The sequence below is a fragment of the Cheilinus undulatus genome, linkage group 2, assembly GCF_018320785.1.
Source record: "Cheilinus undulatus linkage group 2, ASM1832078v1, whole genome shotgun sequence".
NCBI lineage: Eukaryota > Metazoa > Chordata > Actinopteri > Labriformes > Labridae > Cheilinus > Cheilinus undulatus.
In genome coordinates, this window is record NC_054866.1 from 35,777,446 (window position 1) to 35,849,534 (window position 72,089).

Genomic DNA, 72,089 nt, shown 5'->3' on the forward strand with positions numbered 1-72,089 from the left:
ATCCAAAGTCCCTGAGTCTAGTGGAAGATTGGAAAGGCACAGACTCCCAGGTGCTTGAAGTCCGGTGTTTTTAATTTCCAGTCTGTGATGGCTTAAGTTGTCATGTCATCTGTTGCTGTTGGTCCACTGTGCTTTATCAAGACCACTGAGTTCACCACTGAATTCATTTCACTTCATGCTTCCATCTGCTGAGAAGCTTTATGGAGGTACTGAAGTCCTTTTTCAGCAGGACTTGGCACCCACCCACAGTGAGGCCAAAACTACCAGAAACTGGTTTTCTGACCATGGTATTACTGTGTTTGACTGACCTGTGAACTCACCTGAACTGCATAGAGAATCTCTCGAGTATTGTCCAGAGGAAGATGAGTCACCAGACTCAACAATGCAGAAAAGCTGAAGGCTGCTATCAAAGCAACATGGACTTCATAACACCCCAGCAGTGCCACAGGCCGATGGCTCCATGCCACGTTGGATTGATGCTTGAATAAGCATAAAAGAAGTGCATAGATGAGCAGAATTTTCCAGGTTAACATTTCTGTATTCTAAATCCTTTTTTTTGACTGATGCTTTGCAATATTTGATATTTTGAGATGGTAGATTTATGATTTTCATGAGCTGTAAGCCATAATCAACAAAAATAAAACAAAAAAGTCTTGAAATACCTTATTTACAACTTTGGATAGCTCTATAAATGAAAGTCTCACTTCTTGAATTATATCACAGGAAAAAAATTACCTTTCCATGATGTTCTAATTTTTTTTTGGATACACTGGTATCCAATGCCATGGATATTGTAAACTGTTGATCTGGAGTGTCCCATTAGTAAACTACAGCATTTACATTACATGGCACTTAACAGATCATTCTCATCTAAATACAAAACTTTATTGAAACTGAAGAAGAAAAAACAATCAGTTTTCAGTAGATCTATTCTGTATAAATAGCCCTAACTCAGGAAGATTTCAGGGACATTCTGCCTGAAATGTTCTAGAGATTTCCAGGAGTGAAAATTTGAAAGAGGAATAAAAGTGAAGGTAGCGCTTTGGTATATGAAACAGCAGAAAAAGTAATGTCTTTTGAACTTTAAGAAAAAAACGACAGGCTTCAGGCAATAAAGCTTTTATTCATGGTGGCAGATTAAAATACATAAGGTTGACTAAGCAATATAAATCTGTATTTTGGAAAACACACATTTTACAGTTCAGGCTGTTTTACATATTTACATGTGCACAGAGGATTTACAATAGTTACAAGGCACAAAAATGGTTTGAAATAAAAGTCAGTTCATGCTCAAAGCTAATTTTCCCTGAGTGCAAAATGCCAAACTTTGTCTAGTGTCCTTCCTGCTGGCTGCTCTGCCTGTTCACTGTCATACTTCTCTTCATGTAGCGCAACATTTGTTGTTGTGACACTTGGGCAGGTGCCAGAGCAGAGTTAGCTTGATACATGGTCACAGTCTGACTGAGCCATTCATTTCCTTAGGCTGGGCTGAAAAGATGAGTCACCCTGGACTAACGCGTTAAAAGCAGGGCTAGGCCCGCTCATCTCTTACAGTCTCACCAAAATTAATTTCAGCTTCCCTCTTTACCTTTAAAGATATAAATCCTATGGGAGATATTTAGAACTGCACCCCTGGCTGGCATCAAGTGTGTGCCATATTTCAACCTGTCCAAAGCATTGAGTGGAAGGAGAGAAATGTGGAGTTTGATTCATGGTGTTGACATTAACTGGTGACAAACAGCCTGGAAGAAAACATACTTGGCCCTCCTGCATATGATACTATAATGCTCAGCTGCTTCTCTATGATCCAAATAATTATGAATTTTCCTATTTACACAAAGTGCTACAAGCGTCTTCTATGCCGTTTAATAAAAAAACCCAATATTTTCTTGTAATACTTTAATTTGCTACAGATGTTACAGAAACACTGATAGAAGTTTCTACACTAACCCACACACTGTACAGAATCAGCTGCCAAACCCACGCTCCAGCCTTATTATCACTTTCATAATCAACATCTTTGTAGTTTCATTGTTACTGGCAAAGCTCCCAATCACATGACCTGCACCTCATTAACAGAGTACGCATCAGGCTGCTTTCTTTTCCACTCTATTTGGTCTACTTTTACCTCCTACAGTGGTGGTGTGGTCACACTATTTCCACTGTACATCACTTTCATGAAAAAGAAAAAATATGCTTGAAAAGATGATTAAAATCTACAAAATTCACACTGGAGGGATCTGAAAGCAGCAACTCACACAGTGGGTGTGAAGTTTTCTAACCAACCGGGGAATTAATGAATGTGACAGATCCCACTGTCGAGCCAGCCCGCCCACACAGGCACTGATCAGTAATTAAGGAAGTCTCTGTTCTTCCCTCTATTTGCTCTGAACAGTGTTTGCTTTGAAACTCAGACATTAGTGGCTGAGCTACAGTCCAGAAAGCGCTCACACTGCTCCATTTGGTCCCTGTCGGTGGGTCACTGATGCTGTCCTTGAAAGTATTCGTTAGAGTTTGCTGCACTGAAAAGGTCACTATGTGTCAAAGATTATAAGAAGAGCCCCCTGTGGGTTTTAGCACCCTCTTGCTCTCTCATCCGGCTCACACATTAGTCTCCAACCCCTGCAGGCGGTCCATCCTCTGCATGTTGCGCTCGATGGTGGCCTGGCAAGTGATCGCTTCAGCACACTCGGCAAGGAACCACCCTCTCTCTCCGTCCCGCAGTCGCTCACCTTCATACCAACCTGAGAAGAGATCATGAAAGTCTGAGGCATCCTCTGCATCTGCTTGTGCTATTTTGAGCTCTTCTTTCAATGCTCTATGCTTCAACATTAAAGTCAGTTGCCATGGTCACCAAAAAAGGGAAGTGACCTTTGGCTTATTTGTGTTTATCTGGATTTTAAAACATCTTGTAACAGGTTTGAATCCCCATTATGCCAAACAGGAAAACGAAAATGATGGCTGAAAGGATGCATTTAGGGTAAAAATGAGAGGAATGCGTCATGATATGACTGCTAAAAGGACCAAGAGCAGTGATACTCAACTTGTGCCTCTTTCAAGTCTTCGAAAAATAATTCCCTTACAAAACCTTAAAAAAAGGGAAATTTTGACCTCAGAAATAATCCACTGCAAGTCACATCAATAAGTTTGTTTCCCACAATTCTACAGTAAAATTTAAATGTCAGTTTTTGGCATTTTATGCCTTTACTGATAGAGGAGGACAGTGAATAGTGTCAGGAACCTGGGCCAGACTTGAACCCAGGCCACCTGCGTACATGGGGCATGCCTAAACCACTAGGCCAGCTACGCCCCAGTATATCACTGACTCCTGAGAAAAGGGACAAAACTGGTTCTAAACTTGGCTTGTACTACATTTTTAGAAGTGGATATTTGCGTAGGTTGAGGTCTAAACTTGCAGTTGTGTGTAGGAACATTTTCTTTTAACACTGGTCTTTCATAATAGGCCACAACAGAGAGTGCAGTCTAGACCAGCCCTTTTTGAAAAGTGTCTTGCGATTACTTCAGTTATGAATTGGCACTATTGACTGAATGATTGATTTTTAATGCAAAATTCGTTCATACATGTGACTGTTTTTGCCCATCATATCTTGTTATTTGTCAACTCCATCGGACACACTAAGATGTAATGCATTTTATTTGATTAAGTAAAGATGAATGTTAAGTATTCAGCTATCTAATACTGGTATTCAGTAATTATTTTTACAAATAAAATGCATTTTTTCCCCAATTTCTTCAAGTTGTCACCCATCTGAAGTATCTATTTTCAGAAATGTATGATTTTCCAACTTTAACTTCATTACTGTCCATATGAAATTAATCTTTTTAAAATAAATTAGTTTTTACTGTATAAAAATTAGCTAGTATTTTAACAAATAAGCAGAATAAAATGAACAGAGGAGGATGCATTTATAATCTGACGGAACAGAAACATCTGACAGACTTGACAGTGGGGATAAATCAATCAATCAATCTTTGTTCAGAAAGCAACAATTCAAAACTGAAGTTATCTCAACACATGTTACAAAGAGGGCAGGTCTGGAAGGTAATTATTATAAAACTGGTAAGAATCCTAAATTATTATTATTACCATTACCTATTAATTAATGTTCTTATTTTTTAAAGATTTATTTTGGGGCTTTTTTGCCTTTATTGTAAAGAAAAGACAGGGGATAGAGCTAGAAACAGGGATGAGTGGGGAAAAGACTGACATGCCACAGGCCTAACTTAAACCCAGGACACCCACATGCATGGGACGGGCCCTAGTCACTAGGCCCACTGCACCCCATTACTATTATGATTTTTATAATAATAATAATTATTAGAATTATTGTTATTATTGTATTATAATTACTATGATAAAAACAACAACATTCATTATTATTGTAATTGTAGTTATAATTATAATAAAAAGTGATGATGCAAATAATGATTGTTTATTAAAGGGGTTATAGCAATACAAATTATGGAAAAATATAATAATAATTATTAATATTACAAAAATATGACCCTGATAATTATTTTTTAGTTATAATAATAACAATAATCATAATAATGATTATGATTATTATTATTATAAAAGTCATGGCCTAAATTAGCTTTTTAACCCAAATAATTACCTTAACTGAAGAATATAAAGAGAAGAATATAAAGTGAAACCAATTTCTCTGCATGCTCTGATAAATATAAAATGAGGGTAAAAGAGACATTTTAGAGCTGACATACCGTCTTCTACTGTCTGAGAGACGAGCACCACATCAGCAACCTGCAGGGACAACTCGTCTGGCTGCTTGGCAGTGTACGTTCTGATCACTTCCACCTGCATGGCATCTAAAGCAGCACACGAGAGTCAGATTAATTACTTCAGTCAAGTTACATAAGCTTTATCTGAACTAGAAAGCAAAGTGTTTTAAAATAAAGCTAATAAAATGTAATTTAATGACCACAAGGTGGTGCAATAAGCCTAAAATAGATGAGGAGTGACTGTGGGAACTCACTGGTTCTGTCCTGACTCTTGTCCTTGTTGACATTCTGGCCCAGAGCGCTGATCCATCGAGCACGCTCATTCCTGAAAACACACACAACAGCACAGGAAAATTAGACATTTTAATCACTACTGAGAGATTTTATCAACTTTAAGGCTCAAATCATCTGGCTGTTGCTCATCTCCTAACTTCAGAAGCACTAAGAGGATATCCAGTCGTGTTGCACCATATTCTCCTTGCCTTTTTTAAAAATCTCCATTGATTAATCTTTTCATATCAAGATAATAATTCTGGTTTTCCTGTGATCATGAGTTTATTTCAGTCTTTTTCTTCAGAAATTATCTCTTAATCTAGCACTGTTATCATGACATAATGGCAAGTTACTTGTAATAGGAAAATGGATTTAAATAAAATGTATGGATGCCTTTGTAGGGTTAACATTGTGGTTAGAGAAATTAAATAATCTATATTTTTATGATCTGACTAGGCTTTAAATTAACAGTTCTGACAATAAAACCAAAATGCAAGCAAGATAAGTCGCAGCAGGCCTCCAACAGGCTACTGAGGTAAAGATACGGATAATTTTGTTGCCCGGCAGGTTTTGCCTTTCCTTCCTCCTCCTCTGTCTGCTGTTGACAGGGGAACAGAGGTGTGTTTTCAGTGCAAGAGATGAGAGCAGAACAAGCACAAAGGCTGATTCTCCTGAGAGCACTACCCTGGTTTTTGCTTTCTTTTTTCTCTCTTGTATGTGTTTCATGGGAAAAAAAACTGTAGGTGGAGTCAAACAGGTCAGATTCCAAGAAACTCTATATCTCATTTCACCTGTTTTCATGTGCTACTGAGAAGAGGGAGAGGATATAGAGGGAGTAAGAGATGAAGGGGGTTCAGGAAATGAAGCAGAGGGGTGGGGGTGCGGTATTGAGGCCCCTCTGACTCAGTTATCGTACAACATGCTCAGACTATCAGACTGGGCATTTACATTCTTGATTTTGGCCTCAAGTGGAACTCAAAAGGGGTAAGTCCCATGAGTCAGACCCCGTTATTGTGTTCCCATTGTACACAAGCCATTTGATCCCTTTCAGGACACATAAGCTGTTTAAAAGTGGTCACGTCATCCCTGAACAACTAATTGGACAGTGCGACCTCATCATAAACTTTTACAAGATATACTTCAAATAAAATCATTAACTCAGAGTACATTAAAGTTCACCCACAAGGCAATATCAAGACTGATGAAATGTGGCCTTTGGAGTTTACTGATAGATTTTATAATCTCAACAGAAACTCCTGCAGACCAATCAGCTTTCTCTGTGACTGAGGAGGTAAAATGGGTCATGTGTAGTGGGAAGATTTGAGACTAGAATAGCACAATACAAGTGAAGAGTATTTACCCTTTTTTCTTTTTAATTTAAATTGGTTTTGACATTTTTTTTGCTGTTGCTCTTCAAGGTCAAAACTTATGTTACACTAATGCATTGGCGCACCCTTTTTTTGGGGACCTTTTTCAAGCAGTTACTAGGGAAAGCAGCATTGTGGTTCACACAACAGTAATTAAAAGAGCAAGTCTGTTGCCCTAACTCCATCCACTCTCTCTACTTGCAAATCAGCTGCTGCTAGGTGACGAGACATGCAACGCCATCTTGAGGAAGTGGTGCTTTCATCATTGTGCAAAAAGACAGGAGGCATGCCGTGATTTGACACAATTCACCCATAGGCTGTACATGAGGGAGATGCAGTCTTGCTCTGTCATTTTCAAAGTGAAGCTGATGCTTAGAAAACTGCAAGACTAGCTTTGGGTAACGCCACTTATTGCAAAAACACGTCACATTATACAGAATCAGCCAAGAAAACAACCTTTCTTCCCCCTTTAATATCACGCAGCAGACATTTTCCTCATGTGTTTATAGTGGCTACAATTATTTAAATTCTCCTTTTATACAACTTGATGTTCACTGTCTAAATTAATGTCCCCTTTAGAAGGAAAATGGGGATACTTCAGGTTTGCTTTAGGGCGTTTCTAAATGGGATTGCTGCTAACCGATACAGCGACACAGATGTACCCTGTTGCAGAAACACACCTGTAGCTGCAAATAAAACAAGATAGTGATGGCCAAAATTGTGAGATAAAGTTAATGACCTTAAAGACGAAAGGAGAGGAACAAAATATTAATATCGATTTTACCATCACTATCATCCACCTGATTGTGGTGCTTATAGAAGAATAAAAATGATGAGGACATAAGATAACTGGCCAAAATTGTTAGCAGGATAAAAGAAGAGGATAATAGAATAATTCCAGGTAATATCAGTGGTGAAAGTAGCATTAAAGACGAAACATAAGAAATTTAACTCAGACCAAATTGCAGTGATTAATAGCATCTTTCTTGCATCTTTTAAGAGGGATTTTTAGTTAAACTGATCTTATTACACATTAAGATGTAACATGATTGCAACAAATTACTGCAGAATCACTGCATCATAATATAAGTATCTAAGGCTATGCATGGTATCCAATATATTTTTATTATTTTGTTGTATGTCATTGTATCAAACTGTATTGCATTGTATTGTATAATATCCTACTGTATTGTATGGTTTTGAATTGTACTGCAATCTATCACATCATATTTAACATTCTAATGCATCCCATCACATTTCAGCACATATTGTATTATTTCGCAAGGTATTTTGCTATCTCACCTCTACTTTTGACTGGCAGTCTTTAAGGTTATCCAGTTAGACTTTGATTCTAATTACATCCTATTAATGTGAATTTGGTGTTCTATAAAAGCCTGGTCCTTTGCATATACTGAGTGTGAGACTTCTTCTAACATCCGTGCCACACTGTGGGAAAGGCAGCTGCTAGTCGCCGCTCTTGACAGCTGGACACATATGCTGACAGTTAGGATACATGTGCACATACACACAACACACCCTCATGACAGGTCGCTTTCTTATGCTTTAACAGCTGAGATACTTTATTGAAACTAAGAACCACACAGTCAGAGTATCCAGCGCAGGCACAAACAGGCAACCCCACATGTTTGAGAAGCACTTAATGGTTATCTTAGGAATGTGAGGCACATACCAAAAGAGGTTCAGGTAAAAAACAGCCTTTAAACTATGAGGGTGTTTGTTTATGTGAATGCGTCATATGCACATAGAGCAGGTGCTTGCCCTTTTTCCCCCTGCATGACTGCAGGTCTGTGCAGGATCAGTCTTTTCTTGGTAGTAAAGCTCCTTCTGCCTCTAACCATTCACCCCCAACGTGAAAGAGAATGTCAGGAATCATAAATCTGTTGTCAGAGGTTCTGGTTTCACATCTGAGAAGAAGAAAGACCTTCGCTGCTGCACTGCAAAATCTCTTTCACACAGCAGATAAGGAGCGATGACAGCCTCTTTCGAATGCTCCTTCCTCTGCAAACTGAAAATTATGGCCAGACTGCTGCTGTTTTTCATCTAATTTAAGATAAATTTCTCCCTTACCTCTGAACCCTTGCTGATGATCCTAGCACTCAGAATGTTAACATGCAGCTAAAAAAGTAGACTTTTGTTGTAGTCTGACTAAAACTAGACTTTTAAAATGAATGTACATGTATGTCTGCCTGAAATCATACAAAATCAAATTATGCAGACTAGCAAAATGAGGCTGGAGATTGATATTCCCGTGTATGTCTTCACCTAAATCAGACCAGGCTGGATTTCTGCACATGCTCTACTGTTTCCACACCAGACTTCAACCTGGAAATCAATAAGCATGAATGCTAAACATGGCATAGTTGTCTGCCTTTTGTTATGACCATAAGGCCAGAGATAAACTTTCTATTAACTGCACAGATGAAGGATGGCTGCCACACGACCCTTGCATAAGTTTGATGTGTCAGCTGTGCTTGTCCTCAAAAATTAACGTGACACAGGTGTAAGATGCAATGCACTTGTGTGGTAGAGGTGGAGGAGGTGTGACAGTAAACACAGCAGAAGAGACGACAATGGCTGAAAGCTTTAAAGACACACTTTAAACCAAGCCCACAATTCTCCATGTGTACCAAGTCACTGTCCCTGCACAGAGACAAACATGTTTGTCAAACCAGCTGATGACAGATACACTCTGTCTCACAACCTGTGAATCTAATGAATATAAGATCACTGTTTCAGCACAGCCAGTAATGGTGTAGAGTGGTGACTTTCAGGTGAATGTCTCTGTTGCCATTGGTTTTCCTTGGATACATAGCTAATGGGTTTATTCTGACAATATAATGAAAATTTAGGAGATGGTCTTTCATTAGGACGCTAAACTGTTTTTATCAGCTGCTGTAACAATGACAACTACAACCACAGTCAGCTGAAAGTCACCACTAACCTTGGTCACGAATTCAACTGATACACCGGGAGTGTTTTGTCTGAGCAGTCTGAGCTGGTCGATGTTACTATTGATTACTGATGTTAGTTCTGATCTTAGAACTTATATTATGGAAACACCTTGACTGTTTCCATGTTTGTATTTTACATCCTACACTTTATTTACTCTAACATGTAAATAAACAGATGATGCCTCCTAGTGTCCAATGCAAGGAGTCCTTTCTTTTTTTTTTAAATTACAAAGAAACCTGGAAAAAAAACACCTGAAACCATAAGAAGAGTATAATTTTATCCAGTTTTCATCATTCAGTAATTTCAAATATATATTCAGAGAATTAATATAGGTCAAATATAACATGTCAAGGAAAAAAAGTGAAGACGTTGGCCTCCCTGTAGCGAAGCTAATTATGAGAAAAGATTTTCTTAAAATGAATGAATGGCTGAGTTAAGCTAAGCTAATTCTTTTAGCTATCACCTATTATTTGTATGCTAACTAACCAATTTGAATCTAAACTACCATTTTACTTAAAAGAATTAATATAATTCAAACTGCCAAGATGATTTGATGGGACTTCATATCAACTGATAAACAATGCTATATTTCATATCAGTCATTAATCTGGCAGTGTTTTACATCAAGCTGATAAATATGAGAGTCATCATCGCCTGTTAGCCAGTTAGCAGCCTGTTTGGTAAGCTAGCCTTCTGCCACACGGCCTCTCGGTCCATGTATTTTACAGTCAATGAATTTTTAATTTCAAATGAGTTTTTTTTCCCAGCTATTGTTTGAAAATAAGAAACAAAACATGGGAAGAAACCCTTTGACCCTTTCAGGCTTTTGATATTATTTGGGAATCAAAAACAGAAAACAAAAGATGAACAGTCATTTTCCCCAATAAAATGAAAACATTATGAACAGCTTGTTTTCATCTATTTGTTTTTGTGTTCTGATCGAAAGATCAATAAACGGAACAACAGTGATGCTACATTATTTTGTTCATGACACCTGAAACAGGTAAAAAATATAGGCAAAAGGAACGCTTTATCTCCAGTGTTCTGTTCTTTGGGCATTCTTTTTATATCTGAACACAAAAAAAATGTGAAAATTAAAAAAAAAAACAAGTTTTATTTCTTCATTTCTTTTTGGAAAATAAGAAACAAAAATTACTAATTGTTCGTTTTTTGTTTTCAGTGCCTGAAAGGTGATGGGTGGGTGTTTCCATGTTTTGTTTTCCCATTTGTTTTAACAGTAATTTCTTTTAATAATTTCTTGATTTTGGATTTCTCATTTGAACTTACAAATCTGTTGGCCTTATAATACACTGACCCCTCGCTGAAATCCAAAAAGTTCAGTCTTTTTCAACATACTCATGGCACATCCTGGACAGACATATTAAATAGGGGAGAAGTTTCACAGAGATAGCCTCTACAGTTGTCCTCAAGTACATTACAAATTGACAATAACACTCATAGGATAGCTAGATACATAAAACGCAAGGTGAAACAGTGAGAATATCTACAGCTTTTAGCTAGAGGGATGGCATGTGCACTGGTGCAAAAAGTAAAATATAGAGACTACAAAATGTGGAACTGCAAAATTTTTCCGTGTTTTCATCATATGACATGGAATTAGAATATAGCATGATATCTTGTTTGTAAGTTACTGCTGACTTCATAATAACCAGCTTAAAGGGGGCATGTCACCATCTTCCATAGGAGAGGCAGACCTACTACTGTCAATCGATTCTCAAAAATAAAAGAAGAACAAGGGCAATAGTAAGGTGCAGAATAGACAAATCAAGCTCAGCTTAACTGCGCATGTAAACTTGCTCAGTCTGTTAACTCTTATCTAAGTCCATCCTTTTTTGGCCCCCTAAACCACAGGTCAGAGAGGTTCTGGGCAACAGAGCACCACATGTAAACCAGGCAGGGAAACTCCCAGGCAGAGGGAACAATTCCCATCAGCAAGTTATCATATAAACAAAAGCAGACATAGTGAAAAAAGTTACAATTACATAAACCAAAGCAGACGGAATAAAAAAGAATAATAAAAACTAATGCCAAAATGTGCACCAGAAGTATAGACACCCTTCTCCGGTTCAGTCTGTTATGTAACTAGCGCTGCTTTGTGTTAGAGCTGCATATCTGACTAACAGAGCTGTTTTTCTGCAGACCTCTGTGGCTGCTCTGTTTCACTAATAGAGAAGCATTATTATCTGAATCTGGACAGGACATCAGGGTCATGGGGAAGAGGCAATGGCATGCACACATACTCAACAAAAAGCATACAGAGAAAAGGAAGAGGACACAGACAGAGAAGAAGCATGAGAGACAGCAGGATAAAGACACAGACGTCCTTGTGCCATCTCTGATTCCAGCTGTCTGGCTGGATTCCTGTTGTGTTATGTCACTGCTGTTGTCAAGGATTCGTCTGCTGTATGTACTGTAGCTTCACAGACCTCACACGCCGATAGGAAAGGCTTACAAGAATTTAGCAGGTTGAGAACAAATGGGATTGAAAGCAGGAACACCCATGCTGAGCCCAAACCTGCAGAAAAGGACTATATCTGCAGTTTTATTTCTACAAAAATTCAAGAAAACAAAACACAGACCCGCCTTTGGCCAGAATGTGAGGAATTTCACATTGAAACCAGACCTTAGCTGCACTTAAACACAGAGCTAAAGTGAGCAGGAATATAGGAAAGCATACAGACACAGATACCTTAACCATGTCTTATACAGGAAGACTGAGAAGAAAAAAAGAATATGCTTTATTATCCCTAAAGGGAAACTGAAGTCCTACACTTTGTTACCCAACATGCTGCACACATAAGCTTAACTGCATGCATATGCATACACAGGATCGTATGGACATGCATTAAGGTAGAGATGTCAGCGGTGCAGCCCACCAATGAGCACTCAAGCAGTCTGGGGGTTTGATGCCTTTCTAGTTACCTGACCAATTTTCAGACTTCGTCTGGCTTGGGTGTGAAACAGCACCCCTCTGATTCCCACACCAAGCCCTTGGAGATTGAGCTACTGCCACCCCGAGGCCCACCTGTTTTTAAAATAATTGATTAGAAAATCAAAGAAAAAATAAGCTTGAATGTTTGCCATCTTTGTTCCTTTTGGAACAAATAAGCTGATTGCTTTGTCCTATCCACAAGCAGTTTTCCTTACAGGATTTCCTAACTGCTTTAGAAAGATCAAAATACACTGTGTGAGTGCCTGTATGTAAGGTGTGTAACCTAAAGTTGTTTTACATGTATACTAAATTATCATTTTTTGATCACAATCATCGAATGGCAAGTAAATGTACCTTATGTGTAGAGAGCACAGCTTAGGCAGAGGTGAGCTGTCAACATGAGTCTGAGTTCTGCTTGACATTCCTGCCCCTTACGGGAGGGTTTTTGTTGCCACTGTAACAGGGCTAAATACTGCTAAGGCATAGTCTTCAGTACAATATTAATGATTAATGCTGGCCTTTATTGTTATTATAGGACACAGCAGAGAATACGGTCTAGACATGTCCTCTTTGTACAGTGTTTTGACATGATTTTGGTCATGAATTTAAACTATACAAACACAGAATTATTGATTGATTGATTTAGAGGTAGACCTCCTTTAATTTTATTGTACTAAATTGAATAAGTCACTTTATGGTTCTGTTTACTCTTGCTACCAGTGTCCAGGGAGATGGGTTTACTTTTCTGTCTTTGGTATAAGCTCAAACGCTACCAGGACATTTCATAATATTCTCTGATTTGCTGCACAGACTCATGGTAAAACAGAACAAAACAAAATCAGTGCCTATAAATACATCCTCACTACTAACATGACAAACAAATGCCTTTTCAGTTGTCTCAGTAGTTTGAAAATCTTCAATACTGTGCAGAACTTTTAGGCATGTTTGGTCCAAAAACTGAGGTTTATGTACGGCCTGTAAGGAGGATTGACACAACTCTAGATGTCTTTGCATATGACCAGGGGCATGGGAAAATAATCTGTTGAAAAAATGACAAAGTCAACATCCTTAGGGCAGAATAAGGAATGCATATGGCGAGTAAGCACATCCTAGGGTAACATCCGGGCAGGTAGTAGGATTGCCATGAGCCCCTGGTTGTGCTGTGGATTTCCCAGGGACCCGTAAACCACTGGACAAAAAAATGCATTCAAGCTTGACCTTGACTGCCATGCGACACACACGTGTGTGTCTACGTGTGTCATGCTTGCCCCAGTTATTTCAATGCCTCTGTTTAACGGGAAAGTGTAAATAAACTGAGTAAGAACACAGACTCTTGCCATGTGCCAGAACTGTAAAAACTTGCAATTAACTGTTCAGCTCTATTCAACAGAACTATGTCATCTGTAGCCCTATTCTCCTCTTTTACAGAAATCTTACATTCTCTTTATGGTCCTCCAAAGTTCATGTAACTCTGACTGAAGTCTAAAATAGTCTGACTAACGTGTGTCATGTCGGGTTAAATCACTAAACTGGGGATGAGCGGACAGGGGAAGAGGAAGTTATTCCCCAGTCATCAAAAACAAAGAGCGAACAGTGTCCACTGGCCAAAAGATCCAACACAGGACGGTGAGGAAAAGGCGAGAGGGGGGTTACATGTGAGGGGGAGGGACAGTCGTGGGAAACAGCCCACTCAACAATGGGCTGCTGCTAAGCAACAGCTTAAACAATGCTTAGCAACCACTGTAACAATGGAAAGCTGCCAGAGTGTCCTCTCATTCAGCGCTACAGTGAGTGCAACGCTTACACACTCACAATCACACACAGTTACAACTAAGCCATGGGCCCCTAACCCCTGCTATCAAAGGGGGAGACTGTGGGCTTTCCACGACAACACACAACACAGAGGAGGCAGTTACATGACGAGACCCCCTCGTGTATACATGGGTAGTGTACAGGGTGGAGAGGGCTGCACAAAAAGTCATTTCAAAAAGATTACCTCCTCCAGAGGCCCACTGCAGTCACGCTTAACACTATTACTGCTGCTGCTTTGTGAGGTACTTCACTTACAGCATGGGGGTTCATGTCAGTGCTCCGAGCTGCTATTCAACCATGAAGACTAGCTTTAATTTTCAATAGTTAAAGGAAACAGACACAGCATTGTGCAGTGAAGTGCAAGAATCCACAGGATTCATTCAAGACATTTTCCTGATGATGCAATTTCAATTCTGCTCCCAAAACTTTGTTTTCCGACATTTCTTTTTCTATTGTTTTTTTTAAACTTTTGCATATGATATCCCATTTGTCCTGCCCAAACCTGGAAGGTTACTTTTTGGATGCTAGCGCTAAATAAATACACTTATCTACAAACTCCCTGTGGTAATCTTTGTAGCACACATTTTGTACTCTAAAAGATTACAGTATTAGATATATGCAATACATTTTACAAAGCCTAAAAAAGCATTATCCACAGCAATGTCTAATTTCTAACAGATGCACTGACTGGGTTAATGCCAATGCTAGCAAATGTGTCTCAAGTGGTTGTTGTATAAAACACACCTGTGTCTGAAAGGTCCAGTCACTGATTAATCAGTATTCCTGGCTACCATTACACCATGAGGACAAAAGAACACTCCAAGCAACTCAGAAAAAGGTTGTTGAATAGTATAAGTCAGGGGATGGATACAAAAAGATTTCCCAGGCGATGAACGACCCCTGGGAAAAAAAATCCATTAAATCTGTCATCAAGAAATGGAGAGAATATGGCACATGTGTAAATCTGCCTAGATCAGGCCATCCTCACGAACTGAGTGGCTGTGGAAGTGAGAGAGACCACCAAGACACCTATGACTACTCTGTAGGAGTTACAAACTTCAGCAGCTGAGATGGGAGAAACTCTGCACACAACAACTGTTGCCAGGGCTCTTCACCAGTCAAAGCTTTTTGGGAGCGTGACAAGGGGAAAGCCACTGTTGAAGAAAACTAATATTAAATCCAAACGAGAGTTCAACAAAAGGTATGTGGGAGTCTCCATGGTCAAGTGGCAGAAAGTTCTTTGGTCTGATGAGACCAAAATGGTGCTTTCTGGCCATCAGACAATACACTATGTTTGGTGGAAACCAAACACACAAACACACCATCCCCACTGTGAAACATTGTGGTGGCAGCATCATGCCATGGGAATGCTTCTTGGCATCTGGCCTTGGAAGGCTTGTTAAGGTAGAGGGTAAAATGAATGCAGCAAAATATATGAAGATCCTGGAGGGCAATCTTATTCAGTCTACAACAGATTTACAGCTTGGAGAAGATTTATTTTCCAGCAAGACAACGCCCTGAAGCATACAGTGAACGCTACACAGAAATGGTTTGAATGGAGTAAAATTGCAGTGTCCAGATGTGCAAGCCTGATTGGGACAAAGCCACACAGACTTAGTGTTGTGACTGATTTCAGATGCAGTCAAGGTGCATCTACTTAATACTGACTTGAAGGGGGTGAATATGTATGCACTTATTTTACTTTACATACATAAATTTAACTGAAATTACTTTGTAGAAATCTGTTTTCACTTTGATTTTTTTTTTTCAGAAGAGCCAGTTATATTGACCTTGATTGATTTATAAAGCAATAAAAGAGTAAAGCATCCAAGAGTGTGAATACTTTTAGGTGCTGTTACAGTATTTCTAGAAAAGTCTTAGCGCTGTATTTTGCTGCCAGAGAGCCCCTGTACTTAACACTTTTTTGCAGATTTAACACATACCATTGCACATGTTCCTGTACCTGCAGGCTCTCATCTCCAGAGGATAATAGGATTGACAAGTCCCTAATACAAAACTGAACCGTCTCTTTAACGTCATCCTGAAAAAACTTTACAAATGTTTCTCCTTACCAGTCTTTTCTTCATGATAACTTTACTTTCATATTTGCCCATAGTAGTTAACCTCTCCAGTACCAAAACATATATATTTCTTTCTGAAATACACTGATTTCTGACATGTTTCTGACTTTGACTACTGTTGCACTGTCTGCTAACACAAGAGAGGTATTTTTTCAGAGCTGTAGTTCGGTTTAATCCTCGAAAAAGTTGATTTTTGAAGGGGCTTATAAGCTCTGGTATGAGTGCATGGACTGGCATTCTCACCAAAAGCCCGATAACAGTACAACTACAGTACAACAACTCTTACCTAGGAGTGAGGTTAAATGCTTAATTTACATTGACTGAAACCCTTTCTTCTCCTCTAACAGTCTACTTTTTAAGTTGCAATAACTTTATTTATTCAACCTCATTTTTACACCTGCAGTCACCAAATAAGACAAGCTATCTTTGGACATTGTAGCTAATGTTAAAAGAACAGTCTTTTGAAGCACTATGAGCCATTCTACAGTAGTGTTTTGTACAGTGGTGCTCATACCACACCTTTTATAATGACAATACAGAGAGAAGCTCTTTGAGTGCACAGGAATGAGGAGGAACAGGCCCTGCGCATATGAAAACACTCCTTAACAAAGCCTTGAACCTCAGCAAATAATTACAGTGAAATATGAGCGTGTGTGCCTGTGAGTGCATTTGTGTACGTGTGCTCACATGGACTGAGACTCCCAACGCTATCTAGAACAAATATACTGCGTGTGAACCTCAGTATATGACAGATCCTCTTTGTTTGTGCGAGTTATATAATCTATCTAAACAACCTCGCTTTTCACTCTGTTTGCTGTACAAAGAGTGACGGAACGAGAAGAAGAGTGAGGAGGGTGGTTTGAGTTTTAACGACACAGCTACAGGCATGAGTTTAAAGGAGCTTCATGACTGTTTCTAGGTCAGAAGTGTGAGTAATCCATCACGTTGCAATAAATTTCAGCTACAAACAGTAGACTTTAAACAGTTGCAGTCTCCAAGAATAGATGGTTGGACTGGAAGATGCTCAGTCAACAAAATAATCATCTGGTACAGCCGGTCTGTGTTACAATATGACCGAAGCACAGACTCTGGCAAAAAAACAGACTAATAAACTTCATCTCCTCAGTCAAATAAACAAAGAGCAGTACAGTTATGGCAGTGTTTGACACCATATGTAATGAAATATCCCTGTGAGCTATAATGGTTTGAAAAGAGACAAAGAAAGAGAGCTTAGTAAAAGTGGAATAGGAATTTCTTATTTTAAGTTTAAAGGCACATAAAAGAACATGTGAAAAAAAAATAAAATCACACAGCTTTGAAGCAGGAAACCTAAATGTCCAACCTTGTGGCAACCCTCAAATACTAAAACAAAAGTAGAAAGACAAGGTGATAATGCAATGTCAATAAAAATCACTCATCTGTGTCCTAACAGCAGTAAATCAGTAATAGAAACACAAGTGAAACAAAAACAAAAGGTTATGACAAACAGCACTCACAGTAACTCCGTTCCCAGGATCATGGGCACCTTTTCACCCGAGTGGTTGCTGCGGAAGCACAGACGGAAAAGATGGTTGGCGCCAGGTTGCCGTGAGCTCAGCATGCCGGCAGTGCTTCTGACTGGTGACAGGTTCAGATCCTCTGGCTGGCAGGAGCCCACCCAGATCTGGTCCCTCAGGGCGTAGTCGATCACAGTGTAACTCTCTTCACTGGCAGACAAAAACAAAAAAAAGGTATTGTTGCTTGCTTCAAAATAGTTACTATTAGTTACTACTACAGCCTGCTAAAAGTTAATAATCTTAATGGAGCATATAGCGTTAGTTCAGGCAGGCCACGGATTCGAGCGCTACCATATAATCGAGATCGGCTGATCTCACTGAGATTAGCTAATTCACTCTAAGCACGCTATTGACTAACTGCACTCATGCTGCCATAGCTAAACTGCTCTTGCGTGGCTATGCTTTGCTTCTTCCTCTGCAAGCTCCATTTTGTAACCCTCCTCCACCCCAGCTCCTCCTTTATGCTATATCTGTCTTACTCCGTCATTCTGTTGTCACTGATGCCTGCTCTTCTCTGGGTTTAATGCTGCTTCTCTCCCTGCCTCAGGCTCCCCCTGTAGGCGCAGGAAGAGCAGGAATGTGTGCTGTTCCTGCTTGATGCTTTCTACAAAGGCTTGTGGAAGAGCAGGGGGATCACATAACAGCCACACCACCAAATATAAATAACAGCAATAAAGGTAAATCAATAACAGCAATCAATAATTACTGCTTATAAAAATAAATTCATAACCACATATCATGCCAGCACACCAGCCCCAAATTTCCCAATCAGTGCATCTCTAATCTGTATAGTAGAAATACATATATACAATTTAAATTGATATGAGTATGGACAACTTAAATCACTGTTACATTGCAATACCCTTTTTTCTAAACAGCAGAATATGTATCTACTTGTGGCTTCTATTATTTAACAACATAAGTCATTCTTTATATGAACACCTACTCAAAATTGAAAAGAATTACCTATACAGGAATAATAAGAACATTGATCTTTCATGTTTTCATTGTCAAATAACTGCAATAAAATGTGTTTTTTAAAGGAATAGTTTTCAGGCTTTTTTGTCTTTATTAGTATGTATCATACCTGAATGCTGAACTAAGTGCATTTATTCTAACATTCCTTATATACAGGCTGAATCTGAACGAGAATTAATTACATTTTAAGACTTTTTTCATTGGCTGACGTAAAGCTAATAAATCTCACATTGAAATTTAGCATATATATATATTTTAAAGATAGTGATGAAAATAGTAAAATAAAATTTTTACACTAGTAAGAACTGAGTACAACATGACATATGGAATACATAATATTACATAATATGAATATTATCTTTGTATAATCCAAAAATGTACTCAAAAAAGTCAAATCCAAGCTCAGTGTTTTCAGTAAAGATCTTGTTTCATGGTTCTTTTTCCACCCCTGAGAGTCTGAAGTCTGCTTGGTTAATCAAACTCACCTGGATTAATAAATCAGTTGTCACACTATGTCTCAGATTATGTGCCAGTCTAAAGTCAGATTGACCCCTGGTTTCCATAGTCCATGCATGCCTACATTTCCCATGCGTACCTTTACCTGAGTGTGACCCCATGTCTAGCAGTACGCAGAGTTAGTTTAAGACATCTGGAGCTGATTTTGTAACACGGTACCCCTAATGCAGCGCTGAACCTGCAGAAAAAAGATTAGTGTGCGTGTGTGTTTTGATAGCGCTCTGAGGAACAGCAGCTTTAGTCCAGCCCACATGTGTTTTTATCAACCCAGAATGGAACAGAAGCCAAGCTGGGAAGCTACCGGACAGCTTCTTGTATGCCAGAATATCCATTAGTTTTCCATTTCAACACACAAAAACACACACAGCCAGGGACAAAGGTAAAAGTTAAACACACAACGGTTAACATAACTGTCTCCTTTTTTTTCCATTTCCACACACAAACCGTGAAGTACGGGGTCGTGACTTGTTGGAGAATCCACAGTCACGGTTGGGAGGCTCTCAACAAGGTTCAACTGTTATCCATTGGCCCCTATTGTCCACCAGTCACTTAGGTTAAAGCCTGCTGCCAACAACCACTTACACCTCTAAGAAGAGGAGAAAGAGAAAAAGTGGAAGGAGAGGCAGACCAGATAAGGGCACGGGTATGAAATGGAGTAAAAAATACAGTCAGTGCTAACCACAAGCTGCTCTCAGCGCCATGCTAACCAGACTGACCAGGAACTTAACGGAAAAGGTCAACATTCTTGAAACGTTTAATGTTTTCTTTTTCATGACAAGGTTCATACCACTGTTTTGTCTTATAAAATGCGTGAAGCTAAGGGGTCAGGACATGGTTAGCTTATTTTTCAAAAAGACTGGAGACAGAAGGAAAGCTAGTATTGCTGATTTTACGGCTGTTAAACTGAAAGTGGACTTTTAAAAACCATTTAGAGTGTGAGTGAAACAAGGTATATTTCATGTATCAATGCTTTAGACATTCTTGTGGGGGAAATTTTGATTAAGCTAGCCACTTTCTCTTACTTTACATCTTCTGCTATGCACACAGACATGAAGGTGTATTCTCTTGACAGGCGGTATTCAAAGTGTGAGGCGGGCCTCCCCTGGGGGCACCACATGACTTCAGGGGAGCCCATAAACCAGGGAAATAGGTGAAAAATGGAAAGCTTTATAGTTAATTTACTGTTTAATTAGCAAAGATCTACATGCTAATGACAGCATAAGGCAGTAAAAAACTTGGGGTCATTTTGAGACAAAGCACTAAGTCTAGTGACCAAAACCAGGGGGACTTTTTGACAGGAAGTGAAGGGAATTTTGGTCACTGAAAGTAACAGACATTTATAACAGCCTCTGCAAGTGCATGATTTTGGCACTGAAAATGATCAAAACCCAGCACCAGGCATGGCTGAAGGTGCAGGATGATCTGCAATTATGCAATCCTGCATCAGCTGCACAGATGTAAACTCATAGTTCCCACTAAATTCAAGTGTAGAGCATAATAATCAGATAGCACTGGCAATAAGTTCAATACTGAAACTAAATAACTGATTGACTGGGTAACATTGATGTTTAAAGACATATGCAGATGAAAATGTCAAAAATAGACAGATGTTAAAAACAAAAATGTTTAGAGATGAGACATACATGTTGAAAAATACAGTATATGCACCTGCCTATATTCATAGGATTCCATAATCAAAGCACAACAACTATTTAGAATTACATACAAAATTAAAGCAAAAACAATTAACATGGCCCGCTTGTTTGAGTACATGCTGTGTTATTTCCCAACATAAACACTATCCAGACAGCATGCAACAAGGACAGCAAGGGAAAAGGATGTGACAGAGGGCAGAACACAAAGTTTCTGGACCTAGTGAGCCTTGGAAAGCTGGCACATTATTTTAGCCCAAAGGTGAACTCAGAACATGGCTCAAAAATAGAATGGTAATGTACAGCCTCTATGTTACATTTTAAGTTGTTTTCCTGCTAATTATTGAGTTTCACTGCTAAATATTAAAATAACAATGACACAGAGGGCCGCATCACAGGCTCTCTATTTTCGCTTTCTCTCCATTATACTCTATTCAGGCAGTTTCCATAATGATCTGCGTGTTTAAGCATGTGCAGTTTGACACAGCATGATGAGATGACGGAACAGCCTACCACTGGCTGACAGCCCCTCACAAAGCATTCTGGGAAAACAAAATAACTGATAGCCCTCTAGGTAGCAGTGACAAAAGATTGAACATTGATTTTAAAAATGTGTTGAAAGACATTCAGATTTACTGGTGTGGATTCGGTCTTTGAAGTCCCCAAAAAGTCACTAGTTTCAAGCTCGCTAGAAACGGTTCCATAAGAACTGCAAAGGCTTGGATAGCATCACTGAAAAGGCACAGTGGCTAGCTTTTTGTATAGAACAAAGCCACTGTCGTATCGGTACATAAATATGTGTACTTGCAAATACCAATACCCACATTTTCAGCAGTATCGTATTTATGATAATGGTATCCGAATTGGAACAACTCTATTTGTGAACACCAGCGCTGCCTCTCCCTACCTGGATTGCCCAATGCTGCATGCTTTTCTTCTCAAACTCTCTCTGCTTTGTACTCCCTCTCTCTCATTCTCCCCGCTAGTTTCCAGCCACTAAGGTTTTTGGCCAGATAAGACCAACCCACTAGAAGATGTCAGCTGTAGTACTCTTATCTGTGACTTAGGAAAAAGGCAAACTGCCTGAAAGATCTTCGTAAACACACCATGATAACTGTTTTTAATAAATTGCAAAACTTCAAAATTCAAGTTCAAGTTCAAGTTCAATGTTCCATTTATTTGTCTTTAAATACATCTTGCATAAGAAAACAAATATGCCCAGCAATAATTACATTTTTAATTTTATTTTATTAGTTGTGCAAAATGTGGATAAAAGTAGAATGTCAGGATTTCCAATACTCCACGTGTATTTAAAAGAAGCACAAATGCATCAAACTTTCTTTCATTTTACAAAACGTCCCAACATTTTTGAAAACTGGGTTGCATACAGTTGAGGGGATAATATGATGCTGAAGCTTCATTTTCAAACCATTCGTTGGAGGTTTACCTCCCAAAATGATGGTTTTAACACTTTAAAAATGATAATTCTTGATTAATTATCAGGTTTTATCTGAAAATATCTCTGACCATCATGTAAACCACAACCCTAATGAGTCTAAACAAATATCAAATGATAAATTTGTCAAAAATCCGCTTTTTTTCTGGTAGAATATGTATTTCCTTGTGATCCAGATTAAAGGGGCTTCAGTATTTGGACTCCTGACAGCCCTTCAGGTGTAATGCTTGTGATTCCATAATCATGACACTGGGGAATGATGGGTGTGTCATGGCATGTTTGTTGGCTGAGTTTACTCATGTGAGGGATGGTGGGATTATTGCTAATCAGACAAAAATGAAGGTGGTAGATTTTTGCAATATCCCATAACGAAATGTGGTAGGAAGGTGTCAATAGCTAACATGACAGGAGACAGAAATCCACTCTGGAGTCTGGTCTTCTAACAAGCTTCTTACACAAGAAAAAAAAAAACAAGCTGGCTGGAATGAAAATCGCTCTGTCCTTAGAGATAGCACAGGCATCTTCCACATGTCATCACTGCTGTGCCATCTTCCAGCGTACAACCAGTTCTTCAGCACACAGTCAGAAGCAACACAAATCCCCAGAGAGATGTTGAGATAAGACTTCAAGTTAAGCGTGTAGATGTTCATGCACACAGGGTCATACTCAAACACACAGTAGGAGAATAATGTTCTGGTGAAAAGTGGGAATGCTGAGACTATGGCAATGTCAAACAAACAGAAGAAGAGGGAAAATACTTCAACAGAGAGCGTGGGATGAAAAAAACACTTGTGCACACACACATGATAAAGGAAATGAAAAGAAAGAGAAATGAATAAAGGAAGAGAGGAGAGAAATAGAAACCTCCACAATAGCCAATGTTTAGATGATGCCTGGCATTACAAAGGAAAAAGGCGGGACGTGAAGATGAGAAAGGGGCCAGCCGTTTTGACTCTCACTGTTATGTAAGTGTTCCTGCGAGTCAGAGTGCAATAGATCAGCACTTTGCCGCTGCGTGACAAAAGCCCAGTCTGACATAGGGATGGGCTCAAATAGTCAGATCTGTAATGATCTTAATAAATGTTGATTTTAGAGGCAGTATGTTAAGAAGATAGAATAATGATGCTGATTTGATGCTGATTTGATTGTTGTAAATAATTGTTTTGGGGCTTAACTATTACCATTATGACTGATTATCTCATTATCATTTCCTTATAGTAATTTACATTAAACTGCATATTTTACATTAAAAACATAGAATATTCCTAGAAATACACTTATGAAAACTAGCACTGTTTGGTCTTTGGCCTAGAAAAATGACTGAAATATAAAGTTTAACTTGTATTTGCTAAGGTTACAAGCTTAATTAAAGCTGTAATAACTTCATAACATTGCAAAGTACAAAACTGAAAATTTCCTTAAACTGACTCAGTGCAGCTAGCACAAAAGCTATATGTAGCACTGTTAGTAACATTCTCTTTCTCTTGAATTTAAAAACTTGGCTGACCAAAAACCTAATAATAGTTTCAGCTTATTTCTAACATAATATTCCTCTGAACATACACACTAAAAGATTCAGCTGGGCAGCCAAACTGAGTTTGTAACAACTTCAGAGAGGAGAACATGAGATCTCATGGAAACTTGAGTGATCAAACATGGCTTCAAAAGAAAACGAGGAGTAGTATTAGTCACAAGACTTGCCTCAGCTCCAGGTCTTGACAGGTGTTAGGCTGACCAAAATTTGGGTTGAGACGGCATTTTAAATATAGCAACCACCATCGACAGGCTTCGAAAGTGCACTCCAAACCAAAGGGTGATGTCACTGCGACCACGTCCATGTGAATAAACAGACTATGGAGGCAGCAGAGGTAGAGGCAGAAGGTTTTCCATACTGCTGCTGTAACCAAACTGTTTATGGAGCTAAAGAAATTCAAAGTAAGAGCTTTTATATTGTTGAGTTGATATAATACTACTACAATCATAATCACAGACACTTTGCATATATTTACAATTCATGTTTCCAATAAACAAATGTTTAAATTAACAAATATAGGACTAGAAAACAGAAAACATGCATAGGTCACAGGTATGTTTTCTCCCTGCCATGTAAGATCTGTTGCTTTGACTTTTGACCCTTTAACCTCTTCTTTGTGGTGTTTCTAGTATTCCTAGAAAGGTAAGTTAATGATAAATGAGACAAAAACAGAGAGGATTCCAGTCCATCACTTAAAAAAATTGCAGCTAGCAAACTACCAACTCCCCCACACAAATGCACATGTACGGACAAACTCTCAGTCATAATGTCAAGCTATTAAGATCTATTGAAGCACCATGACTAGGAGGGTTCCTGACCCGGCAGTGCCTACCCGACAGTGCCTGGCTAGCCTTCGTGTAGCCTTGCTGTGTTTTTGTTTTGGTTTCTGCAGATGGAGTGTAGTAGAGTAGCGTGCCACAGCAGGGCTCCAGTACTCCCCACAGAACGAACCAATATTATAACAGCTTCTCCCATTCAAACTCACACACATGCACACAAATACACACTCTGATTCCGGAGCACTCCCTTTCCCTAAATCCCTCTTCAAAACACAAACCTGACACCACACATTGCAGGAGCCTGCCATCCAAGATCAGATTCCCAGAAAAATATCAAAAGGAATGTTCTTTTTCCCTTTTTTTAATGATTCTTAGGAACTCTTAAGTCTGTGAGTGTAGCGGTAAAATCTGATCCAGATATACTGAAAGAGCACGGGAAGAGATTTATTTTTTGTTTTTGGCAAAAATAGACACCATAGTACACCCACACCCAAACTACACACACGCAAATGAAAACCACAGGATTTCGAGGAAGTCCTTTTTACGGCTTACTTTACGGCGTTGACTTTTTAACAAGAGGAAACAGAAGAGGAGAAAGCAGAGACACAGACAAGGCTGACAATGAGCAGGGCCTACTCGCTTGGGATGACTGATGGCACTTGGACAAGTTGAAACCTCAACAACATTTGGAAAAACAAGCACAGATTTGTGATGCCAAGTCAGAGCAGGTTATGGTAACTGCACCTGTTTGGCTGAATGAACAAGCCTTAGAGTAAAAAACAGCCTTTTGGCAATATTAATAGCTCTTTAAAAATCCTTTTGTGATTGTTAATATGAGGTCTGCTTAATGCTCAGGCTTTGTTTCTGCCACTCTCTCTACCTACAGATCTTGCTTGTTTTTGGTCAGTAAAATACTGTTTGTTTGGTATCATGTAAATCAGTTCACAAGTGTTAACCATGTCAAGCTACTGGCATTAAGTCCCAGAAATAACACTACCAGACGTTGTTTATGAATAAAGTTGATTTAAAAAAAAACAATCTAAAATAGGAAAAACATTGTACCGGCAAATTACGTCACATCCTTCCTGAGATAATAGCGTCCCAGATGTACGGTCTGCAGCCAGAACCCTCTATTCATATTTCAATGTAGGACAAGTCAATGTGACCTAATTCCCAAGATTGAGAACTGTAAGTGGCTTTGGCAATGATATAATTTTCACTGCACCTAACTTACTAACCTGCACCCTACTGCACAAATTATTCCTGTGAAAAGAAAAAACGTTTAACTGAAAGTCTTGCAAGAAAAAATATGGAGGATAATCAGTGAGTATAAGGAGAAAAGAGGCTGTTGACGGGTCTACAACATCAAAATCTGACTGTTGTGGATCCTCTTTGCCAATCCAGGGCTCTGATGAGTGATACAGGTCTTTTGATGGTAAAATCCATTGCTGATTTAAACTCATAAATCTTCCATCCCAAAAGATAAGATCAGGTACTTTAAGCTATTCAAAATTTCCCATTACCCTGCAAGGAATGACTTCATTGTTACCTCTTTACTGCATGTCAGAAGTTTCACTTTCATATCAGTATATATTTAGGTAGTTGCTCCTTCCCTGATCAGACAAATTTCCCAGGAAGAATATAGAGCAGACAGTATTACACAACCAAACGGTCTTGGACATACTTAGTTATTCACTCACACAAAGTAAATCCAAAGGCTTTAGGTTACTTTCACCCTGGACATGTCAGAACATGTGAGTTGTGAGCCAAATCTGCACACAAAGGCCACTCTCTCACCACCTAAATCAAACACATCTGCCTGAAACAGAGCTCTGCAAACCCACCTCTTCTTCCTGGTGACAATGAGGACGTCGTTGAAGAGGAAGAAATAGACCTGCTGTCTTGATGTGCGCTTGAGGAAGATGCCGTTGTCCTCCACGAAGGCCGTCAGCTCTCCTCTCTTTACCATCCACCTGGAGGACGAGACCAGCGGGAAAGGCTGCAAAGAGAGAAGAAAGAGAACATGATGAACTAAAAGATTTTGTATTTCAAAAATGAACGCAATGTTGATGGTCACAAGGAATGCTTAAACATAATTTGAGTGTCCATGTGTGAACAGCTGGCTATGCAGTCTGAGGATATGTTCTCCAGACATCTGTGAATCCCAAATGTGCCAACAGTTATTTCCCACACTACTTGCTGCCAAGCCTTGTGTTCATTATGTGTATAAATAATCACCTAGTGAATGACGTTATATGCCCTCTTTTTTTCACTGTCTGCATGTGTGTACACGTTAGTGCAGGACAGAAAAATATATTATATTAAGAGCTGTTATAGTAGGACTGTCAAAATAATATTTTCATTTTGATTATTCAATCCCAAAAAATGATAGTAATAAAGTCTCATGACTCATAAAGTTTCAGACACGTCTCCTGAGGAATCCCATCCCACTCTTCTTAGGCCAATTGATGGTCTTCTGGCACGCACCTAGGTCTTCATTTCCCCCCACAGATTTTCAGTGGGATTCAAGTCAAGGTTTTGTGCAGGACAGTCAATAATGTTCACTTTGGTCTTCTGGAGGTAGTTCTTCACCAGGAGCCATGTATGTTTGGGTCAATGTCACGCTGAAAAACAAAGTGACTACCCAGACCCAGTTTTGCTGCTGACCGCTTGAGGTTTTCTTTAAAATCTTCACATATCCCTCTTTCTTCATGATTCCTTCAAACATCACAATAGATGCACTTCCAGATGCACTGAAGCATCCCACAGCATAACAGCCTACTCCCGCTGCTATGTTTCCCTGTGGGGGTGGTGTTCTTTGGTTTTATGCCTCTCCCTTCTTTCTTCAAACATAAGCAACGTCTCTATAGCCAAAATGCTCTAGTTTAGCTTGGATTGGTTTAACTAATTTTAATGCAGTCTGGTGTATTTTTTGTATGTGACCCTCAGACACTCCTCTGCTTATATAACTTGTTTTATTAGCAGAAATAAATATGTGATGTGTGACAGTTTGTCATATTTAAAGCCATGTACAAACCTTGATCTTGAACTCCAGTTGAGAATTGATGGTATACATCATCTCTGTTCTCTCCATGGTGCGAGCTCCTTCATTACACTTTCTCACCACCTGAACAAACATATTAAATCACAACATTTGTTTTTAGCAAGTGCAGAGTCCTCCTGCTGTTGAAAATATACTTGTTTATTGCTAAACATATGCATGCTTTCATTGTAGATGGAGCTAAAGCCTAGTCTTTTACATCAAAAATTCAGACAGTGAAGATCAAGATTTATGAACTTTAAAAGACGCACCTTACTGACTGCTTGTAAAGCCTTCTTACACTCTTCATACTGCGCTGAGTCTTTAGGTGTCTTTTGACAGATCGTCTGTAACACAAGAAATCAGTAACAAAGACTTTAAATGTTCACAAAACATTCATGCAAAGGACTCACAACTATTCACGGCATCCATACACATCTAATGCCATCAAACAGCCTTGTAAAATATTAATGTCGAAAGAAAACTGTGGGAAGGGAAAGAATTGAAACTTTCTCAGGATCCAAAAGCCTCTGAGTGTACGAGCATAAACCCCAGAGTCCCTTGAGAGAAACTGAGGGAGGACGAGAAAGAGGCGGGGATGGAAGGAGAGCAAAAGAGAGGAGGAAGAGAGGGAGGCACAGTAGGGATATAACAATGTAGAGCAGGAGGGAGCGCGAAATTTAACAAAAAGAACACAAAGAGGGAAGAAAGAAGAGAAGGTAAATCCATTGAGGGAACGATGTTAGGTCACACAAACATCTCTGAGGTTAAAAAATGTCTCATGGAGAATTAGTCAGGTCAGTAAAGATAAACAAGGCATTGCGTAAGAGTCCAAGTCTTGTAATTCCAAGGCGCGTGCTACTGAAGGTCTTCATTTCACTCACATCCATGAGCAGGGGCAGGCGGGTGATCCTCTGCATAGGAAGGATGAGGAAGGAGATCATTGGAAGGTTCCTGCAGTCTGGGTGGCCCTCTATCCTGGTCAGCACCTCCTTAAAAGTGGGATTCTTGGACCTTAAAGTAAAGAAAAACAGTTTCAGAGAGAAGAGCTTTGAAGGCATTGAGAGAAAAACTCCCTGATTCAAAGTACAAGAGTAGTAATGTTGGATCAAATCCATGTGCAATATGATAAGAGAGTGTTTATGCATGTTTGCCCGGTCACTCACACCAGCCTCTGTAGCGTTCTCTGCTGGTAGACCTCATTGGAGCAGTATGTAACAAAGGGGTCGAAGTTGGACTGAGCATGCCTGCTAACGATGTCGCTGATGTCATCGATTACAATGTTCTGTTGGTGTTTTTCCTCCAGCTCCTTAAAAAACCTAAACACAAATGGAGAATAAAGGTTACTATGTCAGGGATTCCTACCTTACATGGCAACAGCTTGAGTCAGACACATAAAAAAATCATCCCGCCCAGGGGAAAATATAGGATACAATGACAGATACAAAGTCAGGAAGGAAGAGGAAACCGCCAACACCTTTCAACTAAACCCCGTTGCAACATCACATCAGAGGAACTCCCTCGCCACTTAAAATAGACATAGCCTACCATTAACCATAACACAGAGGCTTTTCCTTTTCCTGAGCACACCAACAGATGGCCACTTTAACAGCACGCCACAAGAGAGACCGAATGTTTCTGCACACAGGATCCAAGGTGACAAACAGGACACTGTTGAGCACAACAGGAGGCTGACCTTTGCAGCTTGGACGGAGTTAGAGCTCATCTGCAAAAGCACCTCTAGTGCCCTCATCCAAGGCTTCCCATAAGGGGGGTGGAGGGGAGAGCTTTCTGGGGTCCAGTCAATTCGGGTGCCCATGAATGTTGAGAAAATCATGGTCCATTTAAAAGTTAATCTGTTACAACCAAATTTGATATTCAACCTGGATAATAACCTCTCCTATCAAAGCAACAAAAATATATTTATATCTATTTATGCTGCAGTACAATACAGTATTTTTTAAAATGTTAACTCATTTTCTTAAAACAGAATTACCTTTTTATTTGTAATGATAACAGTTTGGATAGGCACACTAACTAAGCCATGATGTGCACAAACGGCAGGATACCTAAGAATAAAGTAGAGGGGACAAAAACAACTTTGAATGGAAAATAGTTAAATGATTCCAGAATAAGTTGGCAGGAATAAGTGGTGAAAAGGGGTGAAAGAATGCTAAAAATTGGCTTGAAATGGCAAGAAATGGTAAAATGTTGGCAAGAAGTGGCAAAATGGGCAGTAAAACTGTGAAATGGTTAAAAAGTGGCAAAAATGGGAAGCTAAAGTAGTGAAAAGGGTTCAAGTGGAAAAAAATGTCTAGAAATGGCAAAATTGGGTGATAAAATGCTAGCACGATTGCTATTGATCCGACACACATGCATTAATATAATAAATCAATTACAACAGGGGAGGGCTCATTCACTAGGTTTTTCAGGGGCCCAGTCAATTCTGTGGGCCAGCCTGCCCCACCTCACTGCCTTTAAAGCAGACACGGTGCTATGCCTATCTATGGGAAACAATGCCTCTTGTGTTGCCTTGTACTCTTTGAACTTTACCCTTTCTAATAAGGGCAGCAACACACAGGATGACAGAAAACCCACACACATGTTGATCTGCCCTCTGGCCCATGTCCTAAAGGTGCATTCAGGGGCTCACAGGTCAAGGCTGCTCAAGTTCAGGCTGTGCTCCCTCCTGAGGCAAAACTTAGTGACCCAACAACAGTATGCTGTCGAGAGGGGAGAGGTCAAGAGAGGGGAGTTAATCCAAAATAGAAAAACTAATAAAACACCCAGCCACTAGTTAAGGTTTGTAAATAAAAACTGAAACTTTTATCAGCATGAAAACTGTCTGCAGTGGTTTAATAGCACACTGTTGCAGAGGCAGGGCTTGCAAGTGGAATACAAACAGCAACATACCTGCATCTAAAATACCCAACATCCCTCTCCTCAAATGCAGACAAAACAGGAAGCATCAGACTAAGCGATAATTTTGCAGTTGTTTTCTGAGAGGCTAAAGACAAAGCCTAGCAATCTCTTCCAAGTGCTTCAGGCCAATTTTTATCTTTAGAGTTGCTGTTGCTGTCCCTTTGTCACTAAGCCCTCCTTGAAGCTATGCAGCTATGCAGTACTCATTGCTCATTGCTTTCTTTTTTTTTCTAAACTTTATTTCATTGCTCATTGCTTTCTGACACAGCCATAGGTGCAACACTTGAATAAGGTGGAAATGAAGGTACAAATCTGGCCTAAATATCAATATACATGTATATCTGTAATAATATTTAGATAGATAAGCTTATTTTCTCTCAGAGATTGAGATAAGTCAAATCTCCAAAGATAACAGCATACGATATTAGGAAGGAGCTGCAATCCTGGCACAGTATTTCTGACCAAACGTCATTAACAGTTGCACAAGGAAGGAAGGCAGTAAAAGCTTTGCATGTATACACCCTCATCTTTACTGGGACACTGGATAAAGAAACCCTTACCAAATGGTTTTTAAATGGCTTAGTTGTCGCACTTACATGTTTGGGTTCTCTGTGTAAACTCTAAGCTTGGGCAACAGAAACCCTTAGGCTAGTTTAACCTCATTTCACACTTGAATTTATTGAGCCAGAGCTCCCAGTGAACAATTGGTCATGAGTCACACTTGAACATTGGACCTGTGGTAACCACAGTCAGAGCACCCACTGAATTTGACTTGGCACTTTTATTCCTCATGTCATAATTACCTGATAAAAACATTTATATAATTGACTGCCTTGTGATATCAACCACTGGGTATTGTGAGTAATCCTGACAGTTGGTTACAACTATCTGTAAAATAGGTTCAGTTGTTGGGAGGTAAAGTTGGGACAAATGGACAGTAAGTGTGAAAAGACCATAAACCATTCACCAACTGAGTAGTTTTTAGTTCTTTAGACACATCCCTACAGCGAGGGCTTCGTGGAAAAACACTGGGCTACTCTGAAACATGTTGTTATTATAACTAATTTTTTCATTTAAAAAAGCATGCATTTAAAATACTATTACATGCAAAGCTATCAAAAACATATGACAGTCATTATCTGTCAATCATTTGTAGAAACAATGAAGCCTGGTGCAGCGCAGTAATTGCTGAGGCAGCACAGTTTCCATCAAATTTCATGACTACTCATGCATGAGTGTTTCCATCTTGGGATCTTTGAAAGGACAAGGGTACCTGGCCATTAATGTCACAAATGGTACACACTCATGCACTGTAATCCAGTGTTTCTCAACTGACATGAAGTCACAACCCACCATCATCTTACCGACCAAGCACAACTCAAATTTCTTAAAATTATTATTCATAACCAAGTATTTTTGATTGTATTAAGTATTGTAAGTATTTTATTTTTTAACCTTTGGACTTGAAACAGAACAAAAAGGTGACAACACAAAGACAAAGAGCCACATTCTTCAAAATAAAAGAATATCATAGACTATCTAGTACAATTTCATTTTCCAGACGTTCACAACTCACCTAAAATGGTTTTGTGACCCACGAATTGGGAACCAAGGCTCTAAACAATGATGAATAGTAGGGGTGGGAATCACTTGTCGCCCCACAATATGATCATATCACAATACTCTGTTCACAAATCAATATTATTGCGATTTTAAACATTTTGCAATACAGTCAATACTGCGATACCGTATATTGCAATATGTTGTAATCTCCATGGCCATCTCACTTGTGCCCTGCTTGCATTCCTAATGTCCTTCCCCTGGTGCTGCCATGTGTGTTGTCCTAACTTTCTCCTGCTCTATGACCGTCACCTCTGCTGACCTCACTGGACAAACAATTGTCCAAACAAATTATTTTATTTTTTTCATTATCATAGACTTCAGTTCTTATTAGCAATTAATTTGAAAAAAATCAATACTTGGTGGATGAGACAATACCATATATCACCAGACAGAATATCGCAATACTATGCTGTATACATTTTTTTTCCACCCCTTATGGATAGGTAAACTCAAAGTGAGATTGTCTGAATTTTCAATGCTTTATAATCTTTTAACACTGTGATTTACAATGATATCATCTACATCAGATTTGGGCAACCTTGGTTACAAGAGGGTGTTTGTTTTAATCTCATACCAGATGGGCAAATTGTTAATAACTGTAACACCCTTTGGATAACTGGACAAATATTGTTGCCTATACTTCAACACGAAAGGATGAGGAGATTACTTTCCAGGTGTTAAATTTCCCTTACATGTCTATCTTTTATTCATAATGCTTTATCAAGTAAGTGTACTGTTAAAAACAAAAAACTGTGAATGAAACTGTCTTTCTTTTGTTAAATTAGGCAAATCTTGTTCTCTCCCCAACCTCACCAGGCTGTGCTAGGCCACCACTCCTAACAGACATTCCTCGGGGAAGCAAGGTCTTCAAAAATGATCAAATAATCAAATCAGAGAGTATCAAAGTATTGTCACATATTGTTTTTCTTTCCCCAGCAATTCAGACAGTGAGCAGGGTTTTGCTGCTCATTCTTTTTTGATAAACAAACAAGAATTTACCAAATATGCCTGATATGGTTCAGAAACAGGTGTCAGTACTACCTGTTTTTACCAATATCCTATCAAAGTTTAAAAAATGGTATCGTGCAAACCCTAAATCAAAGTGCTCACAACAGCACATTTTTCCAAAGATATTTATATGCAGATACCAACAAAAAAGATCAAACATCACCTCTACAGTATGCCTTGGTCCCCTCTTAATGCACCTTTAGTGATATAAAATCATCTTTTTGTTCTCTGCTGTGTTTCCCTTTATGTCCCTCGCTTCTAACAACACTTTATGATTTGTCCATCTGCGTGCCAGCTCACATACTCACAAAAACAGCTCAATTTTGCCTACCCACAATCCCTCACACAATGAAAAATCTTCTGTGTGCAACGTCATACACAAAGAATGGTTCCATTATTCAATAACAGTATACAGACATAGCAATGTTTACCAGCTGTTAAGTGCTGTTAAATGAGAAAATTATCCAGCTCATTAGCCAAAACCACAAACCGCAACATTGCTCAACTTAAAGGGAGCAAATGAGAGCAGCCTAAAAATACCTTGCAGCATTTGAAAAACAAAAACTATTTTCTATAACTGAGCCTTCAAATCTGATGAAGCTTTTACTCCAACACTCACTTTTTGCTGGCCTCACAGACGTCAGTGATGTTGGAGAAGAGGTGGTGGTGTTCAGTCTTGGTCATGGCCTCGCTCAGCTCAGCAGAGTTCTTGAACATGCGGATCAGGATCTCCAGACTGTGCAGATAGGAGTGTTCGGATGAAATCACCTCAAAAATGGCCTGAAAAGGTGAAAAGGAGTAGCAGGGAGGAAACGAGGGAAACCCGGACAGTTAGAAGGGAAAGGGTGTGGTTTATTTCACTTCTTTTAATTACGCTGATTTCATCAGGTGCTGACTTTGTGTGCTTCAGGTTCTGACTCAGTCATTATTCTCTGACACAGCCCCTGTCATGAACATGCTTGACATAGCTCTACCCCACAATCATGTCTGGAATGCTATTAAACAATACTATGCACACCTCGACACTTTCATTAGTGTGTCAAACCCCTTCAGGTTTCTACTCAGCAGTCATATCATTCTTAATGTGACATGAAATCAGGTTCATATTTGTTGAGGAGTTCTTCTCTGCCCCTTTGAGGTGAATCTGCTTTGAAGCTATTAAAATCCATGATGGTAGTTTCCTGTTGTTCTCCTTTGATGTTTTTGTATTTTTGGTCTGTAGCAACAAAGCACAGCTGGATTCCCCAGATTCTATGTCGCCATGCTAGGAATAGCCATGGTTGGAAGCATTTTGTTTTCAGGTTGCCCATTTGTTAGTCCATCCATCTTTTTTTAACATAATATCATATATTGAGCCCTAAGCTATTTTTTATTTTTTTTTATATTTTGTCTCATCTGACTTTTTGTCTTAAAAACCCTTGAAAACACCAACACTGTGGTGTACAGTCAAACTCTAAACATCCTATTTTTCAGGACAGCCTGGGCTTAAATAATATGTGTGCTGCAGTAATGTCACTCTTTACAAAAAAAAAAAAAAAAAAAAAAAAAAAAAATAATTAATAAGACTATAAAGACAAAAAAATGGAAATTAAACTTGATTTTTTATGTGTGACACACCTAACAATAATGACTAAGACTTTTTTGCACAAACTTGTTCTTCCATCTCTTGGGGACCATAAAGTGAAAAAAAAACATTTGTTGAAACATTTTTTCAAAATATTCACATATTTTTTTAAAAATGTCTGTGGTCTCCTCAGTTTAAATTTTTTAATACTGGAGTTGGTTAATATTGAGCAGCAGTTGTTCATACTGTAAATTTTCCCTCTGAACCAAACTAGGGATAAAATATGATACCCACCTCTTGTCTTTTTCGTTCCTCCTGACTCAGCCGGTCTGATAGACCACTTTTTTTAACCTGGAAAGGTAAGACAACTTATTGAAAAAATAGAACAATGGTTTTTAAATCATGAAAACAACTCAAAGACAAAGTTACACTTGTTTAAGGTCTGTGGCCCTGAGCACTTTGCATACCACAGTGAATAACAAGCTCATGAAGTTGCTGAAAAAGTGGTAAGATAAGGAATGTCCCTGAATAAAGAGATGCCAGAGGAATTGAGTAGGAAATTAGAACTACTAACATCCTCTCATGGGGAAATATCATTTGGCAGAAAGCATGTGACCTTAGGTTTATACAGGTGTTGGTATTTGGCTAGCAGTATTGCCTCCTTTTGAATGAGACTGAAACTAAGCAGCCTTTGGAAAGGACTGGGTGTGGATCACTACTGAATCAATTTGCTTGTGGCTTTGTCAAACTGGGCTGAATAAAAAACATGCCACATCTTATGTTTCACCAAATATAACCAGTCTAACCTGGGGCACTTTCACTTTTCACGTCACCAGATCACACAAAAACAGGGTTAATACCTGAGGGACTATAATCCCTCACTTCCACTTGTTCCTCATCCTGTTTTGGTAGAAAGACACAAGGAAGTGATACTAGTCCTGCAGGAGGCTTTCTGCTCTCTAGTATCTGCCCTGTAGCCTTCAGCAAACACTGAGAACAAACAAAACCAGCAGCAGACCAAACATCCATTGGGATTCTTTATATCACTTTCACACATAAATCTGCTTTACACTTCCTCTGGTTCTTATTTTCCTTCTTGAAAACCTTCAGCACTCTATCTCAGAAAAATAAGGCAATCAGTACAAGACCTGATAGTGCTACTTGGCATTCACCTGTTGTGCCAACTGAACTTTACCCTGTTGGCAGTTTTACTGGGTGTCACTGAATCAGAACTGCTCACATATATAGAGAGTCAATGGTAGTTTTCTGAAGATTTCTTTCATTTTCTTGTTTAAGCGGAACAAATGCAACATAAATCAGTCAACTTCAACAGCATGAAACCACATAGCCCCAAGAAAGCTCAAATCTAAGTGATGAATCCAGGGAACACAGAGTTATTGGATGTAACCTAAATACAGGGGTGGGAAGTAATTAATTATATTTACTGTAATTACTATAATAGATTAGTTTTTGAGTACTTCATTTTTTGGAGTACATTTTGAAATCAGTTCTTTTAATTCAACTGAAGTAACTTTCAACCACAGCAACTGTACTTTTACTTGGTCTGCCCTCGGGCAGTGTTTAGATGTGTTTTACATGTGTTAAGTTATGTTTGGATGTTTCTTGTTGTATAGTGGTTCCTGCTTGGGTTCTTTTGCTCATGTTTCTGGTGGGTTGTTGTTGTTGTTTTTTAATGTTAGACACATTTGCACCATGAGTGAAGTTATCCACTGACCTACCGTAGGTGTTCCTAAAGGATACATATAGAGCAACACTTTCAAAAGTGTAGTTTAGCTGTATGTAATATGGAAGAAAAGGCACTTTAAAAGTGTTACTTTTAAGCTAGATGAGTTTAATTCATGCTGGGTTTTTTTTTGGTTTATCTACAGAGGTGTGACTTCACCTGAAAACCTGGTAGGAGATCTATTCTCTTGTTGGTCTTGCCAATAAGGACAGATCATATATTACTGTACACTCCCTCAGTACTTATAGTGAACTTCAAATTAAGCACATTTTACTTTTACTTGGGTAGATTTATAAACAAGCACTTGTACTTTTACTTAGGTGAAAATGACCAGAGTAACTGTATTTTTACTTGAGTATAACAGTTGTGTACTTTTTCCTCCTCTGCCTAAAGATAAAGAAGTGCCACAGGCACATAAAGGCAAAAGAATAAAGACTGATGTGGGGATAACTTGGGTATCCCATTGTTGGTTTCGCTGGAACCTCCAATCTTTAATTTCCTCTCACATAACTGTTATGGCAATCTGTGTGACAAATTATGAAAGCTTAGGGAAAAATCCCATGATGTTACGTCATGCTCTGTCTGGCCAAAGGATCCACAGCTGTAGAGCAGCTGTGATAAGATACTGGAGAGTCCTGGTACACTTAATAATGTCATAGCTTGATTCACATCAGCCTTTTGACTGGGAAGCAAAGAACAAAAAGGGTAATTTTTCCTAGACTTTTCCAACTTTAAATCCAATTTCCCCTTTATAGAGCCAGTATGCCTATCATTCTCCACGCAAAACTAATCTTAACTGCCTTTCTCAATGCCCTCACCCTGTTTTGCCTTCCCACTTTCCCAACTTAACAAGTAAACAAACAGATGGGAATGCCAAAGTAGATAACTAAATTAGCCCAGTCCCCTCCCTTGTATTCCTCTATCCTCCAATTGAATCTATATTATGTAATGCAAAGCCACTGCACGTCTGTGTAGGGGCAACATTTCAGGCATATTTGCTGCCTGATGAGAATGTCGAGTTTGCCAACGCGCTGGCACAAGGCCCAGCAGTGCGTCCAAGACTTCCTGTGGGTCTGGCTGACTGTCTGCCTCCACACCCACCCGAATTCTGGAAGAAATGCTCCTGTACTCCCCTGATAAACAAAGCTCAGGGGCAGAAGGAGGCAAGAACAGTGGGAGGATGGGTATGGACTGTTGCCAAACTGGATATGACAGCATTCTTCACAGCATGAGCATTCCTAGACTCTACAGCCACGGCCTGCGTCTGAAATGTGGTTTTCCTTAGACTAAGTGGTGTAAGAAAGGTGTAAGGAGATGTCTGACCACGCTGAGTTGGCTCCAGGAGGTGCGAATAGGTCTGTACTGCACCACGATGCCATTATCAGGTTTGGGTTCTCTGGAATCAGCATCCTCATCTGAGTCATTGTGCAAGGCCTTCTCCTGGTAGTTCTGGTACAGTTCCTCCTCTGAAACACATCGTTCCTTATCAGTTTTGTTTTTGTTTTACAAAAATGAAGGATGGTGCTTGTTTGAGAGGGGAAATGAGGCAAAAGACAGGATTGAAAGGATAAAAAGAAGGGAAATTTGTGGTAAAAACAAAACAGATGGAGGTTTCTCACCCTCGCTGTCAAATGTCCGCTGGGATGTCAAAACTTTCTTCTTATCTGGGTTCTGGGAGAGAATACACAGATGTAATGGCTCTTAGAAATCAAACAGGCACACAAAACAAACTTTAAATGAATTAGGATTGTGTTGCTATGCCACCTGTCCATGACCGTTCCCTGCCCTCTCTGGTGACCCCCTTTATTGACCCCTATCTAAGTACAGACCCACTGTGTCTAAGTGTGTTTGTGTGGTGGCCTGGTGTCACATTACGTCACGTCTCCCAACAACCACATTAATTGTTTCCTTGTAAGGCCTTGTCTGGGATCATGCTGCTGCTGCTGCTAAGTTTGTTCAACAATAATCGGCTTGTGTTGTAGATCTAGAGTTTGGACTTTGCCCGACCCAAATACTCAGAGATCCATGAAACAATCTACAGGCAAAATAAAATTCAAGCCTATCAACTGAGTTATGGTAATTGGGGCGAGTTTTCTTGATATGCTCAGCAGAGAAAACAGCTCAATTGGGAGATTCAGAGATAATTAAAAGCTCCTGTGGGGAGTTTTTGACCTGATATGACACACACTGCAATTAATACCAATATTTCTATATGACCTACAACATTAATCAAGACTATTAACAAGACTGATCATTTCTGGCTTTTTTAGGGTCTTTCACCACTACTTTATTTGCAGTTTCCAAAGTAAGATGCTTGAGGGGTGAGCAATATGACTGACTGTTTAAAGAGAGCAGGATTAGATTTTCCATTAGAAAAAAAGTACTGTTCAAGATAAACCTCCTTAAGGGCCCCTTCCTGCAGTGTACCACCATCAGACACCACCTCCCTTAGGACGGATTGATTTGCTGTTTAAGAAGCAGTTATGTAAACTGTGGCAACACAGTGACATTGGCTGCATTCGTTTGTTTTCATGTAGGATGAGCTACAGTCATGTGCATAAGTTTGAGGCATGTGGGACACTAAAGATTCATCTAGTGGCCGGATGGTCCACAATCTGGGGCTGGAGGAGGGGCAGAATTAGGCATGTATGTCGATCAGCAGCAAAGGTCAAGCTCAATGGCATCCCTTTTGTTTGGGTCTTTTCATCCTGGTAAACAACCGAAGCCTGCCAGTGGTTTTTCAGGCATTTTGGACATCCACATTTACCCCTAACTCCACCCTGAAGGGGTGGAGTTATTTTTTCTACAGATTATTTTCCCATACCCCTGGTAATTATGCAAGGACATCCAGAGCCCAGCCGGGGTTGTGTCAATCCTCCTTCCTGCCCAGTTGAACCCTCAGGTGGTTTACTCGCCACATCTGCGCCTTACCTCAGCCTTATTTTGTTTTTTTGCCCAAACATGCCTAGAAGTTCTGCACAGCACTGTATACACTGTAAGCACACTGATTAGTCAGCTCTATACATTAGATTTTACAGGTCAAGTTAGTTATTTTTGGTGTAAAAGGTTTAAAGTTTGTCATAACAATAAGTTTCACTGTTGTTCAGGCTTTTATTAATCCACCCTACTGCAACACAAACCCTTACCCTTCCAACTGGAAGTGTCATCTGGTTTTAATTTAAGTTGCTGCAAGTATTTTCATCCTGCAAGTGGTGGTGTCTGACATTGGTGGTCTGTCGCCACTCTGTTTTGAAATTAGCAAAAAAAAAAAAAAAAAAAAAAAGAATAGGTAAGATATTCAGTTTTGTCCACAGGGGACACCCTTGACATAAACAAAAAGTTTCCTACAAAACCTTTAACCCGTATGTTTTCTATGTGTAGATGGCATACTAGTTTCCCCCAAGGGCCAACATTAACCTAGTCTAGTTTCACAGTTTTTAAAGAATGATAGCATTAAATGTCACAGTTACATTTTTTCTTTACATTTATGGTCATTATGCCTCATATGCAAGACATCTACATTTTTGGAGTAAAAAAGACAAAATTTTGAACCATTTTGACTGTTCTTATGATCAGAGGAAGATCTGATGACAAATTCTAATAAGCTAGCTAGTAAAAATGTTTTCAATGGCTGCAAGTAATCACATTGGTTGTCCTTTTTGGGCAAAAATGACCCGATTTGGTTTGTCTCTTTATAAAGCACATATATATACACACACACACACACACATTATATATATATATGTAAAACTTTAAGCAGAAATGTGGCTATAGTTATGATAGTATCCCTAAGTCATTTTGACTTTTGACCACCAAGACAAATGCTATGCATTTTTAGAGCAACCCCCTTAATTCATAGTTAGGATTGGTCATAAAGGGTATTTGCAAGACTGTGATAGGAAACTACCAAAGTTAATTTTTAGGCAATTACATTGAACAAATAGCTACATTTGTACTATCATAAAGGTTTTTGAAAACAGGTCAACAACTAGAAGGTTAAGCACCTTTAAGCATTGAGTTGGGCTTGTTCACTTGAATAATAATTTGGAGATGATATGTTGTTTTCCATAAGCAAAGTTTCTTTGAAAACGTTTAGCTTATCGTAAGCAAAGTATGTTAATTCTAATATTAAAGGAGGCTCAGAGTCAAACCAACAGTTATTGGTACAATATCACTACTAGTATAGTTCTACCCTCAACTTTAATTCAATATCTGGTCTAAGGTTGACAGAGACTTAAACAATTCAAAATCTTGTTTTTAAATGATAAAGTCCATTTTTATTTTTATGATGGATCCATTAAATCTAAAGCAAATTCCTACACACTATGTAAACTGCACAAGCATTTTCAACTTGTTGGTGCAATTTAGACACTGTAAAGGAGTTTACTTGCAGTTTTTGACACCCAAAGATAGAAATTTCCCAAGATTGGATGACTTGAATTTCTAGTTTTTGACGCAAAAAGAAATATTGACATTGTTTTCTACTACTATCACAACTGAAGTTTAGAATTCTGGTATGGTGACTACCGGGACTGGGTAATGGTGATTTTGCCAATTAATACATCATAAGCCTGATTTTAATTGTCTGAAGAGTTGATGAGAAAACTTTCTGAAGAGGTTTACCCACCTTGTTTTTCCCGGTGCTGGTAGGTAATTTGGTCCCAGGGCTAGTGGGCTTTGAAAGTCTTGGACTGCTAACTTTCGGTGTCCCAGGGAGGCTCAGTTTGGGAGTCCCTGGGCTTGATAGGTTAGCTGTCCCAGGACTAGATGGACTTGCACTGCCAGGACCTGCCTGGCTTACTGGTGAAGCTGGTTTAACCCCATCCAGCCCTTTGAGAGCAGGCTCGGACAACCGATGAGCCTTTGGATCTACCGTTGGGACCTCCAAGTCTACTCCACTCACAACAGCCCTCCTGTAGGACGTACTCCTGAGGCCTCTTCTAAGAGTCCCCGGACTGTCACTTTCCCCTTCTGTCCCCTCAGCATGACCCCCTCCTGTAGAAAAGTAGCTCCCTGATTCTACCATGCTGAGGGCTTTAACTGCTCGTTTGGAATGATCCAAACCAAGCAGCCCTGCCAAACCTTGGCCTTGAGACCCAGGGGTAGGTGTTTTGTTCTGGCGCGTATCAGATGCCAAACTCTTGGGTATGAGCTGCTGGGTGCCCATCTTCAGGGCAGCAGGGCTGTTGGTGCTGAGGACGATGGAAGGGGGTGGAGAGACAGTGGGGGAAAGTGAAGGAGAGGGTGAGCACGAGGAGAGGGAAGAAGTGGATGAAGCATGTTTTGTGTCCTGTGAGGGGGAAGGGGTGGACGAGGACTGTCGAAGGAGTGCTTGGCCTCTGTCTGCTGGTGAAGGGGAGCGTGGGGTCGATGGGCCTGAAGAGGTAAGAGATGAGAGGGACGGGATGCTGGAAGTGGAGCTGTGGGAAGGAGTGGGGGCACGCAGAGCTGGGGGAGAGGGGCTTGAAGTGGATGAAAGGGAAGACAGTTCATGGTGGCTGTTGTTCTGAGTATGCTGAGAAAGCACAGGAGAGGAGCCATTAACAGGGAGTACATCTGAATTAGTCCCAAATGATATCTGGTCTTTCTGAGTATTAAGACTGAACGCACTGGAAGAGCGTTTCTGAGCATCCTGGAGATGCTTTTCAGGCCAAACCGCTACTCCATTACTGGGTTTCTCTTTGTCACAGCCTCCATTACACACTCTATTGTCCAATGAAGCAGATCTGTTATCCTCAGACCTAAATTTGGACAGTGAGAACAATCCATTGGAGAAATGCCCGATGCTGATGCTTCGAACAACTCTTGTTTTCTTCGAAGGTTTGTGCAGAACATGCTTAAGCACCACCGTGTTCTTATCCCAGCAGGGAGGTGCGACCACCAGTCTCTCTGCAGGTTGAGTCAAGGTGAAGGAAGGCTTGTTGTCCTCCGCAGGAAAGTCTGTCATCATCACCCCATTTATGTGATAACTGAGGGGTCGCGGTTTGGGTTTGCTCAAGCTCTGAGATGTTTTACAGTTGTCCGAGCGGCGTCTCCACAATGGAGTGATGTTTTCATTGGACAGGTCCACATCGTTGCCAAAATCCATGGTCCTATTGTCTGTGACCTCTTTGCTCTGTCTGTCCAGACCCACAGGTCACAGTGCAAACACAGCTACCCTGAAGAAAGCTGATCTAACCCCTAAGGGTAAACAGAAGAGAGGAAAACTTATCAGTATCAAAGAGATCAGAGCAGTTTCACATAGTTTACACATTAACAGAGATTCAGGGTAGAGACTGGCCTCTTTACTTATGAAACACATGTTGAATTGCACAGAACAGAAGCCAAAATAACTGGTGATCCTTTTGTGTATGCTCACTGAGGTGGATGCCCTTATTACAGGCACAAAGCTGAAGAGATATTGTTAGCACTGAGTAAACACTGTTATATTCCAAAAGGGAAACAATGAACCCCAGCAGCAGTGGAAGGGCAAGTTTTATCCCTTGTATCACAGTGAACACTTTAAACTTTAAACCCTTTTAAAATCCACGCTGAATAGTTCTAATACGGGGGAAACATGTTGTTATGTGTGCTGTCTGGAGTGTTTGGTTCAACTTACCTTTAATCAGTCGATCTGCTGCAGAGTTCACTCATTTTGGCTGCGTTAGGGTAAAACAATCCTTCTTCACTCGGTTAGCAAGAGTTAGAGTTTATGTCCAGGATGGACTCGAAACCAAAATAAGTTGGAGAGAGTTGAAGCCGCAGAGCAACTTGTTGCGAAGTTGTCGATCAACTGGGAAAGCGGGACTGAGCGGGTCTGAGGACTGCTGACTGAGGAGAGGAGTTTCTATGAGCAGAAGGAGGAGGAGGGAGGGGTGAACTCCTGTTCACAGGAAAGAAGAGCACTGACAAGTTCACAAAGTCACGTCAGACCAGGTAATCCATGGCCACTGAGGAGGATGTGGTTATCAAGGCGTATAAGCACAGGATTAATTTCAAATTCAGGCTACTTTTCAACCTAAGTTACTGAATGGGAAAGCATTCACCGTGTAGCCTATGTGGTATTGAACTGCCTGGATTCTCACACTACCCCACTGTGCCAGTGTGTCAATTAAGAGGTCTTAAATGCTCCTTTTCTTCCCAGTAAGTGCGGAAACCGATATAAAGACATTGATAAAAGTTTGGTACATGCCTGCACAAAATCCCTTTTCGTAATGAGCCACTTTGATCAGTTGCTGTCGCGCGCCATCGTGCGTTTTTGTGGCGTAGTTGCAGCATAAATAAAGGCGATATATAAGGATTTGTTACTTTTTTCACTTTTAAATAATTCTCGAGAGCTGCTCAGATGAAGGTTGCGGCTTTAGACCATGGCATCCTTTATTTGAAGAAACATAGTGTCAATTTGGAGTAAATACTGTTGGCCAAAACTACTTTACTCCCTGTGCTGTTAGTCTCATCACTTCAGTGTCCCATTTCTTCTGTAGTAACAGTCGCCATAGAAGTCTTGAGTAAACAGCGGTTGTGGAAACTTTTATAGTTTTTCATTCCCTCTCCAACAAAAATTTGAGTTGTGCAACGTGTGGCTGTGTTTAATTCATGTCACTCTGACAGTTTACGATTGCCAAATGTTGTGTGATAGAAGTATTTTCCTTATTAAACCCACCCAGAAAATAACCCACTTTGAATGACTCACATAGGCCTAAATCACGTGGTTTAATAATTCACACGAATTTTTGAGATAGTTTTAAGCTGTAAATGCTGGATCAGGATATGCCAAGTGTTGACAAGTACCTCCAGAGGTGAACTTTACTCAAGTTACTGTAATTGAGTAGTTTTTTGTGTACTTGTACTTTTTGAGTACTTTTCAAAATCACTACTCTTACTTTTACATTTTTAGGGAAGCATACTTCACTACATTTTATAAAGCATCAACTACTGAGCAAAAATAAATAAATAAATACTAAAAGCCCAAACAAGGAGGTTCTAGCAACCTCAAAAATAGCTACTCAGTACTCAGCACTTTAGTAAATTTTAAATGACCTACTTTTTAATTTTCCTTGAGTAAATTTATAGATTACTACTTTTACTTCTACGAAGTCTATTTCATCCAAAGTAACTTTACTTTTACCTGAGTGCAATAGTCTTTTTGACGAGTAGGCTGCTCTGTTTACCTGGGTTCCAAGGGCGGGCCGAGACGGGGCAGACAAAGTGTTTAAGGGTTAGGTAAGAGCAGTCAGAATTTACTCAGCATCTATAGTAGGAGAATGTGAATATTCCACAGACAATGAAATAAATCACATACATTATCACATTGCCTTAGATTGTTTTTGCAGTCAGCTTACAATAATAAAGAAAGATTGGGATGTTGAGAGAAGGGGACACTGAATTGTGAGGAAAACAAACCAGGAACATGTATAGTTTGTCAGCTTATTTTTGATTTTAGGAAACATGCATAAAATTTCTACATTTAATCCAGTAAAGTAAACTAAAACTACATTTTAACTGTTCAAAAGTGAAACCATCATATATTGTACATACATTAACATTAAGTTAAATAATTCAAGTATTTTTTAAATCTTGATGAGTCTGGCTTACAACTAATGAAAACAAAAAAATCCAGTATCTCAGATTATTAGGCACATGATCTGCTGGTGGTGGTCCGCTGTGTTTTATCAAGTCCAGAGTCAACACAGCAGTCTACCAGGAGATTATAGAGCACTTCATGTTTCCACCTGTTGACAAACTTTATGTGGAGATTTTTTTTCTTTTTCCAACAGATCTTGGCCCCTGACCATGGTGCCAACACTACTGGTAGTAACTGGTATGTTGACCGTGGTATTACTCTTTGATTGGCCTGCTGACTTTTCTGACCTGAGGTCCATAGAGACTCTACACTATAAAGTCAAGAGGAAGGGGAGAGACACCCACTAAGCTGTGCAGTACAATAGGCCTTACTTTTTTGAAGGATGGGAATTTTCACAACCTTTCCCAATCACTTTCCTTTTGTATTAATGTAACCCTCTTCATTCTTGTTTATTGTGTGCAACATTTCTAAAGAACTCCCACGCCCCTAAGATCCCCATCATTGTGGAGGTAATCACCAGAAACATTGCTGCTATTTCACCAAGTATTAAAATTCAAATGAGCATCATTATCACAATCATCATCATTAATTACCACCACAATGTTTCAAAGGCCGTCAACAGTCGAGAGACTCCCTGTGATTTCTGTGCTGTGACAGTCGTCATTATGTCCCATAGAGGAAGTCCAGCAGTCTATCCTGTTGTATTGTTTAAAGGAGCTATATGTTTCCTCATGTTGTGAGGTAAATGACATAAAAATAGAGACTTCCTCTTACACAGGACCAGACAAGACACTTACCTCTGACTGGAAGGCCAAAATGTGAGCCCCATGAGCCCGCTGACATCCGCACCGACACAGAGGTGAGCTGACCATGACTCTTTGTGAGGCAACCCAGAAAATTCAGAGATAAACAGGCTTCAACGATGAAATAAAGAATGTTCTAAAGAACAACAATAAGTACCTTTTTGAAACATTAAAGCAGGAAAAGTCGTCACAATAACTTCATATAAAGACTGATAGGTTGGTCTGTTCAAGCTTTAATTATTTCCTCGATAAGTAATTCCTCAATTAGGCAATTTCACTGGACTACTGCCCCTGTCTCCTTAGATTTAATGACTCTACATTATGATATTCCCCATTTCAGCTATTTACTGTGAGCCTTCTTCCTGTTGCCTTGAGAGGGGTCAGGTTGCAGACTGCAGATCTCAGATATCCCCTCTTGCAGACCACTTCTGTGAGATGCCACCTCTGTCAGAATGGAAGGGATGTAATTTGCAGGCACATAGTTTTATAAGTTAAAAATAAAAAAGAAAGCTACAAAAATTAACTGTATTGAAGGTCTTAAAATAACCACATTGCAACCTTTACAAGCTAAGCAAATTATATATAGACCCATTTTAGAAGTAGTTATGCAAACAGTGGCCCGCTTTAGCTTCCATAGCTTTAGCTAAAGCTAACATTGCTAAGCCAGCTATGTAGCTCGAGTAATTACATTAGCCCATGTACCTATGCTAGACTTAGCTTTTGCAGCGTGAGCTTTAGCAAAGGCAGCTAAAACTAACAAAGTTAAAGCAAGCCAACCTTTTGCATAACTTCTTAAAAATCGGTCCATCTAAAGCTAACTTAGCACTATCTAACGTGGCTTTGTTGGTTTTAGCTTGTGATATGTTAGTTATTTAGCTATTTTAGTTATGTAGCCACCTTTTTCAGCTACATAGCTAATGTAGTTAGCTCTAGCCATGGCTACATTCGCTGAGTCTTAACCCTTACTGAAAGTTTAATTCAATTTTATTTTAGCATGTATTTCGGTACTGTTTTTGTTGTCTTTGCTAGTTGGCAAGAGGACAAATTAGCAAGCAGCTTACTGGTTGTATGTCAAAAAATGGCATACATACTGTACATGGGAAAACATGGAAAAAACTTCCATCTTTTACTTTTGGCAAAAATGAGGTGAACCCTACCTTTAGTTTATAATGATAGCCAACTCCTCCTAAGCTTAGCATTCATGCTGCTCCACTTCCAGGTCTGGCCCCATTGTAGAGGCTGGGGAGACATGCAGAACACCTAGTGTAGCCTGGTCCAACAAGAGAAAATTGAGTGATCATCCTTTCATTTTCTTTTTGGGCTGCCAGAAAATTATTCTGTTATCACAGAAGATAAGCTTTGCCATCTTGAAATAATGGGATGAACGTAACCCTATAATAGAGAAAATGAGCTAAATTCTTCAGAAAACAAGCAATTATCCTTTTATATTTATATACTGTCTGCGTATTTCATTCAATGAACAAACAACAGAAGTAAATCCAGATGTAAAATGTCCAACCTTTAATGAAAAGAAGTAGAGAGAGGAGTATAATTGACCCCTCTGTCTTATTATGGATAAACTGAATGAAATGCATGTCTGTTTCCATGTACTCGCATATGAGATTTAATGTTTTTACACTGACATTGATTTAACCAGGTAAAGCAAACACTCTGCTGGGGGGATGAGTTGCTCTTAAACCTCAGTGGTTTCAACACATAAACCAGTTTTTCAACTTAAGATATGTTCCTGGGAAAAAGACTGAGATTATTGAGAGGGGAAAACAAGCTTCTGTTTCACTAACTCAAAGATGTCTATTCCTTCTATATTTATCTTTCAGTGAGTTATTCCACTTTTCTGTCAACAGTTCACTGAGTTCACCCTGATTAAGAAAACATTTGGATTCTCTGCAACACATTTCATAAATATTACAGACACACAAGTCCGAAATCAGGAGTGTTCACTCAGAATGCTGCAACGTGGCTCACAGCCCAAATGTAGTGTACATTACAGCAAGAACAGAATATCTTGTTATACCAAGTGCCAAGGATTACTGCTTTATCCTCATGTCTTTTGTATCTAAGCTGCTTAACCTGCTGGGTTTAACCTAAAGTGTTCATGGCTGTTGTGAGTGTTGGCATTAAAGTGTGTCAGAGCTCATTGGAACATCTCTGCTGCCGTGTTGCTGTGAATGCTAAGCTGTTTAATCTAATCATGATCTTTTGAGGGTTTGACACACTTAGATTCAATAATGTTTTTAATTCAGTAAAGCCTGTTAGGGTGCTTTTGTTAATGCCAGGTGATTTTATTTAACCCCATTTCCAAAAAGAATTGAATGCTGTGTAAAATGTAAATAAAACCACTATGTGACGATTTGTAAAATACTTTGTGTCTATAGGCAGTTATAAAAAAGTTTGTTCATTCATTTATGTTCATTCAAGTTTGTAAAATGTTCTAAAAGAAAAGATATTGTACTTCTATGTACACTGGATATCTGTGACTTGCATTTTATCAATAAAACTTACTTAAAAAAAAAAAAAAAAAGTTAAACCATTGTGTCAGTCTGACCAGAACTGGACCTTCAAACTGCACGCAAACATGTTAGTCTGACAAAAATCATTTTAAATCACATCTTGAAGTCGTACTGACACACCTAGATACTGCAGAGCGATTTACTCTTGCATGTATGTGCTTCAATCCAACCAGACTGGACTAGGCTTCTGCACACAGGGTTATTATAGTTAACTAAAACTAACCAAATAACTAAAACTAAAATTAAAAAATAATTTCAGTTAACTGAAACTAAATAAAGACTAAAATCTACCAAAAAAATAAAAAGGAAAACTAACTACAACTGTATAGTGCGCTTACAAAACCAACTAAAATAAAATAGAAATAGAGGCAAAATATCCTTAGTTTTAGTCTTTGGCAAAACCATACTAACTGGCACCTACATCCAAGTCTATAGAGTGAAAATGGCCTGAACTGATTGTTTAAGACTTCACACAGTTGTAGTTTTAAGTCTGGAGCTGTATTCAAACATCATCTTTAAATAAATGAATTATAAGTGGAGTGGCCTGTTTGAATATACGTTTTGGAATTCAGCTTTTTTGTACCAAAAGAAAAGTGTGGAGTTAGTATTAGAGTCCCTGCCTGAGACCAAGACCGACCTGCTGATCCCCTTCTCTCTTCCTGGGCCAGGGCCTGGTAAGGCTCAAGGGGAGCCAAAGTAATTCTGTCAGATCAAGCAGCATAGTTGTATTTTACCTTACAGTTTCCTCAGAACAACTTCCCTTGGTACAGACCTAATGCACAAAATGGGCTACCCAGACCCCCTAGTCATTTTTCTCCCAAGTAGTATATTTACTAAACATTATATCACTGATTTCTTTAAATGTGTCTTTTGACATAATGAGGAAGAAGAGTTGATAAAAGGGGTGCTGCCAGCTTGCTCCACTCTGCAAACACATGGTGAAATAGTGCAGTGAGGGATGAGAGAGGGCACAGTGCATAATTATGTACGGGTTGAGGAAAAAGAAGCAAAAACTTAATTTATTATCTATTCTAATGCAACAGATATGTCAGTGAAGAGCAGCACAGACTGTAGCTGTCAGACTGCAGCCTCATACTCTCCCAAGAGCTCTGTGTGTTCACTGTGCTGTCCGTGCATAGGCTCCTCATCCTCACTGCTCTGTTTATCATAAACAATAATGTCTGCAATACATGCTTCTGAATTGTAACTTGAGTTAAGAAAGCATACTTATTAAAATAATTCTGGATATAAATTGGCTTGGGCCTATAAATACAGGCAGTATATCGGATGGGACAGTTTTTGGAGGCAGGGTTGGGCTGGAAATTTTGGTCCCCATCTAAACTCTACTGTAGAGTACTACAAATGGACAGGGCTGTAAAGTGGTACATGTTTTTCACCTTCTGACTTACAACTTTTGCTAGTTGTTAACTTGTAAGCAAGACAACAAGAAGTCCGAAGTAAGTAGGTGAAAGGGGGCATAGCTCTATCTACTGAATAAATGGTTTCCTCCACTGTGCATGCATACTTGGACAAGGACAATCAAAGTCAAATTCATCTTTATTGTCAATTTCAGCCATATGTACCAGACATACAGAGGAATTCAAAAAGACATTTCTCTCTGGCCCACAGAAAAAAGTATAAACATAAGTTAAAAGAAACATAGAACTACTATTAGGTATACAAAATTACAAAATATATACTATAGTGCATGTCAGGATGGTCTGTACATATGTGCAATAAGGTGCAATGAAGTGGGTGCAAAAATACAGGACGTAGTTTAACAGCAGCAGAAACAGTTATTAGTGCAATAAAAAGCAGATTTTTTTTTTTTTTTTGGGACTGTTGCTTCCTGATGAAAAGTCAAGGGGGGGGTTTGATGTGTGACATGACTGACCGTTCAAAGCACTTATGATGATGGGAGTCAGTGCAACAGGGCGGTAGTCATTGAAGCTGGATGGAGTGGACTTCTTCGGCACGGGTATGATGGTGGTGTCTTTGAAGCGTGATGGAGCAACAGCCTGGCTCAGAGAAGTGCTGAAAATGTCTGTGAAGACATCCTTGAGCTCCTCTGCGCAGTCCTTCAGTACAAGACCTGGGATGTTGTCTGGACCCGCAGCCCTGCGGGTGTTGATTGTGGAGAGTGAAGTGTGTTGTTCTGTGCTTCAAACTGGGCAAAGAAGCTGTTGAGTAGTAGTCGGACTAAATTGCCTCATCTATATTTACTGTAGATCACAACAGATCACAAGTTGAAAATGAGAAATTTCATTATTTTTGAAAATATTATGCCTATAAAATCCCACATGAAGCAAGAATGGAACATTAGTTTTTAAGATAGTAATGAAAAGTAGAGGTGATGCTACAGAGATGCAAGTGACCCGTATCCCAACTATGTTGAAATGTGCTGCAAAATTGGGCATTGAGTTTCAAAAAGCAATGCAATTTCCAGTTTCAACTAAACATGGGGTTTAAGGTTTTGAAATAATCACATTTTGATAATGTTACACCAGTTTTACACAATGTCCCAGCTTTTTAAGAAACTGAGTTTACAGTAACTGTCTCAGTAGGGTCAATTATATGTTTTAGAGCTAATTTAGGTTTTTTTTCAACCTAAACAAACAAAATGATCATATTTCCAGTGATGTTTAAAGGTAATAATGTCTGATTTTTATGTCTTTACTTCCACACAGATAATTAGAAAACTACACATAGCACCATCACCACTAACAGAAAACCAAACTCTTTCATTTGGGATTTTTTATTTAATTTAAAAGAATATTTCCAGGGAGTAAAATGGAGAATATGCTTCTGAAAAGACTAGCTGCTTTTGAATTTTTAAAGGCCATTTCCAAAGCCCTCAAATTAAATTCCATTCATTGCAGTTTTACTAGGCTGGAGGCAGAAATGTCACGGTTAAATCTCTCTAGATCTTGAGGGAATCATTAAACCTATTTGTTTGCATTCCTTAAGACAGGTTTTTTTCCAGACTAAGAACATGAAAGGGACCACACCAAGTTTTATTTAATAAGTGAAGCCCTGGATTAAATCAGGAATATAACTGAACATAACAGACTTTGTTTCAGTCACGCTGTCATCCCAAACATGCCTCTCCAATAAGCCTGCTTTTGAGTTAGACTGTTGGAAATAGAAATGAAACAAGCAGAAGATAATGAAAAAAACTGTGGATGAATAGCTTGGATGACTGTGGTGTCTGTTTGCCACTGGGCGTGCAGAGTAGCATAGCATATAATTCAGATAATCCAGTTGTTGACAATGGGAATAACAACAGTATGTGCGGTCTTCAGAGGAATGCAGGGGTCAAGAGATTCTTTATAATGTTGATATTATGGCAAAGAAAATCAGAGAAATAAAAAAGGTCAAAGAGTTTTGTTGGTTTGAACAGTGCAGAAAAGACTGTAAATGAAACATTTATATTCAAAGCTCCTGTTTGCTCCTGTTTGCTAGATATGAAAATGTCTGAAATTCAAGCTTTATGATCTACAAAAGCAATCGTGACAATTAGCATGATAAGGATCAAGTAATTCTAGACTGACATTTTTCATCTTTTTCATCCAAAACCCCTGACACAGGGTAGGAGCTGAATGCAGTAATTAGCTGCATGTTAACAAAAAAAGATTTTTTTTACATTTACTATGGCAATGATTCTGAACTAGTGATTATTTGATCTTTGAAAAACAGCAAAATTAGACCTGGGGTCCGGGACCCACTGGGGGGCTGCCAAAGATCTCAGGGGATGCAAGGCTTTGTCTGTTCTGAGCTGGTCAAGATTAGATATGCAGATATGAAGTAAAATCATGATTAAGCGCTTAATTAAAAGTTTGAACAATGGTCTTTTGGTTAGAAAAAACCCATGAAGGTCGACCTCCTTAGGGTTTTATCCATGAAACAATAAATGGATGTTCATTTTTAGCAACAATATGGCACTATCATTTTATGTTGTTCGGTTCTTGGGGGGGGCTCAGTTTGTTTTTGAAACAAATAGGGGGGGCTCCAAGGAAAAATGGTTGGGAACCCCTGATCAAGACAGAATATAGGAGTTTGCCAGCAATTACTAGAGATTTTAAACAAGAAATTGCCAGTATCTTGTGGCAAGAGTTTTGTCTGACACCAGTTTTGTCTGACACTGTTTCCTATTGTAATGAGTGGTCTATTGCAGTGGTTTCCAATCTCCTTTCCTTATATCTAACAAAATTTAGATATACCAAGACCCTCACAAAAATAACACATGGCTGTCAAAAGAGATTAGATTTAGTTCAGATTTTGTTGATAATATCCCAACAGAAAAAGTATTTTGGTAATTTAATATAGATAAAAGCACTTTTAATTTTGACAGTCTCAGAGCAGACAGAACCTTGTCCCTTAGGTACCCCTGGACACCAGGTTGGGAACCAGCGATGTAAAACTAATTCTTTACCTTACCTATTTTTACAAAAAAATTATACAATGAAAAATAAATAAAATGTTCTAAGAGTTTTAGCAAATTAAAGATATTTATTTTTGTGCTGTATTTTTTTGTGCATTTTGGTCTCATGCCTGTAAAACTTTATAGACTTCAGAGAAAATGCCTCAAAAAAAGACGGCATGCATGAGCATAAGTATTTGGCCACGCCTGTTAATTGTTGAATTCAGGTGTTTTAATCAGACAAATTGTCACAGGCCTATAAAATCAAGCACCTAGCCATGCAGTCTCCATTTGCAAACATTTGGGATACAAAATGAATAGATCTGATGAGCTCAGTGTGGTACTGTGATAGATGCTACTTTAGCAATAAAAAGGTTCATGAAGTTTCCTCCCTGCTAGATATTTAACAGTCAACTGTATATTATTAGAAACATAAAATGTTTAGGAACAACAGCGACTCAGCCAATAAATCATAGAGCTGGGTCAACGACTTTAAAAGTAGCCAACACTCTGTTGATTCTATAGCCGAAGAGTTTCGAACTTCCACTTACAATAATGTTACCACAAAAGCTGTGGGAGCTTCATGGATTGACTTTGCACATACACAGCTACACGCAAGCCTCTCATCACCAAGTCCAGTGTCAAGCATCAAATAGAGTGGTGTAAAGCACACCGACACTGGACTGTGAAACAGTGGAAACGTGTTCTGTGGAGTGACGAATCATGCTTCGCTGTCTGGCAGTCAGATGGATTAGTCTGGGTTTTTGCAGATGCCGAGAGAACTTTACCTGCCTGACTGCACTGTGCCAAATGCTAAGTTTGGTGAAAGAAGGATAATGTTAAGGAGCTGTTTTTCAAGGTTTGGGCTAGACCCCTTATCTCCAGTGAAGGACAGTCTTAATGCTTCAGCATACTGAGTGATTTTGGACAATGCAATGCTTCCAACTATGCGGCAACAGTTTGTGGCAGGCCCTTTTCTATTGCAGCATGACTGTGCTCCAGTTCACAAAGCAAGGACTGTAAAGACATTAGATTCTGGCAATGTGACAACCCTAGTATTCTGCTACGTCTACTCTGGTTCACCAAAATTTGCTTAAACTGATAATTCTTCACAGGAGCTTTAAAGACGCATTGTTTATTCTAGGACTGGAAAAGACATATTTGTATGTTTTTACATTCTCATGTTTGGCCTTAGTTGAGCATCATCCTCCATCCTCACTCTTCTCTATGCATCCACAGTCACCTGCTTGAGTCCAACCTTTCCAAACACGAGCATTAAAGCTGTAAAACACAGTGTTTGAACGCTACATTCCAGAGCGCTCTCAAACTTCTGGCATTGTAACAAAAGCTCTCCAAACACTGACCTTTTCTCAACATACCTATCTTTTCTCTCCACTTTTTTTTCCTCTGACTCATGGCCCATTGTACTTCTCCTACTCAGCAGTGCTGTTTGCTCGCTGTCCTTGCCTCCCCTCCCCTCCAATGCCACCCACACGTCTCCTCATCCATCCTCTCGGAGAACAATACATAGAGAGCTAACGACTGTAATTACCATAGCTTATGAGTTACAAGGGCTCAGGAAAAAAAGAAGCATGGACCAAAACAGGAAGAACGTGTAGAAGATGGGGGGAAAAAAACATGCATGGATCACATTATGAATGCATTAGCCATATGCCAGTAAAGTAGGACAACAGCTCTTTAATGCATGTGTGGTGATGTGAGTGACTTCACCTCTGCTGCTCCATACATACACCCACCTACCCACTGTATAGAATGTACATATGGAGACAACATAGGGGGCATCTGCCACCCATACAAGTGTTTGAACCTAGGCTAATCACCATGGTTACGAGGCCTTTTGGCTCACACTGATTGGCCTGCATTATTGCAGCGACCCGTGATTGACTCCCCCAACCCCCTGTGGGTTCTCATTGGCTGTTTGCCCCAGGATAATAATGATGTCATCATGTGTGGCATGGTGCAGTAGAAGTGGCATTAAGGCGTGCTCTGTTGGGTATGAGACATTACAATTAGATCAAAGCTGGAAGTGGAGGCCATGTTTGATGTGGAGTTGAACCTCCTGACAGGAGAAGTGTAACACCAAAAGGAGCATGGCGCTGTCAGATGTGATGTTGTGGCTTTTTGGGGGGGATGACATTACCCTGGAGATAAGTAGACACTTTAGAAATACAGTATCAACCAGGTTGATGTTGTAATTCTGGTGATTACCAGTAGAGGGCATGTTTAGAAAGCAAGACGGAGAGAAGTAAAGCAGCACATGCTCATACTTGAATTAGTTTCATGTTGTCATTTTCTGATGAGCATCGAGAAATTTCCCTGTTGATCATCATCATAAGATACAAACACAGACACACACAGATCATCATTTCTGCACTAATTAAACTGTAAATTTTGCTGCATCTGTCCTTGAGTTACGTCTAAATTCACATGAAGTCAAACATGGTGTCACACATTAAGCAATGGTTTAACCATTTGGCAAAGGTAGACGACTTCCTGAGGCCTTGTGCTCCATGAGGCCTCAAGATAAGGTCATTACAAGTGTATGAAACATGCAGTAGCCTACATATCTGCAATAACAGTGTTAGAGACATGTATTTTGAATGTAAATAAGGAGTTAATTGTGAATAAAATAACATCAAAATCTGATAATCCAAAAATGTCCTTAAGGAGGACCCCTAGCTCCAACAGCAATGTCCAAGCCCCTCAGAAAGCTCCAAAATATCTTCGTATCAACTTAATCATAGTTGGGTAGGTCCCATATGGATAAATCTAAACTGTAATAAACAAAATGTATGATTTGATCTGAGTTTTATTTTTTAAAGTTAAATTGTTATAGAGACTTTGAAAAATATTACAATGTGCTTAGTTTGAGTTATGATGCTCTTCTAAGAGCTAAGTAGTACAGTTGGCTATTTGGGTTTTAATATTTCACATATAGGGATGTGCTGTTACTTAAAAATCAGTTTTATGATTGCTTTTGCAGTCAGGGAAGGGCCCAATATTGTTCCTTGCCTCTGGCCTCCACATTACTAAAAGTGCCCCTTGAATCTATCTTGCTTTTTAAAGAGTATTTAGCCACCTCTTCATGACTCAAATGTACTCACTTATCAGCTGTCTATTGCACTAACAAGAGAATAAGCATGTTCTCTGAAGGTGCACATGACAGGATGATAGATGGTGTGAGATTCAGTTTTGGCTTAATGTTATGATGACATGAGATGCACTTTTTAAAAACATCTTTCATAAATGATGATTTCCTCTGGTTGAATGGTTATGAAACAGGAGTTGACCTTCAGAGGAGGAGCCTTCTTTGTTGCAGTTAAATTGATTGTAGCTAAATCTAACTATGCTAGCTACGGAGTTAACGTTACTACGTAAGCAATTATAGCTATGATATCTTTAGCTGTAGTAACATTAGCTAATGTTAATGTAGCTAAGGCTAACATAGCTAGGATCAGCGTCAATAGCAAACACAGCATACACTAACATAGCTTATTGGTAGGTTCATTAGCTACAATGTGACATTTTCAGCCTTAGCTACATTAGCTGCCTTAGGATGTTTTCATCGAGGACACACTTTTTTGTCCCGTAAGCAGACTGTTTACTCGGCTTGATTAAATGTTTTGTAATCATTTTTATTTACCTTTTACCTTCTTAACCCTTATCTTAACCTTTACCTGATGTTTAATCTGGTTTTATTTGAAAAGTTTTAGTGTGAATTTCCATTCTGACAGAGGCTGCGCCTCACTGTAGTGGTTTTTACGAGGTCTTAGTGCTGCGGTCCGCAGTCAGACTGCCTTAATATTAACAGCTTTCTCCCTCATTATGAAAGATTCATCAATGCAACAAAAAGTGATTTAAGATGAACAGAGTCTTCAGTTGACCATGGAGGTGGGTGGAGCTAAGCAGCGCTGGTCTCTATTTGTCATATTGTGTTGTTTTGATTGAGAGCCCCTGTTGGTGGAATTTACATACTTTGTGTTCATGTCATGTTTTATGATGAAACATATTCTGTTATATTTAAAGGGGACATTTTATGCAAAAATCACTTTTTCAGGATTTTCTGACAAAACATGCCCCCTCCCCGAACCTTTCAGAAAATATGTGCTGAAATGAGCCGTTCTCAGATATTACCCTCATGATGTCATATAGGGAATTAGCACCGCCTCCAGGTTCTGTTGACCCTCCCTGCTTGGAAGAAAGTTCTGCCATCCTCCTCCTGGCCAGCTGAGAGGTATGTTTTGGGGACCTATAAGACCAATAAAAACTTGTCTTTAAAAGGGTAAAATATGTCCCCTTTAAACAGTCATCTCTCATTTTAAACTTTGCAGTGTGTCTTCAGTCCCCTCATCTAACACCTGTACACTGCAGCTGCATTTACGGGCATTAAAAATCATGGTAAAGATAAATCAAATTGCCTTAATGATAGTTTTGTTTGCAGTTGTTTGTCATTAACCATTACCATTAATTTCAGTCATTTATAGCCCATAAAACTCCTCACATGTGCTTTGAAAAGTCTTCCACTTTTTGAGGAGCATTACCCTTTAAACATCCTTTTATTTAAATGCCACACTGAAACATACCCCTATGGGCACATACATACCAGGATGATCAACAAACTAAAACTGTAACAGGAAGAGGTGATAGCATCACTTCCTCCCTGATAACTATGGAGCAGCGTCTGAAGCTGAATGTGTGACTATGGGAAAAAAAATGTGATTATGTGACACCACATTCACTTTCCACTGCAGTTTTTCACATTGCTGAAGGGACAGAGTGTTATAGCGGGCTTCAGCAACAGTGCATGGTGGATATTCTGTCATTGGGTTCATGTAAAAGAGTGATTAACTCATGAATCTCTGCAGTGTTCTCTTCAGATTCCTCCCTGCAGCTAATGACTCATCACTACACTTTAGGTAAATAGCTGCAACAACTGAGACCTATTAGTGATATGTTAGTTGTAATTAGAGACAATTGCTTACCTTTGGGATTTGTAACAGCCCAGACGAAAGTCCCAAGGTTCACACCTCCGCTTCCACACATGCATAATGCAACAAAAGACTGCCCTGCATTCACCCTGCAGCTTTAGTTCGAGTCATATGGGGGCAGAAAGTCTCACACAGGAAAATCAGGCAAAAAGCACAGATGTTGTGATAGAAGGGGAGGGAAATACACACTTTTGTGGTGTTAACCATATCTGCAAATGTTTATTTGTGAGAGAAAGTGTGAAAAAACAAGAGAGGGGACAAGTGTCTTTGTTGAGGGGGAGGTCGCACTAAAAGTGGCAGCAATTTACCCTCAGAGGGAAGCAACCAAAGGGGGAAAAACAGTGTTTAATTTTCTCACAGATTGCAAATGGAGGCAAAACTGCTCAGAAAACACACTCAGAATTACACACACTCCAAACCAGCTGACAGGTAAATCGAGGAACACACAGAAATGAAACTAATTTTCTCCAAACTGCTTGATAAGCGATATCTTTGTATAGAGGATAAACAAGGAAACAGCTACACATTGCACATACACACACAATGAAGGGCCACATCTCAGTCCCTCTGCAATTAAAGTCTTAGTCATACTGCGCCAAAGGCTATTTCAGTCCTCTTCCAGCCCAGTTTCCTCTTCAGCCATCTCCAGAGTATATTTTTCTCCTCTTTCTGCCCCTTTTTTGCTCAGTGACAACCTTGTGAGTCAATAGATGCTGCTCATAATCGACTCGGCCAATCTGAATGACAGCAGAAGAAGAAGAAGAAGCAATGGAGGCTTGAGAGTGGAGAAGAAGCTGCTCTTTTTTATGCCCACTCAAAAAAGGAAAAACCCACACAGCATGCTCGACAACTGTCCCTCTTAATCACTTAAACATACAGCAATCTCATCGTCCTGTCACTCAGTCATAAAACAGAACAGATCCCTCCACTCCAGCTCCTGTCACTCTCTCCCACCCACACTCCTCGGCTTGCCGTAGATGTGCCGTTTCTGAGTGGGGCCCAGAATATCGCTGAATGACAGTTCTGCCCCAACATGCCACGTCTGCCGCTGACAAATCTGGCAGCATCTTCTTTCCTCTCTCTCATCTGTTAGCGACGTCTTCCTCTCGGGCTAAATTCCTGTCCATGTTGTGCAGGTATTCATTTTTTAGACCTTTCATGCTGTCAATTCAAAAATCTTCTCCTGATGTATCTCTGTTAGGGTTTCCTTGTTGCAGAAGTTCATGCAGCTTTCGTCACATTAAATCTTATGATACAAAAAAATGGCTACAAATAACAGCCGGGGGAGATGCATGACACTCTGCACCATGCAAATTTGACACATTATGAAAGCAGCGTAGTGGAAACGTTCTCTCTGTCCTTCTCTAAATGTGATTTTCTGGAAATACCCTGCAGGATGTATTGACACTCCAGAGACAGAGGCAGTGGTATGAAGTCATTGTCATATAATCAAAGTCTGCAGTGTGCTGAAAGCATCCATAGTAAATGATTTAAGATGGCCTGCCTCCATAGAAACAATGATATCATCAGGGCATTCAGCCTGACATCACTGATAAATGTTTGTCATTCACTGCTGTGTGACTAAAACGATGAAGGGATATCGAGGAAAGTGATTGGAAAAACATTCAAGTCAGCACACAGAGGAACAGGTTGGGGAGGTTTAAAAAAAACCCAATCATGGCCATGTGTGAACAAAGACACTGCAGTATGAGCTCATCGGAGAAATAAGTGAGCTCATGTTTTAACAATTAAAGCGGTAGTCACAAAAACACTGTTTTTGTTTTTGCAATATTTGTCAGACATTGAACTTTGCCTGAAATCTCTCTCTTGCTCTCTCATTTCCTCCTTATTAAGCAGCTGAACTGTTGCAATGAGAGATATCGATTCCTCTCAATGACTCCCCGCACTCTTAAATACTCCCTTTGGCTTGTAAGTTTCAGAGGATTTTTAAGCAGCTGGATATGTGACAATGAGATAGACTGGGCTTAAAGCTCCTGTGATGAATTTTTAAGTGGCTACGAAACAGGCTGAAGTTAATGGTGATGCCTGTTAATGACATTCAAAAGCAAATGTGAATATCAGCATGAGGATTTTGCTCTAAATAAAGTAAATTTTGATGTCTGATGTTCCTGGTGTGGGGTAGGGGTCAGATGAAGAAATTAACTTTTCTGTTGGCAGAGGTTCTGTCTTACCCTGTTATTGATTTTTATAAAGCAATCATGGTCAGTATAATTTGGCTTTTTGACACAAACATTTTGCAAAGAAAATTTTTAATGTCAAAGTGAAAACAAATTTCTACAAAGTAATAAAATAATAAAATAAAAATATGAAATATAAAATAAGTGATTGCATAAATGTTCACCCGTTAAAGTAACTGACCTAATTCAACAGAGATCCAGCCAAGTGCTGTGAGTTGTCTCACAATTAGTTAAATGGGGATCACCTGAGTGCAGTGAATGTGTTTGAAGGTGTTTCAAGTAATTGTAGTATAAAGACACCTGAGTCTGGAAGGTTCTGTCACTGGTTAATCAGTATTCTGGGTACCATTACACCATGAAGACAAAATAACACTCCAAGCGACTCAGAGAAAAAAGTTATATATCCAAGGAATTGAGTATCCCCCAAGGCTCAATTAAATCCCTTATCGGGAAATGGACGGCCTGATCTAGGCCGTCCTCACAAACTGAGTGACAGTGCAAGAAGGCAACTATTTAGAGAGAAGCCACCAAGACACCTATGACAACTCTGAGGAAGATACAACCTTCAGCAGCTGAGATGGAAGAGACTCTTCTTACTGCAACTGTTGCCCAGATTCTTCACCAGTCAAAACTTAATAGGACAGTAGAAATTTTTTGATCCAATGAGAACACAATGGTGCTTTTTGCCCATCAGACAAGATGCTATGTCTCACCAACACCAAACATTGCACACATCACTATAAGCACACTACCCTCACTGTAAAGTAAAGTGGTGGCAGCATCATGCAGTGGGGATGTGTCTCAGCAGCTGGCTCTTGAAGTTTGGCTTTTTGAAATATCTATCAATAACAACAAAAATGGAAGAAAGAAAACTCATTCTCCAACTGGTGCCAGCTCCTGTGGTTAACATAAATGATCTGCTTCGTAGAATGGTCTGGCTTTTGAACAATACAACATTACTCAGTCACTGACTCCTTACTGCTTATTTTGTTAATCACCATTTCAATAAAAATGTGTTGTTTCCTCTGACAAAGCATCCCAAACAGCTGTTATGTAGCTGAAACTCATATTGGAAAATGGGGTCAAACACAGATGCTTTCTTAGTGCAAAATAAAATGCTTCAGAATTTTTTGGTATATGGGGTTCAATTCAGATAGAATAGATTTTGGCCCATTTTTCCCTTAACTTTGCTAAAGTATGCAGAGAAGCTATACCCACCTGCTATACTGTATAACCTAGCTTCTCCAAGCGTGTCCTAATGGCACTACTATTGTCAAGTACCTTATAAACCCAACTTAAAAATACCTAAATATCCCTTTAATGGAATTTTACAACATGTGTGAGTATCAAGCTAACAAACTTAAATTATCCATCTGAAAAGTGACTTCGCAGAGGAATTATGCACCAGCGGCTACTGATAACGAGAGGTTGGACTTAAACCCAGAGGGAGCACCACAGCCTCTGCAAATAGGGCATGACCCGTGATGATCAATTAACTATTAACTACTTTGACCACTGCTTGGTAATTTTCCCCACCACAAGAATTAAGATCTTTGTGTTTAAAACTAAAGTGAAAATATAACAACTACACATTCCCAGTAAAAAAAAAAAAAAAAAAATCCTTGAATTGAAAGAATTAATATTTCTTTAATAAGGGCAGTGAAAAACAGAAAATAACAATGCTGCAGGGTGTTATCAAGATATCAAGAATTACAGTGTCAAATATGGTTTACTTCCAAATTCAGACGGAAATTAGATATACACCTGCTCAGATTTTATAATGTATGTAGTCTGAAAGCCGGGATGACACTTACTTATCTGAGAGTATATCTCAGATTGGAAATACATGCTGATACTTTCAAAATAAAATTGAGATTAAACTTCCATTAAGGTAAGGGTTAGGATACCAAAAGTTAAAATTAAAAACCTGATCTACAAATCGTGATTTCATATATAAATATTTAATAATGCCAAGTTAATAGTCTGCCTACAGGAAAAAAAAAGCTGTCCTCCATGATAACATTCCAATGCAGCCAGCATATCTTAAGTAAGCTACACAACTTTGAGCTATGTAGTAAAAGCTAAGCTCAGCTAAGCAGCTATGTAAGCTGTGTATGTCATCTGCTTATCTTATATAGCTTTAACTTTAATTGCTAAAGCTAATCCTGCTAAAGCTAACTTAGCTATAGATAACTCAGCTACGCTGCTAATGTCGCTACGCAGCCAAGTTAGCTAAAGTTTAGCACACAAAGCAGCTATGTTAGCTAAGGTGCATCATCTACATAGCTACACTAGCTTTAGCTACGTTTGCTAAAGCTCACATGGCTAAAGCCAACTCTACTTTTTTTGTGGAAACTTTAAACACATAGCTAGCATAGTTATGTTAGAACACAAAACTATCGCCACCATAGCAAGCCACTGTTTGTGTTAGCTGCATATAAAACTGATCTGTGCTTAATTTAATCCCAGATTTGACCTTTGACCATCTCTCTCAGCTTTATGTATGAAATGTGTCTTGGTCTGTCATGTTTGCAATGTAGTTATTTCATGAATGTAAAATGGAACTATGTTGTAGCAGCAAATTAAGGCACTTCTTTCTGAGATATAGTGTCTCAGATAAACAGTCTGTAAGAGAAGTTGCAGAAATGTACAGTCTGCAACAGATCCTTCTCCATTATTTAGCAATTTTATCTTTTCTGAAAGGAGATTAACATCTATTAGTTTGACTTTGACTTGTAAAATGGTGTCAAATTATTAACAGATGTGCAAGAAAAAACTGCATATTGACACATTTATTCTCGTAATCATATCAGTTCTCATGCTGCAATGCTTCACTGATGTTTCATAATAACTCTGCTTTTCATTTAGAGGGATTTTGATGATTAGAAGGAATGGAGAAGGAAAATAAGAAGATAGATAGATAGATAGATAGATAGATAGATAGATAGATAGATAGAAAAAAAACTCGTTGCTCTGAGCAAAAGCCTTTCTCATCTTTATTTTTGCACCTCTCTTTCACTCTTTCGCAATACAAGATAAAGTAAAAAGCCTGAGGGTCCAGAGTAATCTATTTTCCCTGCACCTACACACTGTGAGTCATCTCTGCTCACTCCGCTAACCTCTGCTTTCTCTCCCTCTCGTTCTGTAAAGATGGCACATAGGAGGAGAGCCTCCTCTCCTAGACGAGCTGTTTGACTGTGACCCCCGCAGACTAATGGAGCTCTTCGCTGTGACACCCTTTCACATCTCAAACTGAATTAGAAAGCTGTATGTAAAGCAGGACACATGGTGCATTATTCCTGCTGCTGCTGCCCCTTGAATGCAGGTAGTAATGGGTTCAACTCTCAGTGCTTGGTGTTATATCATTTTCCTTTGGTTCGGCAGAGAATTTTTGTCCAAACACTCAGTGCAATACTCCTCACTTGGTTCATCTGAATCATGTAAGTCTCTCATAGTAGCATATCATAGGTGGGGCCTATTTTCTCTGTTTAGCTGGGAGTCATAGTTGTGGTCTGATGTTTCGCAAGAAATTCATGGGATATTTGGGATAGCATCAGACCTTGTATCATGAAGTTATTCCCAAAGCTTTTCCCTCATTTTTTCCAACACACTGCTTCAAATTGTTGAATTCATAGTGGGACTTTAGAAGTGGTTATCTGGCAAATCTCCTGTCACATTTAATACCAACAAGTCATCCAAATTGAAAAACAAAATATATCATTTATCAGGCCTCTTTTGAGAGCAACACACAGGATAATTTGCCAGGGTAAATTCTGTCCTTACCATAAATTGCCCCTGAAAAATAACTCAGTTATTTGATGTGACAACACAGTGGGAAACCAGTTAAAATAGTGAATCTAATAAATTTCATTAACATACAATTTCCTGCAGCACTGTGTTGGTATAAGGTAAATGTTACTTGTAGTCTGGAAACTCAGTGATATACAAGTTATTTTTACTCATATCAAGGGCATAACCATATCATATGTCACGTTTAAATCATTCTAAAATCATCTACACTAAAACTAAGTCTTTAAGATATCTACCTTCGAATTAACAATCAATAAAAAAATATCCATCCATCATCCATTATCTTTACAACTTGTCCAGTTTGGGGTCATGGAGAGCTGTGGCCAAGCCCCAGCTGTCATTAGGGAGAGACGGGGTACAGCCAGGGCTGATTGCCACTCAATCACAGGGTGGACTTATACCTATGGATGATTAATGGCAACCTGATATGCCAGATAGACCGTGTCATAAACCCACTGCATGGATGTATTTCACATTCATCTGAGAAACCTCCCATACAAAGCGTTTGGGAAGGGCAGGATTTTTCATAAAATTCCAAGAAGGTGATTGGACGAATGTTCTGTCACGTTCATGATAGGCCAATACGAGCGACAAGATAAGATGAGGTAGGCATAAGCAGCTTCAGTACTAACCTGAGCTGTAAAGGTGAGTAGCTGTTGTTTTCTGTTGTCAGAATGCCGTTGTCTTTCATTCTGTTGTCTACATCTTATGCTTTGCATTTCTGTTATGCCTGTTTGCATTTGTCTTTTCTGTTAATACAAGCATTTTGGATATACTGTTAATTATTGAATTCAGGTGTTTGAATCTGACCCCTTGTCACATGTTTATAAAGTCAAGGACCTCGCCATGCAGTCTCTGTTTGCAAGCATTTGTAATACAAAATGGGTCGTTCTGAAGAGCTGAGTGACTTCAAGTGTGGTACTGTGATAAATGCCATGTTTTCAGTATGATGGTTTGTAAAAATTTCATCCCTGCTGGATATTCCACAGTCAGCTGTAAATTAGAAAGTGGAAGCATTTAGGAATAACAGCAACTCAGCCACAAAGCAAAAGACCACATAAAGACACAGAACGGGGTCAATGACTGCTAAGGCACATGGTGGGTAAATGACCCCAACACTCTCCTGATTTAATAGCTGAGGCATTCTGAACTTCAACTGTTATTAATGTAAGCACAAAATCTGTGTAGCAGGAGCTTCATGGATGGGTTTCCATGGATGATTAACTGCATGCAAGCCTCACATCATCAAGTTTAATGCTAAGCATCAGATGGAGTGGTGTAAAGCACAGAGTGGAGTGGCAAATTGTGCTTCTCTGTTTGTCAGTCAGATGGGCGAATCTGAGTTTAGCAGATGCTGGAAGAACATTATCTGCCTGATTGCACTGTAATGACTGGGAAGTTTGTTGGCGGAGGAATAATGGTATGGGGCTGTTTTTTGGACAATGCTATGCTTCCAACTTTGTGGCAACAGTTTGGGGAAGGCCCTTTACTATTCCAACATGATTGTACCCCAGTGCAGAAAGCAGGGACTATAAAGATATGGTATGATGAGTTCAGTGTGGAAGGCATAGAGCCCTGACCTCAACCTTATCAAGTGCCTTTGGGATGAACTGGAACAGGGATTGGGAGCCAGGCCTTTTCGTCCAACATCAGTGCCTGGCCTCGTAAATGCTCTACAGAATGAATGGGTGCAAATTCCTACAAATCTTGTGGAAAGCTTCCAAGAAGAGTGGGGGCCGTTATAGCAACAAAAAGGGGCAACTGTAATGGTCAGGCAGCCAAATCCTTTTGTTCAAACTGTGTATATCCTGTATCATGATCTGTGTGTATTATTTTCTGTTAAATCAGTCAAAATTTCCAAAAGTTGAAGTAGATTTCAAGTTGTTCTTACCATTTGTCACATTTCACACTTGAAATGTATGAAAGCCACATGTGCCTCCAACATAAATAATCCACAAAACAGTGTTTGAACCCAGTGGCTTGGACTGGAAACAGAGCAGGGTCAGTGTGTTTGTGGGTCTGCGACAGGGCCTCCATTCACATGAACACAATAGTGCCAGCTAGTACAGTCGCCCCACTGTCCCGTCTGGTGGCCAAACGGCAGAATGCAGACTGACCTACAGTATGGCTCCACTCTCTCTCTCTCTCTCTCTCTCTCTTTCTTTACTTCTTTTTGGGTGCAGACACTCTCATTCACACTGAGCACAAGAGCCCACTCAGAGCGCAAGTGAGAAGAGGCATTCATTGAAGCAGAAGAGAGAATTTGGGGAAAACCGTTTGGCCAGCATTTGACAGGAGGGGAGAGGGCAAACGTTCAAACAAGCACGACACACACACCACACAAACGGGCTTGTAGATCTGGAGCCGCAACATCCCACCCTGTTTCAGTTTCCTGTCAACGGCCACAATAGTATCTGCCTGCAAGCTGTGCAACCCAACCCTATCTTATCAAGTGCAGGCTCAGACACAGCCACAATGCTCCACGAGAGAGAGGGAGAGAATATTATGTGTGTGTTCCCCAGGAGGCATGAGCAAATGAATTCACTTCACAGGAATGCACAGCTGAGTCTGAGTGTTTTTACATCAAAACACCTACTGTATGTTTTTGATAAATGGCTGCCAGTTCATCAAAATGTTCTTATTAACTCGTTTTTCAATTGAATTTACACTCCCGAAGTTTGAAATGCTACCACTCTTAGTTTAAACGTGTATAACAGAGATCATAAGCATCACATAAATCATGTTTCTACCTCAAATATTTCAGTAAAACTTCTCTGGGAGTCAGGCCTGTGGGAGTTAGAGTATATGCACACAAAAACTACATAAAAAGAAGTGCAAATTTTGACCAGAATTTGCTTAAAATTTTCCAAAAACGTACACACTAATAATGCAGAGACTTGCCTATAGAAAGGTCATTTTGTCTGTAGTAGCTGGCCAACAGCTAACAAGTAGCATAGGCCTTTTTGGTCTGAAAAGGAGAAAGTTTTGCAAAATGAATATTCACATTTCTTGGTTATTCTCCTGAAATAATAAAAACTAGGGATGCACATTATAATATTGGTCTGATATTGGCAGATATTAGCTTAAAATGGCAAATATTGGGGCGCAGGTGGCCGAGTGGTTAAGGCGCGCCCCATGTACGCAGACGGCCCGGGTTCAAATCTGGTCTGAGGCCCCTTAACGTATGTCTCTCCCCCACTCTCAACCCTGTTTCCGACTCTATCCACTATCCTGATCTATCAAATAAAGGCACAAAAATGCCCAAAATAAACCTTTAAAAAAAAAAAAAGGCAAATATTTGTATAGGCAGATATCAAAATTTCTGCAGATATTTACATCAGATATTTTGACTGTGTATTTCAGCCTATCAACTTTAAGTTTGGTTGATATGTACTAATAAATTAGTGGAGATTTAGGCTGAACCAACAGACCTATGTCAGTTGAGGTCTTTTTCTTTATTTATCCTCAATCTTTAAACTTGAGAGTGTTTTTAAGGACTAAAGTTTGTTTCCTTGGTCATCCTCAAACCTTAAAGTGTGTCCAAAAGGACTTAAATGTCTTGTCCGAAAAGCATATTTAAATATCAGTATCGATATTAGCTAAAATGAATCTGTAAATATTGGCATATCAGAAAAAATCCAATATTGTGCATCCCTAATGAAAACATGACTTCCTAAACAGCTTTGCAGTTTTGTCTTTTTTTCACCTGTAAATACAATTTAAAAATAATTGCTGTTACGTGGTTTCTTTAATCCTATAAATCCACTTACATTTTATAAATTTCCACTAATCTGCTTATGTCCTCTCCCTCATGCGTTGACTTCTCTGTCACTGCAGCTGTTACATTCTTAAGAGAACATTTCCATCCTGTCCTGGCTTGAATACTCGCTCTTTACCGCCTACAGTTCTCTGAAAATAGACAAATAACCCGTGGGGAGCCTGAGAGACACATTCAGAGCTTGAGAGACAGTAAATTGCCTTTCCTGAACCACGTTGCCATCGCATCATCTTGCTTTTAATTCTATCTCTCAGCCTTCCACAGATGTTTCTTTTTTTTTTTGAGTGCATTTATTAGAGCTTTTACAGCCAATACTGGCAGTGAAACCTGGAGAGAGAATGACTAGACAGACACTGAGGATGAGACGTGTTTGAAGTCTAAAAACACTCATCAGTTCTAAGCTCTACAGGCTTGGATCTTCAGTGCAAAGCCAAACTTTTGCATCTCATCACTGACTCTACAAAAAAGTTCCAACATGAATATTATTACAAAGAACCTTCTTTTGGATTGCTTGGATGACAATTTCTTATAACATTTATAAAAGCAAAAGAGGATAGAGTCTTCTTTGCTGTCATTTCTGTTAGGAAACTAGTAATGGTTGCTTTTACACACAGACATTCCTAAAAATTCCACTTCAGGACTAACCTGACACGCCAGATGGATTCGTTTCACACATCCATCTTGGAAAGCTTCAATAGGAAACGTCTGAGAAAAGGCAGAGGCTTTGAAAAAAACTCGGAGTGTGATTGGCTGAACCTTCTGTCCGTCACATCTCTACGGGCCAATATGAGCAACAAAACACGTGACGTAGCTGCTATCGAGCTGCGCAGCTACTGAGGAATAACGCGAAACATGGCAACTATAGACATGTAAGTACTCGACTTTTGTCGTTTTTGAAAGGAAAACAACTCACTGCTGTTCTTTGTTCTTCTTTTAACAAAGAAATGTTGTCAAGTTCTGATAGAACTGGCGCTTTAGCAGCATCCACACTAATCTCTTCCTCCATAACTGCACCAGCTCTTGATGCTGCTTGTTTACGTCATGACTCCGCTGCACCTGAAAGTACTGCCCCTCATCGCTGATTGGTCCTGTCACTTTCAGACCGGGCCCAAACGATTCAGATGGGAGCTTTGTGAGATGGATTCGCCAGTGAAAAACAAGGAAACTGGCTTACCCATCTGCTTTGCAAGGTTACTTAAGGACAGAATGCCCATGAAATCTTCCTCTTGTCTGTCAGCATATGCACCTTGCAGCAAGGAGACATTCCCCATCACTGGGGACAAAGCAGGATATGATGTTAAAAGAACAACATGTTAATGGCCTACAAAGTGTGTTACAAGAGGAGTGTAGGTGATACAATTCACAAGCCAGTAGCAGACAATAATCTTGGTCCATCACAAGAAAGCAGCAGAAAACATCAAGACATTCTGCTGGCAAACTGTAGATCTCAGACAACCCCTGCTTATGGCAACCTTATGGTTCTTAATCTGTTGGCACTGACCTGGTATGGTTGACAAAACTTCAATATTTATATCAACATTACGTAAAGTTATCAGTGAAACAGCTGAAAAGAGTAAACTGGTGAGAAAGTATTGAGCAGTTGGATTTTTTTATTATTCAACAATCACTTTGGCCATAAATGTTAACACTTACCCATGCAGTGTTGGTGATAAATCCTAAAAGCAATCCATTAGACTACACTGATTAGTTTTAGTTGCAATTTGTGGCTTAGGCCAGGCAAGTTATGCATTAAAGTAATCAATGAACGGCCTAGTGGTTGGATTGCGCCTTGTATGAGTTGGTGGCTCAGGTTTGGGTACGGTCTGTGGCTCCTTTAAACATGTCTCTCCAGCTTGTCCCTGTTTCTAAATCTGTCTACTGTCCTCCTCTATCACTGAAGGCATGAAAATCTCAAAAAAAGGGAATCAACGGTTGTTACTTTTTCATAAAAGTAATCCATTACTAGAAAAACAATGCAGCAATTCCCTTTACATTTTCACACAAAAATTAATAAATTCATAAAATAAAATCCCAGAAGTATCTGTACGGTTTCTCCATTTCTAAATATGTTAGTTTTCTCACTTTTTAAAAGCAGTAAGATTCCTGAAAATTTCTTGTTATGTTATGTTCACACATCAGCTCAGCTCAACCTCATGTGAAAATTGGTGGGCAGGAAAAAGGAGAAAATCAACTGTTGAAATTCAGACCTGCAGCTCAGCCTAAAAAGTTTCTGGAAATTTTCAGGTTTTTCTGTGTCTGTGTAAAACACACCATTTGTTAGCAGTTGTGAAAAAATTGTCATACAGTACAAACTGATACAGACATTGCTTCCTTTCCCTATAAAACCTGCTACCGACCTACCCTGTCTGACCTCTTTAGAAGACTGTGGGTATCCTCAGTCATCAACAGACCGTTACCAGTCTCTCAAGTTGCACCTCTAAATCCTTAAACTGTCTTCTACATAGTAAATATGGCAGGCTCCCTTTTCCTCACATATGCACTTAGTTAAGATGTTGTTGATTCTAAACTTGAAGCAGCAGTCACCCTACGCTGCTCCATATTACAGTTATATTCCAAATCAAATACAATAATGTATACCATATCTTAGGCAGGCTTGAGCTGGTACATGATACCCACAAATCACAGTGTAATTATATACTGTACACTGAGGGAGTGGATGGAGCTACAACAGACAAGTGCAGACAGCTCCAATTAAATGCTGGTTTAAGTGTCTTGTTGTCATGGCGACTAAGCTAGTGGGCTACCTCTGAAATTCTGTTTCATATTAAATGCTGTTGCTTTTGTTCCCGTGCCCGTCTCTTTATCCTTAACCTCCCTCTGCGTGTGTCAGTCTCTCACTTTCTTCCTTGTGTGTAACTGTTTGGCTGAAACAGCATCAAATACATAAAGTCCAAGTTAACCAGGTCCACGCTGCCTTATCATCCTCTCTGCCCTTCTCTACCTACATCCCTTTCCATTTCTCTTCCAGCTGTGCCCTGATCCATGTGTTACCACCTTCGACAGTTTGCAGACACCATGGGAAAAAAAAAAAGATGCCGGGGGGGGATTAGTGCCACAGGGGTTTTTACAATCTGTCTCTCCCCACATTTCTAAAGGAAACACTGTGTTTCATTGTTTACGCATGTGTTCAGAGACACAGAGGTACATAGGGTTTTATGTGATCAGTCTAATCTGAGAGAGAAAAGGCTGACAAAGAGGAGAAGCGTGGGAGCTGTGGAGCACTTTGATTTCACTGACCTTCCTTTTTTTGTGCAGTCTGGCTCTGCTGCAAGTCTGTGCAGGTAGAAAACACACAATCACAGACAGACACACAGTCAGCCAGCCACTAACAACACATATCAAACAGGTTAGAAAACCTGCAGTACTTGTGTTTCTGCAAACTTGAGCTTTGCTATTTTTGAAAGTCATGGAGTTGATCCACATTTTTGAATATATTGCAAACCTTAAGATTTACTGCTGTCCAAAAAAGCAGAAATGTTGATAGTCTGTATGACAGTGACAACAGTAATCCTGCTAAACATTCTTACTTATAAGGGTAATATATTTCCCATCTTTTAAGTCTGCCCTTGTGGTCGAAATAAAAGGACTGTGTCATGATTTGGCAAAAATATAATTAGGATCAAGCACCAGAGGAGGTTATAAACCAGCCTCTCTCAGAATGGTCAGTTTTGGTGTATGTCTCTTTAAATGCCAGTGAGGTCTTTCTCTCCACACCCCTCTCTTCCATGGGGTGTTTCAACACCAATACAGCTGTTCACTTTCATTGCAGTTGGTGGAAATACCAGGTGAAGGGCAGGTGGTATTATAATGACTCACAGTAATGTCACAGATTCTGATCAGACTATACTAAAGATACACACATGTGAAAAGTGACTAATAACATTTACTCAAATTGTTGTAATTGGGTAGTTTTTGGGGCTACTTGTCCTTTTTTAGTACATTTTGAAATCAGTACTTTTACTTCTACTAAAGCACTTTCTAACTAGAGTAACTGTACTTTTACTTGAGTACAATTCTCCTGAACGTTTTCTACCTCTGTTGACTACACAGCAGCACATAAAGAGATATGATTCCACATCACATCCCAAAACAGCTATTGTACACAGCAAAAACTCAAGTGTTGATATCACAGGGTTCAACATTTCAGATCCATTGTCAGTGAAACTGTCTTCACTGTTGGAGTTATTTGAGATTGTTGTTCCACCAGTGTTAGTTCAACTCTAAAGAGTCAATTGACCTAAGCTCTGCCATCTTTAATATGGGGGGGATGTGTGGGTGGAGTTACCCATCATGCCCTTTGGCAGAGTGTTTAGTTGTGTTTGGATGTTGAGGTATGAGGTTGAATCTCTGCTTTGTTCTTCCGG

The 72,089-nt window shown here is 39.4% G+C and overlaps 1 protein-coding gene across 1 annotated transcript; it reads right to left on the reverse strand.

Moving 5' to 3' along the window:
* Positions 1-1,103: 1,103 nt before the first annotated feature.
* LOC121521337 (rho guanine nucleotide exchange factor 26-like) lies at positions 1,104-43,402 on the reverse strand. Its single transcript, XM_041805271.1, has 15 exons — positions 43,191-43,402; positions 41,220-42,772; positions 38,212-38,263; positions 37,916-38,058; positions 35,143-35,199; positions 33,904-34,064; positions 28,898-29,050; positions 28,616-28,745; positions 28,004-28,078; positions 27,729-27,818; positions 26,536-26,690; positions 17,717-17,926; positions 5,016-5,086; positions 4,744-4,848; positions 1,104-2,744 (listed from the first exon to the last, which is right to left on the reverse strand). Exons 2-15 carry the CDS (start codon positions 42,678-42,680, stop codon positions 2,602-2,604), a joined length of 3,006 nt encoding a protein of 1,001 aa, XP_041661205.1. The 5' UTR covers positions 42,681-42,772; positions 43,191-43,402; the 3' UTR covers positions 1,104-2,601.
* Between the last annotated feature and the right edge of the window lie 28,687 nt (positions 43,403-72,089).

Bases quoted from the DNA above. Each gene is read 5' to 3' on its own strand.
- LOC121521337 (XM_041805271.1), bottom strand. From the start codon at position 42,680: ATGGATTTTGGCAACGATGTGGACCTGTCCAATGAAAACATCACTCCA. The intron at 5,087-17,716 runs GTGAGTGCTGTT...GTGTGTTTTCAG, and splicing joins ATCCTGGGAACGGAGTTACT to GAATGAGCGTGCTCGATGGA. The intron at 2,745-4,743 runs GTATGTCAGCTC...ATCTCTTCTCAG, and splicing joins CTCTCAGACAGTAGAAGACG to GTTGGTATGAAGGTGAGCGA.